Genomic DNA, 60,954 nt, shown 5'->3' with positions numbered 1-60,954 from the left:
CTTGGCATTTGGCTTCCTACGCCTGAGAGAGTCACACTGAGCAGTTCTGTGACACTTTGTTTCTTTGAAAAGTAAAGAGATGCCAAGAGTACCTGCTATCTCTGCCCTCAGAACCGAGTATTTGTCAGCTGCTCAACTGCCCATAATCTTTTTGGAAGGTCCAACAGCTGTGCTGAAATACAAACAGCTCAAGTACTCTGTAAAGTTAAACATAAATTCCCCTCGAATATTCAGAAATGTCATCAGTAGCACCAAAATCTTATGCAAAGAAGATAACCAAAAAGCTGTGTGGAAGTACTGTTGCTGAGCCCTTCAGACTGCTGCCCACAGAGACAGGCAAGTGTTTAAATGCTGCTGGACTTACTGGGCTGCATCACTGACACTACTTATGCTTTGGCTGAGGTAACCAACACATAAGGAAAGAAAAAAACCACCCAAACAAACCCAAAGCAAACAACAAAAAAACAAAGACACAGGAGCTTCCAATGAAGGTAAAAAGTATTTGGTTTTTAATATGCACTTCAGTCACAGTATCTGTTTTGAGATCATTACACCAGGTAACAATTTATTGTATTCTCAAAGTATTTTGCAAGTGCCCATCTATACATTGAAGGAGCAGGGACTGAAGAAACCCAAACCCTGTGGTTTCAGAGCAAAAATAAAGCCAGTGACCAACATTCTTTCCATTCATCTTTATCATCAGTTGTACAACACACTGTTTTTAAAAATTCAAAAACCATCACAATAAGTAAATGAAATCAAAGATGTGCATTTCAACATTTTTTCTGGCAGTCCTGATCGGATGCCAGTACTAAAATGCAACCATAATCTAGTAGGACCATTTGAAATTATTTGAGAAATTCTACATTTAGGCCATTATCAATGTCCTGTATCACTCTGGAAAAAAAAATCTTTAAGGAAAAACAATCATTTTAATGCAGTTTCTATCGATGGAACAGAATACATTCAAAAAGAGCAGCTATTGATCAGAACATACTGAAATGAAGACAGACCTGGTGTACTAGTGGAAATTTAGCTGAAAGCTATGTATTTCAAGACATTATTCAAGTCAAAACTCAAGGAAAACTTGAGGGTAAAAAAGAGCTGTTAAAGTATTAAGTGTGTCTGATAGCAGGTTACACAGTACATACACACACTCATTCCTTCTGCAGTATTTATTTGCAAGGTTGTAGCTCTGAGATTTCTCCTTCTGCAATAAATTATTTATTATGATACAGTGCACAGAACATGGTGAAACATTTCCTCACTACTCAGGAGACAGACATACTGCAAAAGTCCATGTCTCTGAACATGAGAAATGGAGACGAGAGCCTCCTTGCATCTTCATTAGCTAGATCCCTTCTCCTCTTTGGCAGCAGAGGCCTCCACAGAAGTAGCTTCCAAATCTTTGCTGGACTTCTCTTCATTTTCATCCTCTTGAGGGTAAAGATCTGGGTATTTTTGCATGCATTCCTGCATGGCACGGAATTGGTCCACACAGTCTGATCCCTTTATTTCTTCTGTGCTATAGTGGAAACAAGAAAAGGCTGACTTGAACTGTTCCCCACAGGGACCACTTGCCATTCCACCCAGACACGGGCAATTCCAATTGATATCTCCATTGGGCAATATCAATCCTGAACAAACAAGAGAGAAGAAAAGTTAAGAGCTCCTTCCAAAAACTGATTTAATTCAGTGACAGCTCCTAGGCTGCAGGTGAACTGAAGTACTAATAATAACACATTAGTTGTGTAGCTTTAAGGGCGATAAACACCTTTCACTTCCCGGACAGCCTGTATCTCTCTCTGATCTGTATAATCCTTTCATAAGCACAAGTGAGATTAGTTCTCTATCCATCTCTGAATTAAGTCTCTCCCTAGACTACAGGCCACTGAGACTATTCTAAGTGAGCTACAAAACACATAAAAGTCAAGTCAATCCACTTGGCAGACAAGAAAGCATTCGAATCGTGTCGTACAAGTAATAAGAATTTTAATTAAGGCTAGAAATCTTTTAAATCAAGTTGAATGGATGAATTTTTCTTTGGTTTTAATGAACTCTGAAATACTAACCCACAACTTTCCCCCTTCAAGTTTGAAGTGGAAGACCACAATTACAAAAATAAAAATCAGTATATCTGTAAAACACAGATTAAGTCACGTGCCACAGAACACAAGGAACAGTGAGAGCATGCCAGCCTGTCTCGTTGCCAGAAAACAAATTGCACTTTAGATCACAACTGAAAGGGAATTAAGATTTACTTAAGACTCGAAACTGGAACAGCTTCTGCTCTGGAACAATTAAAGCCACCACAGAAATACTTCACTGATGGAATGGCAAGGTGAAGATTTAAGGGTCTAGGTTCTTTGAGATATCAACTCATTTGCACAATGAAGAGCAAGCCAAAGAACTGATTTTCTCTAAGTTTTAGAAATTCAATATAACAGTGTTTGTGATGGGGGCTTCTAGAGCCTTTATTAGATTTCTTTAAGGCAATACATCTTTTTCTTTCTCCGTCTTGTATGAACACACATGCAGGTATGTTCATCTAAGAAGAACAAGAGAAATACTGCGCTATGACCCAAGCTGGTTTCTTCTCCACTTGAACAGTTTGCTCTCTTCCTCTTTAGCAGACTTTCCTAACTTCATCTCCAGGTTGTGTTTCTGCAGAAGCTGACAGCATGTGCATAAACCTGAAGCAAAAGCAGCTCAATCATTTATTGCTACATTAGAAGGAATATTTTACTCCGATTTGCAATGCATTAACGATGTGCTTTAACTCAGCCAATGCAGTTCAGCAGAAAATTACACTGAGTCAGTCAAATCTCAGTGTTGCTCAGACTAGTTTTTCATCACAGAAAGTAAAAGCCTCCTTAGCATGATTTAGTCAACTACAGTAATATTGACATTTTTTCCAGAGATCATGCTTTATTTGGCAGGAGAGTTTTGTAACGTATCTCTAATAATCACTTTACTGAGAAGATAAAACCTAGTCCAGTGCATCAGGGCATCTCTAGCTGCCTGGAGGAAAAGCAGCACTTCTGAGACAAGAAAATGGGTAGCTGGTGCCAGTTTCCTCATTTTCTAAGACTACGCTAAAGCAGAAAGATGTTAATCATACAGTGGAGAAGAAATACAACTTGCTTTGTTAAATAGATTTCTCCTTTTAAAACCAGAACTGCCTTGTAAGCACACAAATTTCAACGGTGTAAGAGTTATCCCATAAACAATGCATTCTATGATATCACAACAGCATTGACTTGCACCTATTTGATCACTGAAACAGCATCAGTTTCAGATGTTATATGCATAGATATCATGCTTTAAAAAAAAAACTCAAAGCAAAAACACAGATGAATAAGGCAAGCATTTCCTCATTGACAGTCACAGCAGAGTTCACACGTCAATGAGTAAGTGTATCAGCCAGCTTAGAGCACAATTAAATCGGAAACAGATTTCAGCCGCCACTCTCCCTGAATCGCAAGCCTGCAATAGACAGGATTACTATTTTAAAGTAAAACTGAATTAAAACTTGTTTCAAATGCAGCCTGAACCTCACTGATTCAGTGGGTTGTAATCTACTTGAGCTTGCACTTGGGGAAGAAAAGCAACCCTGTTTACATCACAGCAGATCAAAGTTTGTGTTAACAATCGATTGCTGCATCACATAAACTAATCCCTCATGGCTCATGGAATCTGTTAATATCATGGATAGAGGCAGGTCCATCTGCATCTTTGTCAACACTTGTCTTTGGACTTGCTGTTATGAAGTCCCACTGTTGTTCCGAGAAAAGTTTCTTTCCTGTTATATGACAAACTTTTCAGTAACAAGTTTATCTGCCAGTGATTCACAGCGTAAGATGACAGACACATGGAAAGCAGGAATGAAAGGGACACCCCAGTCATAAAAACAGTCCTGTACATCTGATCACTCATCAAGTTATTTCTTAAAAGAAATAACTTCATCACGCCTCTGCAGAAACCACATTAAAACTGTCTCTAAAATAAGATGACAGGAACAAGTCTGGAAAAACAGAAGGGAAAGACCAGCAACAATCTGTGTCTGAGGTCTAATTCCATAAGTGCTTTTAGCCAACTTTCCCATCACAGCTGTAATGCTAATAAAAATTACTTTGCATGCATAAAACTCATCAGTGCCTTCTTCATATAAGCTTAATAAGAAATTATTCTAACTGAAGGCAGCAAAGATCTCAGAGAAAACAGGGATCTTTCATGTTTAAATTCCACCATCTGCAACACACAGGACTAGAAACGAGCTTCACAGTAAGAATGCTATTTCCAAACTGCTGCAAATGAATTCTTAATTTGTTTCCATCAGCCACAGCTGTCAAAAAGCACATACAGTGAACTGTGAGCTACGCTGCAATATGACATGCTAACTTAAACTTACCCTGGTTTGACTGCCTTTCCATTTCACATGGCTTTTTTAATTTCACTGTTTTTGATTTAAAGCAAGTCATTAACATTTTGCCTACCAAAATCTCCTAAGTGATACAACAACAAAAAATATTGATAGAAATAAGAATACTATACAAATTTATTTTCTCCCAAGGGAAACAGAATACAAGTTTTCCTGAACTGACTCAAGTACACTGCTCAAAGACTAATGCCTGTTAATATCTGGGGCAAAATGAGAACTAAAAAAAAAAAAAATACTAAACTACATGTTTATCTTAAGTATGAAAAAGGCCACTACAAAAAACCAAAACCTTAAACAAAGTTTCAGATGTATTAGAAAACAATGCAGATTATGGTGGATCTATATAATGAATCTATTCTCTCCCAGATATGACTGGTCTGTATAGCACAGCAGAAAAGTTGTGAAGAGTCATTACAGTAGATTATACAACAGAATTTGAACCCTGGAAACCAAGTCTTCTATTCAAAGTAGAAGCTAAATCAGAAAAGCCTGCACATTACGTTATGTACAGCAAATCCCTTTCCAATTTTCACTTAAATAAAAGCCACGCAAGCCACAGCTGCTGCACTTCAACCTCTTCCAAACCATTTCGCCCATGTCTTTCCTGCCCCCAAGTTTCACTCCCATTAGATGCAGCCACATTCTGTGAAATGTCAATTGTTTCTCTGTTCTGATCTAATCCACTGTAGCCCTCGGTCATTCAAGTGAGTTTTCAGAGAATCTGTAAAACATGGCAATAACTTACCACATGCTAAAAAACCCTCTACAACCTAACAAACCAAATCCAACAACAACACGCCCTCCCCAAACTTATTAACAGAATTTAAATACAGTTTAGTTTCTCCTTTTGAATCCCCCAGACACACATTGTCACTGTAAGGTGTCCCTGACATAACAAGCTTCTGGCTTTCTCTCTTTTCTTCTCTGTTCTACTATAATAATGGCTATTATTATTATTATTATTATTATTACATGGCACAAGACTATATCCCTGGGGTACATGTACAACCGGGAAAAGAGTCATTTAGGGCAGAGAGGTTGGGACGGGAGACAGACCGAAAAACAAACCCTCTTTAAAGGTACCAAGAGAATTGTTTGCTGTGTTCACAATCCAAATTTTGGCAGTATGTCTGCCATTATGCTATGTCTATTATGTCCTTTGGGGATGGACACCCTTCCCTTTCCTCTTAAGAGACAGTGTCAAAAACAGACATTTACCTATAGGGCCAATACGAATCCCTGAGCTGCACACATGACTGTATTAGCTAAAGAGCAGGCCACTTTGTTTAGCTGTACATCACATAAAGTGATTGAACAGTAACAATAAAATCTGCAAGGGTTTGTATGTTCTCCAGATGTGATATCTAGAAAAAAGTATCTTTATTTTTCAAGCAGTCTCCAGTTTTTCAGAGGAAACAGAAAGCCACAGAAAAGGAATGAGGAACTTAACTCTACCATCTGATTATTAGAGGCTTCACTTAACAGACCACTACTGGATATTCAATTTGCTTGAGACAGGAGTTAAAAACTCAAATTTTGTTTCATTTCCACATATATTAATGACAGGAACAAGCACTCCTCAAAATGAGCTCTCCTCAGACACTGTTTGCCAGCTAAGGGATTGAAGCACCATTCCCATGGTGAATGTGATGACAAACACCAAACCATAGATTGTTTCCACCAAATAGGCAGTTTGGGTATTGGGTCTTAGCCAGCAAAGCAACCTACCTGACAACACAGCAGAATTCCTGACAGATACTAAACTGCACTTTTTAAACACCCTTCTGCAACTGAATTTCTCTCATTGTTCTCATTTGGGTCATTATAACACTGAACAGACTAATCACTGCTGATGAGCAAAAATTTAGTTATACAATTGACTACATACAGCTGTAATGAGGCCAAAATAGACAGATAAATGGAAAATCACTTCACCACAAATCTGTGTAGAAAAAACCTTATTTTAATGACTTAGGAAGATGTGATTGAAATTACACTACATACTGTATCAGCTAAAAGAAACCCTGTGCGCTCCAGCTGCTAAACTGTGCTTAAATGCTGCCCTCTAAAGGTCTCAGAGCCACTAGCATAACTTCCACTTTCTAACAAAATTTCAAAAAGGGTGAAGAATTTACTTCAATCTCAGTTAAGCTGAAACCAATGAAATCACTTCACAAAAAGTGAAGAGGCTAAAAGACCTGCAAACAGAGACAATTAGAATAAATTCACAGATGTTCATGATAATTATTAACCTGTGGCAAGATTATATAATCATCATGCTAGGAGGATTATTTCATTTATCCATTAGAAACAATCTAAAATAAACTCTGTGCAAGCAGACTATTATGAGTCTTGGTCTCAGAAGCATTTTGCTCTCTTAAATCTTTATTTCCAGGTTAGATCTACTTCATGCAATCTTCACTGAAAACTTCTGTCTTCTCAAGGCAAGATTATTACAGTTGAAAAGTCAGTAATTTGAACTTACCTGTTACGTACCACTAAAGACATTAACACTAACTATTGGTTATATTGCTACGAGTATAGTACAGCATTAGCCAGATATAACTGGCCTAAAATCAGATATCCAGAGATCACCAAATTACACAATTTCAGGTGCACACAGGCAGGTGAGCAACTCACATCAATGACAATGGTGCGTAACTCACTCCAGCTTCTCTAAAAATTGTGTGGTGTCATTTAAAACTGAAAAAATACCATCATTTTCATTGATTCAGCTCTAACTTTGTTAATAAAGGAATAAAAGGAAAAGGTTTTTCTGCGTATCTCTGGCTACTAGCCAAGACTAAAAGCCATCAACTGATTATTTGAGGAGGTCCCTACAAAAAAATCATGACAAGTGTAGGGAAAAAAAACATTGCAAGGAAAGGATGTCATTTGTGATATTCTAATCTGGGACTTCAAATTGCCAAGAATTTGAGTGTTTATCTGTTGCATAACCAGCTGCCTTCAGTGTTAAAAAATTAATAATTTTTACCTAATTCATACAAGGTTTGTTTTCTATTATTGGTTTTACATGTGATGTACCACTCCTTACTTCCATTCTTCTGCTCACTACTGACCTTGTTCTTCGTAAGGGTCATCTGGGTCATCTGCAACCAGCTCAGCACTGCTCGGGGTCTCATGGTCCTCCTTGGTCGCAAATATAATTCTGTCTTTTCCTACCACATAGGAAACAAGAAGCGAAAATTCAGATAAATCTGAGACAGAAAGAGAGTCATTTACAGAACCGCCATGAGGTAATGAGATATTCATCGTGATGCACTAATGTTAATGGTGACTGAATTCTGTTGTACTTAACCATCATCTTCAATTACAAAAGTTACTGGCTCAGAGGAGATCATACACACTGAAATTCTATTCTTCTAAAGTTCCAATTTTCACAGCAACGTCCTGTAATGGCTGCAGATCACAGTACAGTGCACTGAACTGTGAAGTTAAAAAGCTGTTTCAAAACAAGCTCAAACTACTCTGTTACCAGGACTAACACAGATGAAGGAGTAAGACTAAAAAAAATGAAGAATGAAAGAAAAAAACTAAATAACTGCTTAACAGGATACTTATTAATAACAGTGCTCTTCATGAAAGACTAGTGTAATATTTTACAGTAATAATCTGAATTAAATACTTAAGAGAACCATCACAGTGAAGAACTAACTATACTGACAGGTGCTGTGAACACTCCCAAGGACAGAAACCAAACACAGAACACTCTCTGCTCTTGGGCCACTCTTGATTTAACCAAGAAGTTCCATAGCATGGTGGGGAGGCTTGGCTGGAAACCCAAGTAGATTTCTAACAGCTCTGTAAGACTGTAACAAACACTCCAAGGCAAGTACAAGCAGAAAAGAACAGCTAAACTCTTCTCAACGCACAGCTGACTGTTTATTGAGTGGGAAAAAATGGTAAATTCCTGAGAATTTTCCCAATTCATAAAGACCACTACAGTGACTTGGCACATTAGGAATTAAGGTCTTCTGGCCCCTCCACGTGACCTCAGCCAGCAGACGTTCAGTAACTTCCTTTACTTTGCCCAGTATCCAACATGCACTTAAACTTTTCTGAGAAAGATAAATACAAAACCTTTTAAAAAGGGAGAGAGTTTTCTGGCAGCTCTGCATTGTACTCCAGCAAACTTTAAAACATGGAATGTTAAGTCATTTCTTATATAAAAGGAACTAGAAACAGGTGAACTCTAACCCCTGTCACAGCAATTTTGTAGGGTTGCATAAGGCAACTTACAGGCAAAATTAAATAAAGCACAGCATAAAGCATAAAAGAGGTCCGTAAGTTATGACGGCCTCACTGAGGTTTATAACCAGCATTCATTGTGCCAAAGTTTGTAACTTAAAAATGACATTTAGAACTACAGAAAGGCTTTGTTTGTTTTAGTTTCGTTTGTTTGGGTGTTTTGTTCGTTTGTGTTTGTTTTGTTGTTGTTTTTAGTTTGAAACTTTACATTTATCCACTTTGCATTACTTAAGAGGTCGGGGATATATACATATATGTCTATATATATACAGAAACATATATATAGATATATACCTCCCACTATAAGTAGTCAAACCTCATAAACACCACAACCCGTACAACACGATGCAGAAACGCTCTGCCCGCCCTGTCCATCTACCGCGTTTTCCTTAGGAAGGCAAAACGCGACACCTCTGGCCATTAAGCTGCGCCAGGAGAGGTAAGTTTAACCCCTGCGGGCGGGTGCCATTCCAGGACACTCCGCAGCAAAGCGCGGTCCCTGCGGGGCTCTGCGGCCGCTCCCGGGGCTCGGCGCCCTGCCCGCCTCGTGGCCCTGCGCGCTTCCCGCTTCCCGCCTCCCGCGGGGGAAGGCTCGGCGAGGCAGCGCTGCCGCCACACGCAGCTCACGGGCGGCCCTCCCGCCTCTTCCCCGCTCCGGCCGCGCCTTCCCCTCGCGAACGGGCGGTCACCCCTCGGCACCCCCACAACCCCCCCCCGGCAGCCCCCCACGAGCCCGTCCCGGCGGGGTGACATTGAGGAGGACACGCGGGGCGCACCTTCCTGCCTGCAGTAGGACATGGCGGAGCCGGCCGGTGCCTCGCCCCGCAGCGCGCCGCGCACTGGCCCCGCCGCTCCGCCGCTCCCGCACGGCCCGCACCGCTCCGGGCAGCGCCGCTCCACGCCGCCACCTCCCGCCTCCGGAAGCGCCTTCGCTGCCCGCCGGCGGCCGCTGACGCACCTCCTGAGGAGGGAGCAGCGGCTCCGCCAGGCCCGGCCCCGCCGCACTACAGCTCCCGCCCGCCCCGCGGGAGGCGGGAGGGAGGGAGGGAGGAAGGGCTTCGCGGCCGCGGCGGGAACTACGCGTCCCGGCGTGCGCCGCTGCGGGCGGGGAGCGGCTCGGGGGCGGGAGAGCCCTGAGGCGGAGGAGGGCGCGGCTGTCGGTGCGCGGCTCTTGCGGTCTCTGTGTGGTGGTACCCGGAGGGATCGACGGGCTCAAGATGTCGAGGAACGTAAGTGCTGCTCGGGCCGACCCGTTCCCCCCGCGAGGTGCCCTGGCTGGGGCCAGAGGCCTGGGCAGGTCACAGCCTCCGGGCATCTCCAGAGGAGCCCAAGAGAAGCCCCATCCCCTGCCATGCCTGCGTGCATGTTCCGATCTAAAACTGCATCTTGGTAATCCCCCCCAGCCCGCCTACGCACAGATAAACCCCTGGGCTCTCGTGTTGTCACAGGACAGCAGCGGCGGGTTTGTTTTAAGCTATCGCTTTTTGTTGCCCTGGATGTAATTATTTTGAAGTATGCGGTCGCTCTGTCGCTGGTGAGGTGAAATGTAACTTGTTATTTATAGCAGATGTTTTAGCTGGTCTGGAATTCAGGACTATTACTCAGTTTGTCGCGGCCTGAATACAGGGCGTGGACACCAAATACAGAACCTAGAGACAGACTGGAGAAAGCTTGAACCACTGTGAAAGAAATAGTTTTTTTTTCCTATCAGGCTGGAGTTTTATTTATTGACTGTATTTCTGATTTCAAAAGTGTGATGAGCCATTTAAAAAGTGTGGGAAAATTTTGGTCCAAGGCGAGAGGTGCTACTCTGTAGAGCAGTGATATTAACAAAGCAAACAGAGTTGTTTTGAAACTGAATGCTTTCCCCTTTCACACCAATATTGCGTTTTTGGTTTATCTCCAACAGTTCTCTGACACTGGCAGCAGAAAAGAGCATGTTAAAATCACAAGTGAGTCCAAACCAGGGTTCCTGGAGAGGCTCAGCGAGACTTCTGGAGGCATGTTGATGGGACTTGTGACATTTCTTTTGGCTTTCTACCTTCTTTTTACCAATGAAGTAAGTGAAATATTGTCAGTGTTTGTATACAGCTTTATTACTTCATCCATGAGAAGAGGCATTTATGTCTGGAGAGCCTGGTGCTTATGCTTGGGATATAAGAGAAGAGTGAAATCACAGGGCCACAGATAGTATTTCTGTAGAACTGAGTGTAGTAGAGACAGCGACAGTGTGTGGTGAGACAGAAGATGAGAGACTGATGCATAAACAGTCTGCGATATTATTGTAAGGGGGTTGCATGAGGCAGCCACATTCCAGCTGTCTCTTTTCTTGGGATAACAAAAGGCCTTAATTTCTAGTGTGGTTACAGTTGTGTTGAAGGAATTCATACCCCATGTTGCAAAACCAGGAGTGTTATTTATTCATTTATTCTCAGTGTTATTTTATGTTTTGACTTTAGATTTTACTAAAGATAAGCAGGGAATCCTAGTACCCCACCATTGCAAACATAGAGGTTTGGAGTGGGAGAGCATAATTTTCTGAATTTTCACCTAAGACTTCCTTTTGTACCTCTGCATGAGGAAAAAGACCTACTAGCAATTTCAGTGACTTTGCAGGAGAAAGCACACCATGCCATGATGTTAAGGCAGGGGAAACTGCTGCCAAGAAGTCTCCTGGGTCTGTGGAAAAATTTGCATCATTTTTGCAGTTATTCGTGAACGATGAACAAAAGAGGTGAAGAGCTTTGGACTGTTGTAGGAGTAATTTATGTTTGAGAAGCTTAGTCAGTGTTAATGGTCCTGCTGCATGGGCAAGAAATACTGCCCCAAACTGTGTTAGACACAGAGGGAGTGGAGAAGTACAAGTGTGTTTTGAAAATACGCCTTGAGGCTGAATACACAAGCATTCCTCATGGTCTTCAGTTTAGTTGTCTTCTAACCTTTTTCACAAAATACTGCTGTGCCATTGATTCTCCACAAGTTGATTTTGGTTTTCTTGATTGCAGGGACGAGCTTTGAGGACAGCCAAATCTCTTGATGAGGGACTTTCTCTTGTGGTCCCTCTTGATACCATCCACAGTATCTCACAGCAGAACGAAGGGAGACTGGTGCACTTGTCTGGTGCTCTGAGTACATCTAAGGTAAATGAAACAGTAGCTTGAAGATGGGAGTATTTCAGGCTTGGAGGGAAGTAAAAGTCTTTGCCAATTAAAGTTATGTTTGATACAGCATTTATACTTATACTTGCATTTTCTTTGACTTTTCCACAGCCCTTGTTTGACCCCAGCTATGGGCTCTCCATCCAGGCTGTCAAACTTAAGCGTACCGTGGAAATGTACCAGTGGGTAGAATATGAAGATTCCAAGTAAGTGAAAGTAATCTTTAGAAGTTGTTTATGAAGCTGTGGTATTAACAGGATCCCATCACAATTTTTTTTTTAATCTTAATTCAATCTCTTAATTTCTTTAGTACTTAACTAAACGGAGACACTATTTCTTGATTTTTAGAAGACTCTACTACCTTAATAATCAAAAACCAACATTAATTTCTAGATTTGAAAGTAAACTGCAAATTTTAATTGTTTGAGAAACACCCAGGTTAGTTCATCATAGGCAATTTTGAAGTCTTTGTACTTTTTCAAGGTAATTAACAAAACTAATGAGATGTTTACTCTGCTAATAGTTGCAAACCAAATAATATTCCTAATAATACCACTGACAGTAGTATGAAAGTTATTAGCTCTTAGCTAGGTCTGACTGTACAGAACTAATGTTCCAAATGTCTTTCATGTCACAAAAAAAGTCAGAGATTGTGAAGCTGTGAAAAATAATTTCTCAGTTTTAGCTTGCTTATGGTGCAGTGTCTGTAAAACACTTGATTTCAGTCAGCTCACTGTCTTTAATACTGGTTGTTCCTCATTGCTCTAGTCAACACCTCCTTGTTGGAAACATGGGAATAAACAGTTTGTGGCTGTTCAGCACTTGTGTGTAGTTTTCTCCTTGTACAGAGAGTAGTTCAGAGAAGAGTTAGGTTATGTGTAGAGATAAGTTTGTGTTGCCAATGATCTATCTGTCCGTTTCATTTGTAAAGTGTATTGTGCCCTGAGCAGGGGTGTGTGTGCACTGTTTTGGTTCTCATCCCAACCTCTTTTCTCTGCAGGGAATATGAAGAGAATGGTGAGATTAAGAAAGAGACAAAGTATTCATACAGTAAGTTGATCAACAGAAAGTCCCTTTTTTTATGGATGTAACTTTGGGCTTTTATGTGTGTATATTTTGTTTATATTTTGTAAAACCTGTATTCTTGGGAAAGAAAGGAAAGGAATGTGAAGAAATAAACAAAAGTTCTGATACCTAAACAAGTGGCAGAACCTCCTTTCTTGAGCTAACTGAGGTGAAAGGAGATGTGCTGTTATCAACAAGTACTGCAGAAAATCTGAGTCTTGTTCCATAACTGCTAAAGGTTCAGAGAAGCATCGAGGGATAGAATGCTCCAGAGATAGAGCCCACAAGGACCCCAGTGACAGGAAATGGGTAGAGATGGAAATTTGTTCAAAGCTATACCTGAGTTTACACTTCAGACATGGAGTAACTGGGCATTAATCAGCTGTGAGCAGCAGAGAATAGACAGGAAAGAGCAGTGTAGCTGCTGCCTCCCTCTAAGGGAGCCTTTTGAAAACTTGTTTATGTGTTGACAGCAGGTAATGAAAACCACCAGCACCTTCTGATGTGCACTGTGGCTTTTGCCAGAGGTTCTTTTGGCAGGAGTAGAACTGAGCGTGATACTCTGATCTGCCCAGGGGCAGGAAAATACTCTGAGTCATCGTATTTCTGGAGATTGGTCTCTGTGCTTCATTTATCTCTGATTAAAGCTCATGGATGTGTAACGTGGGCGTGCAGCAGTTTCTGGGTGTGATCATATAAAAATACCCAGCTCAGTGAAGCCTTGGACCCTGCAGTATGGAGGTACATAAGGAGCAAAGCTGGTAGTTGTGAGCTCTGAAAAAAAGCCTTACAGGCTGACAGGGAACAAAAAGAAATGCCATTTAAAAAATCAGCTGCCCTCTCAAGACTGATGGATTCTGTCCAGTGAATGTCTGTGTATTATTAGCTGTGGTGGGTTAGCCTTGGCTGGCAGCCAAGGACCCACACAGCTGCTTGCCTGCTCTCCCCCTCAGTGGTTCTGGAGAAGAGACTGGGAGGAACAGGAGTTAGAGAGCTTGTAGGTTGAAATAAAGATAGGGAGATGGCTTTCCATTTGCCATTGTGGGCAAAACAGACTTGACTTGGGGAAAATTAACTTCAAAATTTATTTTAATTGACAATAAATTAATTACTGAATCGAGTGTTGGCAAAACACATTTGCTCTCATCCTTTTCCATGCTCAAGTTCACTCCATACTCCGTCCCTTTGCCCCCTGCCCCTTGTTATCACCAAAGGTTACCCTCACTCCCTTTAGTGAGGGCAGGGGGTGGGCTTACAGTCAGTACATGGTGGTTTCTCTCTGCCACTCTTCCCAGCTCTGCTGGTTCCAACAGAGCTCACAGTTCTTCCTCACAAAACGGGGTTATTCCTGAAGTGTGGAGCCAGGAATCAAAGCCTAATCATGGAGGATACCAGCAGCAAAGCTGAGCAAAATTGAGTTACAATTTTGTTCCAAATATTTATTTTTTCCCCTAAATCCCACCGTTCCCTAATAGGCTAGGAGGATGGACCTACATATCAGTATAGACTATCACATACATACCTTGATGTAAATACTATTGCTAGAAGTGTGACTTAGAGCTGATTAATTGATTGAGAGGTGTCTTCAGTAAGTCAGATCCAAGTGTCTTTTCCTCAACCTTCATATCATTCTGTTTAGATACAGAGTGGAAATCGGAAGTTGTGAACAGCAGGAACTTTGATAAAGAAATTGGACACAAAAACCCAAGGTAATGTTCCACCTGGCACAGTCCCTCTGGATTCTGTCACTAGATCTGATCAAATATGAAAGCTAAATTACTAATTTCATAACACAGTGAAGCAGATGGAAACTGTTGTTCTTTTGGTAGTTGGGACGATGAAGGTGTAAAGAAATTAGAGAGCAGTTCAGAGCTGCCTGGTGGGACCAGAATTAAGTTATCCATTGGTAATAGCTGGGCATCAAGCTATTATTGTATTACCTCTGGACCATGGGGTCTCTGTGCAGGAGAACTTGAATGGGTTCCTTTGTGGCTTTTATTGTCCTTCAGTGCAGTCTATTAGTAATTCTTTCTTTTATTACAAGTAGAGGGTTAGAATAGGAGGTGTCCTCTGAGCTTGTCATGCCACTTGCATGCTGCCTTTTCTAAATCAGTGTGCATGAGCTCACAGGCTTGTTTATGGCAATTGCCATATAGAATTTGTTTCTTGTATGTCTCATCTGCAGCATTTTAGTTACACTACAATGTGCTAAGTTCTAGCTTGCTGGCCCTTCTCCCAGTGTTTGCCATAGTACCTTTTCTGTGCTGTATATTGCATACTGCAAAATAAGAGTTTGATCAGGGACTGATCAGGGACTTTCTCTGTTCCTCAGTGCCATGGCTGTGGAGTCTTTCACTGCTGTTTCTCCTAACGTCCAGGTTGGCAGCTTTGTCCTTTCTAAGGGTAAGGATTGCTCTGTCCCAGCTTTGTGTCTGCTGTTGCGTCAGCAGTGGACTTTGGTTCTTTTCACAACAACCGTTGTGTCAAGTGATAATCAGGAAGCCAGCCAGCAAATTGGCTCTTCCAGGTTAGACACTGGGCCTCAGTGTGATGCTTTATTCTCCTTAGGTCTCGTGGATAAAATTGATGACTTCAAGCGGTTGAGCTTGGCAAACCTTGAGGATCCACATGCTGATGTTACCCGGGGAGGAGATTACTTTTATCACAGCGAGAACCCCAGGCGTCCAGAAGTAAGACAAGAAAGATAAACCAAAGTAGTGATTACTCTTAGGTGACAAAGAAACTGGGGCATGTCCCATTTCTATTTAAATATATAGAAAATGGAGTGCAGACCATCACACAGGATGACTCCCTCAGTGCAGTCCTTCAGCATGAGTTCTTCTCTTGCAGGAAGTTTCTGATCCTGCTTCATCTTCTGTTTTCTTGAGTCTGCCATGCTTTTAAATGGAAAGACATGGGATGGTGCTGGGAGGTGGGTTCTACCTCTGCCTTGCTGAAAGCAGTTGATGAAATAGCTTGTTGTCAGCGTGTGCTGCCTGATCTGCTCTGCCAAAAGATGAAATGACTAGGAATTAACAAAACATATAATTGGTGTTACTGTGCTCCTGCAGCTAAATCAGAGGGGACATTGCAGCACAGCTTTTGAGCTCTCCTGTTTCGGCTGTTGACTAGCCCTGAAAAAGTACAGCTTGGAAATCATTCTGGATATCCTCTGGCTTGACATAAACATTGAGAAGAAGTGTTAGTACATAAAGGGTGTTCCCATGTTGAGTTGCCTTTCCTGTGATTTTTCCTTTGTGAAACAATCTTTCTTGACTTCCGTTCTTTTTTTGTTTGTAGGTGGGAGACCTTCGTGTCTCATTCTTCTATGCAGGTCTGAGTGGAGATGATCCCCATTTGGGCTCTGCTGATAAGGTGAATCTTCAGCTGGTTTTGTATTTTGTCAACTCTGTTCCCAACTCAGTAACCAGTAAATACTTCTCTCTTTGTTCCAAGGTGACTGTGATTGCTCGCCAGCGAGGTGATCAGCTGGTTCCGTACCACACCAAGTCTGGAGACGTCCTGGAGATCCTGCACCCTGGGGATCTCTCTGTGGAGGTGAGATACCACACTGTACTAGTGAGGGGTTAAAACTGGAGATGGTAGTGCAGAAGCAGCAGAGGAGCAAGCTCTCATTCTCCTTCAGGTCTGCTCTAGTGGATGAGATACTCAATGTAAACATTGGCTTTTCTCACTCCTTTTTCTAGAACAACATGCTGTAGCCTGTCTTTGCCTTCCAGCTTTCTGCATGTTCTGTGTGGCAGAAAATGCCATGGTTTGGCCAGTAACAGTTCATAATTTACTATAATAATTTCTGATTTTTTTTAAAATCCTCCTGTGATACTTTTGAACATCCTTTGCTTTAAAGACTGTTTCCATGCCTTCTCATTTACTTTTATTTGCTCCTTGGTAGTTTCCTGCTTATACATTCAAGCACATGCTTTTGAAAAGGTCTTGTGTAAAAATAGTAAAAGTCAGGCTTTAATTTAATAAACTGTAGGAGCTATTCTCTCTTCAGCTCCTAATAACAGGACTTCAGGCTTGTTTGAAGTGTTCACTGCAATTCTGACTGAGAAAGAACCTTCAGGCAGAGCATTATGCTCCAATAAATCCTGCATGCTCCAGCAATTTGGTGATTCATTTACTCCTTTTAGTAGGTTTGTTTCCATTAATGATTGTATCATGCCCTGCTGCTAAAAAAATCCCAAATGTCAAGAGTTTACAGGAGCTCCCAAAAGCAGTTAAAAGGGCTTTTGTTTTGACTTGAATTAGTACCGCTAGAATCTCCTCTCTGCTGTGAGCTTTGAATCTTCATTAGAATGAATTTTAGTTTATTGAAAATTAACTCACTACAAATAAATAATTTGTAGAGCAGTTGTATGTACAAGTAATTAATACACTGATTTAGTGCTTTATTATGTCCCAGCCCTCTTCATGTGAATGTTTTCTGAAGCCAGAGTGTCACACAGCCCATTTAAAAAAAAATCTTAGAAGTCTTGCAGATAGATGCTTTGCTTTGCCTGATGCAATGCAGAAATACCTTTTATCTTTTCTTCCCTGCATCCTGCTTGCTCTTTTTCACACACCTTTCCTTCAACCATCAGTGGATAGTGTTGCCTTTTCTCTCTTCCTCCAAGCACAGTGAAGTCATATCCTTCTGTCTTTAGTACAGTTACTTATTGGTATCTTATTTTACACCATAATGTTGAATGTATCCAACTGCAGCAAAACCTCTGTGCTCTCTGCCTGTGGTTAGTGTCAAATGGTGCTTGTTAGGCCCTTAATTCAGAAAAAAATTCAGTTTCCCTTGTGCTGCACTGTGCAATCTATTGCAGTGCACTGCCACACTGCACAAACAAACCCTGTGGAATGAGCTGCAATGCACCTTCCACAAAAGAAATTGTACCCCTAAAATGCTGTTGGCTCCGATTTGCTCATAATATGCTGGAATTAAGAGGATCTTGAAAGAAATCAAGGAACAGACTGCATGTCGTGGTGTTTGCTTTCAGGAGGTGTTTCAGAAGGAGCATCAGAGTAACACCATGAAGACCTGGGCCCTCCGTGGAGCAGGCTGGCTCTCCATGTTTGTAGGCATCAGCCTAATGACCCGAATCTTTTACACATTAGGTAAGATTTTTACAGAAAGGTAAAATGATCTAAAGGTAAGATTGTAACCTCTAGAGAGTCTTCTTTTGCTCCCATAAGCAGTTAATTAGTTTGGAGACCAGAAGGAATCTGTTTTGAACTCAGATTTGATTTGATCTGAAAGTCACTGTAGGCAACTGCAGGTAAACAGGATCCCAAAACCGTCTGGTTGCTTTATGAACACTAAAAAAGCCCATGCAAATATCTGTTGCCAGTGTCAGAAGATCCAAGCCCAGTGCTTACCAAAATCAGAAGCCAAAGCACATGTTGGGCTGGTTCTTTCAAAAGGTGCTGCAAGACAATGACTTTCTGCACCCACATACAACTGGTCCCCCCTCAACAGGTCCTAATCAGGAGTTATGTAGGAGTATGTCCTCGTGTCTGGTTATTCTACACTATTGTAAACAACAGCAAAAGAAAGTTTTTGTTTATTCTTTTAACCTATAAAAGTGCTGGAATGAAAACAAAAAAGCAGGACGATGCCCCAATCTTGTATAAACTTCAGACATCAAAGATATCATTTGCTTTGTAGCTGGTAACTTTTTTTTCTGATCTGTTTAGCCATACACATGCTGCTGCAAGATCTGTTGTTACCAGAAATTAATTTTTGTGCTAGCATCTGGTATCACTTGCCCTAGACTTGTTCCATAGCTGCAAGGCTATTCATCTCCTCTGCCTCTCAAGCCTTGGACAAGTCTTCAGACTTCATTTTGGATTACTTCCTGTCTGAAGAGATCACAATAGCCTTGCCTTATATATTTAACTGCTGCTTAATTATCAAATGCCTTGAGGATGCCTGGAATGCCTTATCCAGTGCTCATGATAAATAACTTGAGTCTGTCTTCTGCCTGCAGTAGTTAGTGTGCAGGTCCTAGGCACACTTTCTTTAAAACTATCATCCTGTCAACTGCTTTATCCCATGTCTAATTCTCTCTGCAGTTGACTGGTTTCCTGTTGTGAGGGATCTGGTTAACATTGGATTAAAAGCATTTGCCTTCTGCGTAGCCACTTCACTGTCCCTCCTGACCATCTCCGTGGGGTGGCTCTTCTACCGCCCCCTCTGGGCTCTGCTCATCGGGCTGCTCTCTGTGGTTCCCGTCCTGGTGGCAAGATCTCGTGTTCCACCCAAGAAGCAGCAGTGAGAAGGAGGTGGTCAGGTCTTGAGCTGAATCCTGGTTAGAAACTTCTCAAGTGCTTTTCTATCCTGGTTCTGGCACTGTGCTTCCAGCAAATCACAGCTCAGCAGTGAGCACGAAGAGCTGGGGAGGGGGCTTGAGTGGGGCTGTTGATACACGTTATCCATGGGACTATAGGATGCTGTTTGTAGGAAGTCAGTGACATTAACTTTGTGGGGGAAAAAGCAATTTGGAGGGTCTGTGTTTATGATAAGTTAGTGAACAAGCAGCTTTGTGTCTCTTACTGCTTAGTAATTCCCCTGATTTGAGAACTGGCAAGTCCTCACTGATGGGTGTGGCACTTGTGTGTTTTGGAGAAGGTGCCAGCTGGATCCCATGGACCATGGTTGGATATCCTTAGGAAATACATGTGTGTACCTGTCCCTGACAAACCCTCCCTCTGCTGCCTTTTCTAGTAGCACAGTCAGGTACACACCTTTGGCTGACGCATTTGGCAGTGTGTGTGTTCAAATGGAAAATTGCTTAGGCAGATTCCACACAGTATTCATGTAAATCATGTGCTTTTGGACTGGGGATTTTCAGAGTAACTCAGTGTAATGAGTGGCCAGGTTAGCAGTGCTCTGAGGTTGGGCAAATTTAGCAGGAAACATTGATTTCCCCCAGCCTTTTAAAAGTCTCTGAAGTTGTTCTTGGTTAAGCATCCAAAATGATAGCCTGAACTATACCATTGCATAAGCATTTCAAAAATTTAACTTGAAATTGCACCTAAAGGGATACTCTGAGGTCACTAACCTGCTGCCTTGAAACAACATTAACTTTTATAATTGGATGTATAGTCTTTAAAATACTTGGGTTTTTTTTGACTGTGTACACTGTTTCTTTTGAATTTCACTTAGTAAGGACAATGAACATACTCCATGAAATTAAGTAATGGAAATGTTTTTGCCTGATTAGTTTTCATAGATTTTAGTAGCCTAAATTAAGAGCTTTGTATCATGCTAGAGGAATGCCTTCTTGTAGTGTTGTGGTGGCTCATGTTTACATATTTCTGTTGTAAGCAGTACTTGAGACTGGAGACACTCTTGTACTGTTTAAAGTCTCTCCACCAGGATGGGGTCTGTCTTCCAGATGGGCTTACAGTGTTTTGGGGGGTTCTGTAAGTACATACAATTCTGTACAAAAATAATGTCTTCATTTATGAAATCAATTTATGACCATCAGAAGAGTGTTCTGTGTACCCAAGGAACTTGACTTGAACATACATAAAAGCAAATGTTTGCTAGAAATGGTACTGCCAGAGAAATCAGTTACAAATCATAAATGTTCTGAGAAGTCGTCATTACTTTATCGGTCTTAATTACTTTAATTTTTTTGGTATTTGAATGTTGTCGGTTTAGTCTCGTGTCTCAGTTCTGTTGGTAAAAGCAGGAGCAGTGAGTGAAAGGACAGGAAGTGGATGTGACCTTATGCAGGCAGCTGGCCCATGTTAGTGGTACTGCAGAGTCTTCCTGCTGCTCACCAACACCAGCTTGTGCTCCACCAGTTAGGAATTGCACTCCACTGGGGAGAGAAAGGGGTTGGAATGCTGCTGTTTTGCCCATGATGCGGGACACTACCCAGCATTATCATATTAGAGATGAAGATACAATTTTCTACAGAAGTGCTGAGCTTTTGTATATTTAATAAAATACAGTTTTCAAAAGGTTGGTCTGTAGGCTTCTTTTTTATTAAATGTAAGTGCTGCACATTACATGTCCAGGAATAGCGTCCAGGTACGTGAGGATTAGTTTGTACCTTCCACGTGAACTAGTTTTCTGTTATTGGTTACAAAAAATGCACAGGTGAGTTTTGTTTGTCCTGCAAATACTTCCCCATTTTGGGAAGCAAGTTGCTAATAACAGCACAGCTGCTCTCTGGTTTGTGTACAGCCTGCCAGGGTTTGCTCCCCTTTACCAACTACTGAAATCAGTCACTTCTTTGCCTCTGCAAGATTATTTGAAAAATATGGTGGTTCAACCTGACTGCAACAGCCTCTTGTATTTTTAAACTGTTCATTCAGCAGTCTAAAATACTTTTGTCTTTCATCCCAGTGTGTGCACCAGAATGAAACACAACACATTTCAGATTCCTTCCACAAAGAACTTCACATTCCCCAGGCCAGGTGCTCTGGTGAAACCAAGACTCACTTTCACTGCATGTACATAAACAGTGTTCCTATAGGAACAACTTAAAGCACATTTACTCTTTCATCTTTCCCCACTTGAGTGGGGAGCAGTGGCTGTCCACGTGGCTGCAAAGCAGGATCCTGCTATCTGAAAATGTTCTTGGGTCTTTTCCAGCTGATTGTAAGTAATCCCTGGACTCAGAGCTTTGTGTATCCCTGCTGTGTGTCCCAAGTGAGGCAGCACAGAGTTGCTCTGGTACAGCTGATACCAGCTCCTGATTCAAGCTGATGAACAGCTACCAATCCCAGCAGAAGCTGGACATGGGCCCCACACTGAGCACACTCATCTCAGTGTATCCTGTGTCCACACCAACTCAGAAGGAAATACACCCTCTGGGCCCAGTGCAGTTTTAACCTGTTCCTGCAAGATACAGACTTCTTGAAGCTTTATGTGCACATCAGATCTGCTCCCCAAGCCTCCAGCTTAGGCTGGTCTTTATTTATTTTGAATTTGGTAGCAAAACCTGAATACTCAGAAGACCCTTAACGATAGAACAATTCACAAGCGGCTGGTTCTGGGATATCCTGGCACCCAGGATATTACAGCGTGTTCTTATCCACAGTCCTTCCAGGGAAACAGCTGCTTACAGAACAGCAAGCTGGCCAGAGGGGAGGTGTAACAGACAACAGATTCTTTTTTTCAAACTTTATTTTGATCTACAAATACAGTACAAAAATAGATTTCTTTTCTGAACATAATTACATGTAAGCCATTTTCTTGCATTTTAATCTTTCCTCTGTGACAAAGTCCAGCAATGACTAAACTGTTTTCCTCTCTACTTTTGAAGAGACAGTGTCAGTGAAATTTAGATATATAATACTGCAAAAGACAGATCAGTATTTCTACTACAAAGTGCAGGAAAAGCTTGTGTAGATTTTACATTCCTCTCTCAACAGTTTTTTAATGCTATGGTACTGAATAACAAGAACTCTATGGTTTCAGTGAATTTTGTTTCTGACAGTGACATTCAGCCAGTTTTACATCTTTTGCTTCAGAACAGGATCTTGGTAAGAAACAGAAGCAAATATGTATATATTCAAATTACATAAAAAGGCATACTGAATCTTAATTTTGAAATGATAACAGAACTTCTACCTTCCAAAGCACAATATTTCTGAACATAAAGGAAGACAGTAGGCTGAAAAGCCAAATCCAAGTTCCCAAATTTCAAGTATTCTTTACAAAGTAAATTTTGATTCCTCCAATTCCTGATTCGCTATTTCTTTAGATCTTAGAGGAAGTATATCCCCTTCTCTGATTATGAGACAGAAAGGCCAGAACTCTCACCATGGATTTGGATAAGCTATGGATCAAAGCAGGCATCAGCAGTCTTTTGGGCAGCTCTCCCACAGACACTTAAAGAGCAGCTGGATGCTTTAGTTCTGAGCAGGCAGGAAAAAATGAAAAGCAGTAAAAATGGGAAAAGAGGGAGCTAATGAAAGAAGTACCTCTGGAAACTGAATTATTAGAGCTGAGAGATTCAAAAGAGAAGAAAACCCCCAAACCCACAAAGTGATCTCCTCAAAAGGTACAACTGCAAATCTGCTGCTCCAAAGTCTAAGGATAAAAGGAAGAATCTAATTACCTGTATTATCAAAGGAAACTGGATACTGAATTAGGGTGGTCCCTGACAGCTCAGAAACACAAGTGCCCAGGAAGACTAAGTCCCTAACTGGCAAAGGATATTTTTATTATGACTAATGTTCTTGCATATGGAAATGTCAAGGAAAAAGCTTGCTCTAATCACAATTTCTCAAAAGGGAACAACTGTGCTTCTTCACCTTTCCTTTCTCGCTTGCTCTTTCTGGTTGTCTTCTCTCCTTCTTTTTTCTCTAACTGGCGATTTTGGGGCCAAGAAATGGCCACATTCCCCACTGCGCTCTCTGAGCTTGGAGCTCCTTCTTCATCAGAAGAGAATCCCGCCCCTTTCTCTGTCTCAGCTGCTGATGGCTCAGTCTGGAAAAAACAGGCATTCAAATCGTTAAGTTGTTCTAGGGAACACTCATAACCACCCCCTTCTAAAAGGGCTTGTCATCTGTCACAGTAACACTGAGTGACCTTACAGAAGTTGGTTGTTCCGGTTTGGGGCTATTTCTGGACGTCAAACATTCCTTCAACACAACCAAAATGTTTTTAATTATGGATAAATAAAACCAAACCTGCTTGAAAAAGGTCAGGTTTTCACTTTTCTCACTGGGGAAAATATTAAGAACTAAAATACCTGACTTCATAACAAAAAAGCATCCCATTCTCAGCCCATTAGCTACATGCTTGTCTTGGAGGAATAAATCTAGGAAGGGTGTATGTCAAAATAGAAAATAATACCAAAAAATTATGCTTTGGGAAGCAATAACCTCTTGTTAAACAATAATGAATCTTTGATGGACATGACCACATCGAATTTCTGGTGTAGTTTTTTTGACTAGGTGCTAGTCACATGCTACCACTGGGAAAGAAGAATAATTTTGAACAACTATACTCTGGGAATTCTAGTCTACAGTTGGAAATATAAATACTGGAAAGACTGGAAAAACATCTACCGGTAGAAAGATAACATCCTGAAAAAGAAATCACTAATAGAAATGCAGAATACCTTGATGGAGTAGCGTTTCTTCAGTTTCTCTCTGATGAGAAGTCCTTTTGTCAGCAGCTTCCAGTTTCCCAGAGCTCTCTTCTCACGCTTCTGTGGGGGATTGAAAAGAGAAAAATTTACAAGTTTCAATGTATTTGTGCCCACAGAAGACCAAAGTTCAAAGATTTTTTTTTTTAAACTGCCAACAAAAAACCCAAACCAAACAAAAAAAAAAATTAAATGTGGAAAAGATTACAGGCAAGATTACAGAAAAAGATTACAGGCAAATATATTTTTAAGTGTCAAATCTGCTTGTGTCCAATTACCTAAATATACAAATTACGCTCACTTTCTAATGTACACCACGACTGTGCAAATTACACCAGAACTACCTCCAAAACTTTAATCTTACCTGTGTATTCCTCGGTTTGTTTTCCAGCAGATGTGGAAAACTATTCCAGAGTATGCAGATACTGCTACACACTTGTATTGCATCCCACTGCAGTCTGGACAGCAAGTCCAAACTGGGGCTCTCGGGGGATGCACCAAGCCCCCCACAGTAACTGCTCTGTTTGTCGCTTACACAGCCCACCCTGTTTGACTGTCCACTGTTTCAATGAAATTCTTAACACATGTAACAATAAGGAAGCTGCAAAAATAACTCTCACCTCCTTATCCTTCTTTTCTATTTCTGCTTGTTCGTTCTCCCAGGCAGCAATGAGAACCTCTTTGTACTCCTCACACACCACGTAGCCATCGGTACTAGGAAGGAGAACACAATTCTCTGTCAGCTTGGAGAAAAAAGAAAGGGGGCAAATGCCTGCTGACCCAGCCAACCCAAAAGCTACTGAACACTGACAGAACTGTCTGTCTCAAAAGATCTAAGTGTGTAAGTGGTCACATGCACTCTTTAACACAGGGTATACAACTTCTGCAGGACATCAACATCTGGCAGCTGCAGCAAAGCAGTTTCACATACACTGGGTGTGAGTAGCCACCATGAAAATCAAATCCAGTGACGGCTTGAGCACAGTCAATGTTCAACTTCCGTGCCACTCTGTTCAGGTTTGGAAGCTTCAGCTGCACACAGCCAACAGGTAACATGGATGGCAGGAAGAGATAGACATTTCCATACTCGTTCCGAGGAACCTGTTATTGCAAAATTAAAGACAGATGGTGATATTCCTGCTTTTTGGAGGGAGGTGAAAATCCCTGCTGCAACTCAAGGGCTCTCCTTCCTTCTGACCTCCTGCATTCCACTCCAATTAACATTCACATGACAAGGCACAGGCCTAGATTTTAGCTGCATGGTTATCTCCTAGCTATGTGTTATGCCCAGGCCTTGTTATTCAGGCTGTAATGCAGAGAATTAGCAAAGCAAACATAGGCTAAGAAAATTAGACCAAGGAAATTACAACTCCAGCAGTCTGCACTGCCAGCACTAATGAAAGAGTACTGTACCCTTTTCTCTCCTGTACTCAGGGAAGAAAGATCTCAAAAGTTTTGACCATTTACTCCTGGGTACAGTTACCCCCAAACCCTTAATCCCGACTCCAGATGCTACTTACTGATCTGAAACATGCAACTTCTAGAAAAATAAAGTCCAGAGTTCCATACAAACACTTCCTTTAACACCAGCCCTCTGCCTTCCCAGCTACCTTTCCATCCACTGCTATAGGAGGCTGATACTCCTCTGTCTGCCAGCGGCCGAACAGCGCCAGGTCCTCTCGGTCCCGGTTTGCCGGCTCCGCGAGGCGTGCCTTCCTCGCCTGGTTGGAAAATCCTTTCACCATCTGCAAAAAGAACAACCAAGCCTGTAACACCACCTGACAACAAGCTGACACTGATTTCAGATTTTCCTAGGACATCAAAGGAGGAGGTTCTGAGAGACCAGAAATGCTATTTCCTGGATTCAGTATCCACTGCCTATAAATGATAACCCACGGCACCTTGTATGCAACAGGCAGCCACATCAGCAGTGCACATAAAATACTAGGATGTCTTTGAAGAAGATGAAAAGGGAGCAGTTCTGCCAGATACCCTCAGGGTGGGAAGAAGAGAAAACTAGGCTTTGGGTAGTATGTAGAACTATAGGCACAGCAGGTGGACAGATTCACAGTGCAGCTACCAAAAGGCACGCAAGCGAGAAATCTGCATCTGCTGACAGAAGACAAAAACCAAAACAGAACTCAGCTTGAGCTTCAGGGGGCAGGTGTATTGCACAGGAGGAAGTCAAACCCTCTTACCTTATAAGGCACTTCTCCAATCCTCACCACCCGAGCTTGCTTCAGCCAAGTGTCCCTGGAGTGCAGTGTGTGTACACAGTCTCTAAAAAGGCCAGAAAGAAGCAAACATAAGAATATTGAAGTGATCTATAAAAGATCTTCCAAAATGTTAGTAGTAGTAGAAAAGCTGTCTGAGCAGCAAAATGTCTCACCTGTCTATGCCTGTGGCCCAAGACTACTCCTGATACCATCAAGCAAATTAGCTTTTCAGTTTGTTACAAGTGTCACAGATGCAGCTGACAACAAGTGCACAACTCACCTGGCATAGACAGCCTCTCCCCTGCAGTACCCCAGGATAGCAGCTGACTCAGGATAGATCGCCTGGAATTTCAAGAGGTGCCTCTTCAGTGCATAGAGAGGGTGGTTTTTGTACTCTCCAATTGCTGTTGGTAGAGGCTGATCTTGAAGCTTAACTTGAAACTGTAGGAATTATACAAAGGAGAGTGATTTCACAACTCTCTTGCACTACTATGACTACAGTATGGATCAGAGGAAAAAAACACCAGAAACTTAATCAGATGAGTCAACAGACCAAAGCATTCTTGTTGCCAACAGGTACAAAGATATGTGTACTCAGATTTCTGTATTTCAAAGACTCTGAGCAGGGTAATGTTGAACTATACAGAAATCGTTATGTTTCCAGCATGAGCTGTGCAGTACTTTTGCTAAGCAAATTTCTCTGAACAGACTCTAATCAATATTATTTTAATTTACTATTGTATATCCCCTTTAAAACATGCTCCATCTCAACATTTCAAGCTCAAGTACAAACTTCCTTCCTCGTGGAAAGATTCCCAATGATTTTTCCCTGAATGAGAACCCAAGGACTGGACTCCTGGCACTAAATGTTTTGAACAACCTGTTGCCATTTACCTCAGCTTCTTCCTTCCTGTCTCTTTCCACATAGGGACTTTCATAGGGCTGCAGCGTCTCTTCCCACCACTCAGGGTCCACACGGCTCTTCCTCGTTGCAGTCATCCACACTGGATCGTACCTCTGTGTCACGTCCCTGACGCTCCCGTCGTTGTCGAACCCCACCACGTAAAAAAGCGGCTTTGTGGCATGTGTGAAGCACAGCTGGGGCTGGCCAACGTTGCCATGAACACAGTCTACAGAAACCCATTTGTCCTCACTTTCAAGGAAAACCTCCAGCCACTGGTCTGTGCCCGTTGCTTTCCTCACCTCCTGCTGTCCATCATCCTCATCACTAGAAATGATTTTGTTTCTCTTTTTCTGACCTGGAGGCAAGGCTGGAGCTGTATTTTTTGCTGGCTTAGGCTCAGATCCACACGAATTTTTTGACAGCCTTGATTCTGAAGTCTCAGTTTTAGGGCTTTTTATAGTTGTCATCTTTGACTTCTGAGAGGCCAGTGAGCTCCTCCGCCTTTTAGAGACAGTTTCAAAATCCTCATCAGAGAGATCACTCTCCTCCTCTGAAACCTCAAAGTCCGAAACACTGCCCTCATCACTTTCACTCTCTTCCTTGTAACAGACTTTGGAGGCCACTCGTCTCCGCCGATCGTTCTTGGGCCTGACTGACACATCTTTTTCTGCTAAACTGCTCTCATTACTTGATTCCTTCTGTTCCTGGCTGCCTTTAGCCAGCTTTGACTTGTGTGTCCCTTTGGTCTGAGCAGTTCTGGCTTTCTTTGGTTCCTTGATGTCTTCTTCGCTCTCTGAGGATTTCTCATCCTGCTTGGCTTTTTTGCAGGGGCATTTTTTTGCCACAGCTTTGGGTGTTGTGGCAGAACTCTCCTGTCTCTCAGAGGTGTTGCTGAGAGACGGCCTCTTGGATGAGCTCTTTCCCTGCAAAGAAACAGGCTAGGTCACTTTTATCACCCTGGCTAAGAATGTTAAAAAAAAAGACTGAAATCAGCCCAAGGTTCATGCAGACCAAAGGTTGGCAGGCATGGTCAGTTGGCATGTCTTAGGGGCACGAAAACTTCAGGTAAATGGCTGAAGAAAGGTGTACTCATGCAGCAAGTGTTTCCTAAGTTTTAAACAAATGTAAAACCACTGAAGCATAAGATGTGTTTGCTGAAGCATAAAAATGCGTGGCTTTTTTAAAGGAGAAAACTAAAAATTCAGGGTTTGCCTTTTTTTGCACTATAGACAGAACACTGGTTCATGCAGTAAGTGATTCGCTATAAGTTGCAACAGCCAGAAAGTTTTTTTAAATCCTACTAAATCAGTGACCTATTCTTTATTCAATACAAATAACAGAAACTACCTTTGGTCTTGTCTCCTTGAGAGGAATAGGCTGAAAAGACAGCACGAGGCGACACAGCAGCTGTAATGCTCGCAGAATAATTAAAAATATCTGCAAAACAATTTAAATTGAATTTAATCACAGGACTCCAGATCAAAATACAACAAAATAAAAAGCCACAGAATCACCTACGCGACCAATCTATTTTCTCCAAATCCAACCCTCACAACCACTTTGTGTATGACCTGACATACAGCACTGATCCAGCACCCAAACTCAGCAACCAACCCTGCACTCCCCAATCTCTTACATGAACCAACTCCTCATCATCCTGTGCAGCATACACAGCAAAGCGCCTCTCCAAGGTCGACTGAAGGGGCTCTCCTTTTTCAGTGGAAAGCTCATCATTTACAGTGAAGGTTCCAATAAACCTGAAATATGAGACACCTACTTACTGTTTAGTGTTTGTGACTGTATTCTTAAACTTCAGAGTTGAGCCTGTCCTGTTAAAAGGACAGACTCTCACCCGTGTATTTAAAATTAAAAAAATCACTGAAAATTGGTCATTAGTTACTCCTCTCCCTGAACTCTCGCTCTACATTCTATGACAGCATGATTTCTAGAAAAGTTTTACCATTTCACCAAGTTGGAAAGGTAAATTAGGTCCACTTTGTCTGCTGGCACTTTGGTGAAGCGGATGGGGATGACGGACAGACCGATGGCAAGGAGATCTGGCTGACTGCAGATCCTGTTCCGATAGAAACCATTCGCTAACAAACACAGGAGGTGAACCTGAGAGAAAAGTTTTTGTAGTGAGTTCTCAAGAGATTTTCTTTAGTGGAACTTCTGTCCATGGTAAAGTTGATGAACACTTCACTGCTTCTTCTAACAGAGACAGGCAACAATGAAGCCTCCCAAGCATTCACGGGGTGGAAACAGCACTGTCTTCAGAAGACAGGAAAGCCTTGCAGTCCCTGTTAGTGTCTCCTGCTCTACATGACTGGCAGTTTAACCCTGACAAAATGAAAAGATATCCCTCAGTGGAGAAATATACATCCTACTTGCATATGGTTTGAGTTAGAATTTTACTAATGCAGACACTGATGTTTCCAACTCACAGTTTAGATGAGTCTAACAATCATTTGTCAGGACTACAGCCTTTTTATTTTTTCACTTCTAGCCATGGCCCCATATTATTTGGTCAAAACTAAATTTCTTCTTTATTACAAATCAGTTCAGAAATCTTTATGCTCAGCTTTTTCTCTGCAAGGGTCCTCTGTGACAAATACCTTATGTGTGTCCTCACGAACCTCCTTGCTGAAACGTTTCATCATCCTCCGAAGATACGTCTCAAACTCGGCTTTCCTTTTTTCTCTGCAGAAGATTACAAAAAGATGGATGCTGTGGGATTTCTGTGGGCCTGCCTTTCCAGCCTCCTGAACTGCGTCAGTTCACAAAGAGAATCCGTCCCAGAGAATCTTCTGGGCACACTTACAGAAAAGTTTAGTTACTGGCTATGTGAATAGGCAAGCAGGATATATATGACTGTGAACTCCATGCACCTGACTTACTGAGACCTTGGTATATTCAGATGGTCTAAATTCCACCTAACTTCACGTGCCTTCAGTTTCTTATCAACAGTTTTGGACAGCTCCATACTATATTTAACTGAATTGTCTGACTTTTACATTACTGCTGGCATTCCATTGAGATTCCAGGAAAATTGATTTTCTCATCATCAGGTCTCCAGCCACCACCCAAAGCCAGCCTTCCTTGAGATAATGCTCCCAAATGCCAAGGGCATTCATTTGACCCACCTATTCACACCTCAGGTAGGGGCACACAGAAGCTTCCACCTGAGCTATTGAGACATTTGCAGTAACAAAATGCCAGTTACTCACAGCTCTCCTTGCAGAGATCTACTGCTGTCCCTTGATTTAGAAAATATACGTACTAAAGCACAACGAAGTTACAGGCTTGATTTTCAAGGAAGCTGAAAAGCTTCTAATCCTGCCAACTTCCACTGAAGATTTTTGGTAAACTGTCAGTGTGTAAACTGTTCTCCATCCCATGACCCTTCATCATTCCAACTCAATGGTCTGCACAAAGTGGGAATTTTCACCCAGAACACAGCAAGTCAGTGACAGTCAAGACTTAGCATATTTTTTAACTTCATCCTTTACCAGCCCTCCGATGCCTCCCTGTTCTTACCTCCTCTCTCTTTTCTTCATCTGCTCTGGGGTTTCAATCTCTATCTCCACAGGTTTGCTTGGCAGCCCTACTGCTGGAAGAACAGCAGCTTCTTCAAACTTATCTGTGGCAGGTTCCTGGAGTTCTGAAAAAAAAAAATTACTAAGTTATAAGTAAACATGGAATAGATCCCCAGGGAGGACAGACAATGGGATAAGAACCTACATTTTCCTTCTCAAGTACTCAACCTATATAAACAGAACATCCCCAGTAATAACCAGTTCCCAGATCTTCCATAACACTGTGTGTGCTCAGTTATTTCAAATAACTGTTGGATGCCAGTCACCTGCTGTTGAAGAATCAACTCAGAACAGTTTAATGGCAAGTGACTGTCACAGGCAAACTCAATCAGGAGAAAGGTGAATGACGCAGATGTGACTTCAAGGGTACTTGTAAAATAGCAAAGAGAAAAACTGACAGCTCTTCACTTTAGAAGGCATAAACCTGTAGCAGCAAAATAAGAAGATTATGATCATCATGATTCTTAACACAGTTTGTTGATGGCCACGTAATCAAACAGCTCAGTTGGTTTCATCTTCACTCTCCTTTACTGGGAATTCAGAGATTTGAATCTTCAAACTGACTCATTTTTAGCTGCTCAGTATCTGCCAACACAAGCAGCTGAGAAAGTGCTTTGTGCACGGCAGAGTGATTTTAAAGTTAAGCCAAAAAGGTCAGGAACTGTGTGTCTCTTTTTCTTCTTTGGAACCTTTCTAAAAGTATTGTGAGATATGAGCTTTTAGATACAGATATACACATGGAGCACACTTTAGGTATACAGGGTATAAGCATTTACCTGAATCCAAATGAGGAATGGTTCAAAAACCAAATTATTAAAAAAATAAATTTTTAAAAATTATTAAACATGCAATTGTTACCTTCCACGTCCTCCCATTCATCTTCACTTTCATCATCATCATCATCATTATCATTGTCAGTATTGTCTTCACCCATCTCTTTTTTAACAGGAGATTCTTTCTTCAACTTCATCTCCTTCTGAGGGGGCTTCAGTGAGTCACTCCTAAAATTATCAAAACAGCTTCAGCACCAGGAAGTGTAGGTGCTTGTTTATTTAAGAAGAACAGACAGAAGACACTAAAAATAGGGAAATCAATGAAGCATGGCCTCTGCATCAATAACAACAGACTGAGTATTTGACAATTAACCACAGAAATCGTCTCTGTAGAGCAAACTATTTCTGCCATAAATAACCACGGGCTCAATGGAGCAACATGTTTCCAGTGCAAACTTAGGTTCTGATTCTGCATGCATGTTTAAAAAGGAAACAACCTAAACTTGAGCCATGCCTGAACCTACAGAAGGTCCCGTCCTTTAGAACAGCTTGTGCAAACCAGTCCTTGGAGAAATGGTTCACTGAATCATTTGTTGTTAGTGTGTACTGAAATTGGAGCTGTTTCTGTTTCCCTACAATAACGCCCAAAGCTCTGGCTGGCCAGTGAAATGAGACCAATCAGTTTAATTTCTTTTTATTCATTTATTTACTATAGCAATCTACACATGCAGACTGCACTGATATTATATTTGTATTAAAAAGAACCGACCACGGAGTGATATGTTTAAAGATTTCTGCCTATCTCAGGCAGATGTTCAAATCTCAGGACAACATTTATTCATGCTGGATTCCATAAAGACTCGCCGGTCCCATGTAAAAACTAAAACAAATGAAATAAAATTTTATATTTAAACAACTGAATTTGGAAAGGCTCACAGATTTCCTTCCCATGCAGCCTATCTTCCTCAGGACTGACCCTGCAATGAATAAGATGGTACTTCTGCTCATCTGCATGACACAAATGTACTAAATTGGACTGAGAGCCTAAAATACACTGCTCACAACCACATACACAGAACCAGGACCTAAAGAAACCAGATGAGGAGGATGCTCCCATAGACTGGAATGATAAGTAAACGTACCTGCACATTTCCTCTTTGTTACGATTCTCTTTATTTCTACCATTCTTTTTATTTTCTTTTATTTGTGATTTTGCCCCTGTTTGTTTTGAAGATCTGGAAGTTTTTGCTGAGTTGGAGGCTCCATTATCACAAACTTCTTCCTTTTTCCTAGCTGGAGCTTTGGAGTTCTTTTTTATACTGGGCTTTTCCTCTTCAAAATCATCTGCACGGGACAGAAGAAGGGAAGATACGTTAAAGGATGAAGTTTCATCTCCATGGCAACCAGAAACAATATCTCCGTGGACCTCATTAGAGGCAGCTACAGAACTGTCAGCAGTCACAACGTTGAGTTTGTGAACATATAGGTAAGATTCGAACCACGAGACTTGTTTAAGGAAAATATTTATAGTAACGCAATAGTAACAAAATACAGGAACACAAGATGCCCCTAAAGATTCCTGGAGTCCTACCGATGGGGTCGGCTGAAAACCAAGCATCGTGCTCGCCACCCACAACAACTTATTACTCTGTGAAGCTGCGAGGTGAGACACCCCCCCCCGGCTCGCTCATCCTTTGTGAGCGCTCCTGGGCAGCGTGCGGGGCCCGCGGCACACGCGGGTTTGACCCGCGATCTCTGTGCGCCCCTGGCACGGGTAACACCGCCGATCCCCTCGCCGATCCCCCCCACCCCTCCAGCCCGGGGTGACAGCCCTTCCCGTCCCGGGGCTGCCCCCGCTGCCCCCCCGGGATGGAGCGGCCCCAACCCGCGGCGATGGCGCAGCGCCCGGTGCGGCCCGACACGGCCTCCGTGCCGCACTCACCCTCCTGCTCCTCCTCCTCCCGCAGCCCCCCGGAGCGTCTCTTTCTGGCAGCCGCGGGCCGGGGCGATGCTTTGCGCTTCCTGCCCATGGCGCTGCCCGCAGTCCCGGGCGGGCCCGGCCCGGCCCCGCGCAGGGGAAGCAGCAGGGGAAGGGGCCGGGCCATAAAGTCTCGCGGGCGGGCGCGGGAGGCGGTTTGAAAGATGGCGGATGAGGTGGATCAGGTGAGCGGCTCCCGCGGCTCCCGCGGAGCGGAGGGAAGGAGCTCCCGGTGCCTCCCGCCTCCGTCCGCGGGCCCGGGGCGGGAGGGAGAGGCAGCTCTCGGCTGCCCGGCTGGGTGGGCACGCCCGAGCCCGGGCAGCCTCCGTGAGGCGCAGCCTCCCGGCGAGCGTTTTCCGTGTGGAATGATTCCTGCCGGGGCTCGGAGCTTCTTGTGCCGGCGCCGGGGGGCGGACGAGGCTCCCTTCAGGCCCGTTTGCCTGGGGAGGGAAATGCGGGAAAGCTGCCGAGGGCAATGCCTTCTGCCTGAGGAGGAAGAAAGGAGGGAGCAAGCTGCGGGGTGTGCACGGAAGGGTTCACGGTCTTTCACTTGTGATCCTCAAAGCGCGCCGTTATCCCAAAAAGGGGCCTGAGCCCGGTGTGTTCAGGTTTCAAAGCAGCCTCGGGGCCTGGCCTGGCTGCCCTGGGGCCGAGCAAGGCCTCGGGAGGGAAGGGGCTGTGTGGGGCACTGTGTGACCGGGGCACTGAGGGTGCTGGCAGAGGTGTCAGCCTGGGTTTGGCTGTTCTGGCCTGCACCCTGCCCGTGGCACCGCTCTGGTGCTGGTTCACGTGTAGGCTCTCTGCTGCAGTGGGGGCGATGGCTGCTGGTAAGGAAAACTGTTTCATAGAATCACAGAATGGTTTGGGTTAGAAGGGGCCTAAAGGTCACCTAAGTTCAACCCCTCTGTGTGTGATGTGTGATTTGCTGTGAATTAAACAAGTCTTTAAGCTCCTGTTGCTTAGGCTGGTGAATATCCATAGACTGGTAAATAGCTGCACTCAGGTTCTTCAAGATGTGAACAGATGATTTGAAATACTTGCATCTGTGTTCTTACTTCTGTTTTCTGTGTCTCACAAACACTGAGGAATGGAAAAGTTCACAGGTTTCTCCTGTACAAGTAACTCTTATGTTTTGTTTTTTTAGCAACAAACAACAAATACTGTAGAGGAGCCACTTGATCTCATCAGACTCAGTCTAGATGAGCGAATTTATGTCAAAATGCGGAATGACAGAGAGCTTAGAGGCAGGCTACACGTAAGTAAAACATTCAGAACACTGTCATACTCATTCAGCTAAGTACTGGGCGACTGTTTTTTATGTACAACAGGCTGCTACGCAAGTTTACCTGTAATATTCCATTAATTGTTCAAAAAATTAGTTTGGAACCACAAGTGTTTGTATCTCACGGTTGAAAGTGTGGAAGGGGTTAGAGAAGGTAGGTTAAAATTCATCTAACTAACCAGGTCTGAGCATTTTCTCTTACAGAAGTGTAATGTGATAGGTGAAAAAATGTGGTTTGTTCACTTCTTTGTCTGCTGTTAACTGCCTCCCTTGAAAGTTAGGAGATGTATTTTGATTCTTGTCACCTGAATGATACCAAGCAATTCATTTCACTGCTCTTGACTTACATTTCTGTGTCTGTGAAATGAGCAATAATGCTGCAAGCCTCTTCTTGTGATGTACCCTGAGGTCTCTTCAAGACAGAACTAATGGGGTTGTCACTATCACATGAGTATCTCTTGAGGCACACCCAGTGAGGGTATGATGGGATATATTCTCAGCTGGGTTCTCTGTAAATCTCATTTGTGTAAGTGCTTTCTTCTGAGATATGTCTCTTGCTGAAACAGATTTTTGCTTTCTTTTAAGTTAGTTATCCTCCCTGAGTGTTGTGCTTTGCTGGGGAAGAGAACCAGTTGCCCTATGTGTTAACTGGGCCTCAGTTCCTTTGGAAACACAGAGGTGATGAGAAATCCATGAGGCACATTTGTAGTTTCCAACATGCTTTTGTAAGGTTTCTGGGACATGCATTTATTTTAAGTTTCTGTAGCGCTGTATGTGAAACAGCTTTCATATCCTTTAAGTTGTCCCCAGGCAATCAATTTCAGGAGGCAGGACTGGCAGCACAGAATGTGTAGCTGGTTTAATGTTAATGAAGTGTGTGTGTCTCTGAGTTCTTGTATGTGTTCTCACACAATGATTCAGAGCTATTTCCTGGAAGAGTGTTTCAGTAAGTGTAAATGTTTTCCCTTTTTTTTTTTTCTGCAGAGTACCCATTTGTTTATGTTTGTTTGGAATTATAACTACAACTGAAACTACTTTGTTTTGACATAGTGATGTATTTTGGTCAAAATCAGACTAAACTAATTTTGTATGAAAGACTTGCTAAAATTCTCATTTTAGTAAACTGATTTTTGAATTTTGGAAGAAATAGTAAAATAACTTCATTCCTACAGGCATATGATCAACACTTAAATATGATTTTGGGTGATGTGGAAGAAACTGTGACTACAATAGAGATTGATGAAGAAACCTACGAAGAGATTTATAAAGTAAGGATGTAGTGTATTTATCCCCATAGATTCTTTTTTTTAAAAACTACACTGTAATGTTGTTCAAGTAGTTTATTGCTGACTGTTTTTTGAATCAAGCTCTAACAGATGTTTGGGACAAATTGTTATGAAAGTACACAGGATATCCAAAGATTTTGTGTTACTTGTATTGATCTCTTCAGTGTCTCAGGACATTGTGTGTTTGTTGGGGTTGTTTCAGGTGTGTTTTTATGATTAAATTTGGTCATATACTTAGCAGATATGTTTTCTGAACTATGATTTTGTAAGTGTAAACTTTTCTCCTTTCCTTTCTCACAGTCTACCAAAAGGAATATTCCGATGCTCTTTGTCAGAGGGGACGGTGTTGTGCTTGTAGCTCCCCCGCTGAGGGTTGGTTGAAGCAACAAAGGATTTAACCTTCTTGGAGAGTTCCAGACTTGTGGACAGTGTTTTGTGTTTCAATCATGTGTCTCCAAATTCTGTATATGTTTTTTATAAGATGTTTTTGTCCTTTTGGGAAGGGGAGGGAAGGGGAACTAGTTTGTCTGGCAGAAAGTAGCCAGTTGAAGCAGTGTAAACCCAACCTGATTTTCTCAGAATTAATGTAACTGCTGTAAATTGGCTGTCTTGTCAAATCAGTAAAAGAATCCTTCATTTTTTTCAGTCTTCGTAATAGCACCGTCTTTTATGTTTGCTTATTTGTTTTAAATAAATTTTGGGTTATCTTTCAGATTTGACTTGTCATGTTTTTGTGTTGAGGACAAATATTCTTCTACAGAGCTAGTTCTTAATTAAAGTTACAGTATGCAGCCTCACTTTCTGAGAAACTAGTAACTTTAATGTGTTGTTTTAACTTCTGTCCTTACTAATACACGAGTCTTGCAGATTGTTGTTTTGGGGGATAACACTACATGAATCAATGGTGCTGTAATCTATGGCTTTTCTGTGTTTAAATTCTTGATACATATCCTTGTAGCAGGGAAATGGGATTTATATAAATCTTCCACTTAAGATGTGTAAAAAAACACGGGCTTCTTTGCAATCTTTTGAGATGTTTTTATTGTGGCTTTGTTAACAGAGCTATGATTTGCAAGACCATAAATAGAGACTGAGTTTGTTGCTCCCAGGCTGTTGAGCTGCCTGCTGCATGCATTCACTTCCCACTGTCTGTAGCTTGTTTCAGTTCTTGAGTACATTAAATTCTGCTGGATGCCTAAGACGCTCATTAGTTATCTGCAGTGAAGATACACTAGAACCCTGAACAAAGCTCTTTTTTAATACCTATTTTTACAGGCCCACCCTGTTTGCAATTTATTCTCTTTCCTGTGTGGAAAAAGGCACGCTATAATTATGTTGTAGAGGCACATGAGAGACGTAGGTCTGCATTGGAGTATTTCCTACAAAGCTTGACTTGTGCCTTAGTAAACTTAATTTATCCAGGTGATCTGTAGGCTTAGCAAAAGCAGCTTGCTCTGGCACTGTTACAGTTAAAAATCTTCATGACAGTCCATAGCTCGTGGCAGTGGCAAGGAATGCAAGGTCTACCTCGGTGACCTCTAAGCAAGATTCTTCTTAAATGCTAATTTTTTGGTAGTAAAATATATGCACTGAGAAGATGAATGTATGCTTCATGCTCTTTGAAACAAGAAAAGCGGGAACTGATACAAAATCTGCTCTGGTTTCTAGGTGACATCTATATTCTGTTGTTCTCACACAATGTCCTCTAGTATTAGGACAGTAGGAGTGCCAGCTGAAACTGATGGAGTGAAGCTGAGAATTGTGTTAGTAGCAATTATAGTCTTAAATCATTAATCATATGGAGGTTTGCTGCCATATTTCTTGCACTTTGTTAGAAAGAACAAATCACTCCACTTGTACCCACACGCAAGAATTTGTTATCTTAAACCTGTGCATAGACTGGTCCCTTGTATGCAAATGAAAGAAGAAAGCACCTGTACAGCTTGCTGTGATTACATTATCTGAATGAAGAACAGGTGTGCAGTGGCTTTGTAGCCAATTCCCTCACTGCTCCACCCTTGCTGGAAGGACAGACAGCCTGCTGTCTCTGCAAGAGGGGGTTCAGAGAGAATCCACTCCTGATCCATGCATTCACAACTCTTGATGTTGCAAGAAAGCCAGTGATGCTACAGCTGTTCCCCTGCTGGAAGGGTGCAAGGATGACTGCACTGAGGTAATTTTTAGTCTGTTATCTTCTATCACTCTGGGAGGCCAAATAAATGCTTAGGGGGAACACAGTGATAGTCCTGCAGTTCCCAGGATCTGCACATCTGGGAAAGGAGAGAGTATGTTTCACAGAACCTGAGGGATTTCCCTTCCACTAATTAGTCTACACCCTTTTAGGAGTCTGGTAAGGGCCTGTCACAGGCTGAACTGTTTGTTCTCTGAAAAGATACTTCTGTTTTTGGCTTTGACTGCCTTGGGCTTGATTTTGAACTTGCTGCCTCTTGCTTTCATATGTGTGCCACTGTTGGCAGCAGCCCAAATGAATCCCCAAAAAACAGAACAACAAAAAAAAACCAAGCAAACCAAACCCTAGACCCCAAAACATTTAGAAAACTTTTTTGCAGTCTTGTCTGTTTCTTACTGTTCTTTCTATTATTTGATCATCTATTGGCTTTACTAACCCTTTACCAAGATTCCTGCTCCTGATGAGTTTGAAAAAGAATTTATTGGTAATTTTCCTCATATATTTCAATAAGATTTCTTAAATGCCTTTTCATGTTGTTTTATGATTTTAGTCTGCTAGAATTTTTAATATTACTCCATTTCTTGAAAGTTGGCTTTTTATACACAACAGTAGTCTTCTAATAGATATTGGCCTTTGGAGTGCATCTTTTATATAGATGGCAGAATAATTTCTCAATTTATTGTCTTTAAAGAATTTTTGTTCTACCTGCAAGAAGCTCATTCTCAGAAGCTCTTTTTTAACAAGATTTTTTAAATGTAATTCCCTTTGTCAGAAGTGCTGACATAGTTAGACCTCTGCTGTCTTACTGCTTTATGAGTGTTTGCTACCTTGCAATTTCTGTGTGGACTTGTGAATTTCATTTTTGAATCTCTGACTCCTGTAGGACACTAGATGGTGCTGCTTCTCCTCAAATTCAACCCTGGTTGGTTTTGACTGATGTATGCAGCCTGTGTCAACAGGCCCTTTGGTCATAGAATTAGTCGTTTGTTTTTAATTAGGATGGCACTTGCTGACAGTTTTAAATTAACTCTGCTGCTCACCCATAAGTAAAAATCAAAATATGTTTTGATGTTTATGTAGGCATGGACCAAGTTCCCCCCACCACCAAGAGTTAAAGTAAAGCAGTATATGTGCCTTGCATTGCCAGATTTTAAGATGCACAAGCTCCAGCCTGGCAACTTTTCCAGGAACGTTAGCTGAAGAATTACATTGTATAGAATAAATTGTGGTTGGCCACTCTACTGCTAAGCACTGCTTGGAGAAAAACAGCACTTGTTGTGTGTGGTACACATGGCTGCTGCTGCATCCACTGATTCAGGTACTCATGGTGTGCCTGTCTAATACCTTCACTGGAGAACTTCACTGCAGCTAAAATTCAACAGGGAGCACAGCCTGCACTTAGGTATTTATGTACATTAAACTCCTGAAAAGACAAATATGTCAGTTAATTTTAAGTCAACAGTGCTACTCCCCTTTTTGGGCCCATATAAATACATTTTGATCCATTCTACATATCTGAACAAGATGAAATTTTGTTCCAAGTTGTGTAGGGTTGGGGGGATGGTTTTTTTGAAGCTGAAAGGAGATTACATTATGTGTTTCATTCCTATTCCCCAGCACTGGACAAGCCAAGGATTTGGATAACAGGTTATAGGAAGACTTGAGCAGTGTGAGCAATGGCAGGCTGCTGCAGGGACTTGGGGCTGGAAAAGCAGAACAGTACTGATCATGTCGGGAGTTCTGCAATGGCATTGTCTTCTCTTGGTGCTTCTGTTCTTATTCTACAGACATTGGAAATCTATGAAATATTAAATAGAAGGAAGCTTATAAGCCCTTGGAATTCTTACTAGAGCTGTAGGACTGGGAATGGGAGCTACTTCAGTGCAAGAGGACAAACGCTGTGCATTGTTTTTTGGACTGATGATATGTACAGAAAATCCCATCAGGCTTATTAAGGTTCAAGGCATTCATGCCAAGATCATTGATGGGCTGAATACATCATTACTGAGGGTGTAGGACTTCCATGCTTCTAAACAGGAAACTCCTTTTATATACTAAACAAAAAGAATGGGAAAGAAAAATAGAAAGTTCTACAGAAAACTGAAGCACAGTGTCCAAGCCAGCCTTTTTTGGGGGGAAGAATGGGTGGAAGGAAGAGAATAGATGATGTGGGTTGGAGCGGAAAACCAGAACCACTGACGGAAAAAGATGTAGTCAGAAACTCTGTTCATGAGTGAATTTTTTCATTGTTACCCAAATTAGTTTGAATGGAAGAAAGGCCCACTCCCAAATTTTGGAAACTTACTCCAAAAAGCCTATTTAATTTTACAATGGCATTTGATCGGTTTATGATGTGACTGCCTGCAACAGCAGGGGACTGGGCGTGCTGACTGTCTGTGTGGGTGGACAGGCTATTGCAGACAGCACTGCATAAACCTTTGGAAGGGTTGGGTAATGACTGATCACGAAGGGGGGGTTTAGCAATGTTTTGCTCCTTGTGGAACATGGTAAACATGGACACTTTCTTCCCCAAGGTGCACAAGGAAATCTTCAGAAGAGATCAGAATATTTCGATGTAGGCCCATTCTGTTAGTTCCTCTTTGGATTTAACAGTGAAAATTGCTCTAGGTTTTTAGAACCAGTTGTCTAATCAATTTTCTGACAAAGATGTATGTTTTAAGCACCTCTGCTGGCTACACATCGTGCTCCTGGGTCACAGTCTGTTGGTTCATGTCACCCAAAGCTCACCTCAGTATAGAGTTGCTCTCTGCAATAGATGATCTGGTGCTCCAGCCTGTTTCTGGATGATTTGAGCGAGGAACTTTCACCAGAATCTTTATACTGTCTGACAATGGGAAGCCTGAATTTCATGAACTCTGTTGCAATAGTAGGTCAACTTTAGCCTCTGAAGGAGACCATAGTGCTGCAGGCGACTTAGTCCTGTTCCTTTCTCACCGCACTCAGCTGTGTCACAGAAAGTTTATCACTTTGTGGGTAAGGGAGACTGCAAAAGCCTTTGCTAGGAACAGCACAGTTTATTATATGATTCATATCTAATTGCTGTCTAATAGAACTCACTATTGTGGGACTTCTATTACAGTAAACTTTCATTCACTCTCCTTGAATCCACTAAACTGTTGGGCAGTAAAGCCTCCAGTGCTACGGACATCACAGCATCAAATGTGCCTGTTGCTGAAGCTTGTCACCTAACACTGATCAGGGTGAAATGCTCTGTAAAATTTTGACCCAGCAAGTCACATAATTCCTTCCCCAGTCTGTTCTGTGGACATCACAAAGGACTTTCATGAAAGCAAACTATTTCCACTTAAAAAGAAGAAAGAATGCTGCTCTAAATTTAAGTTAAAATATGTAGAATAGGAAGTATAAAGCATGTAGTTGTCATAATTGAATAATACATTATTGAATTCTTCAGGAGACTTCAAATTTTCAAAGGAAAATTTGAAACAAGCAAATAGTGCTTCTGCAACAGATGACTAACTTTGTCACTCATCCTTAACACATAATTGCTCTGATTAGGTTGGCTTTTTATGTTAGACTAAATTGTCTTTTTTGCAGCAAGTAACTTGTTACTGGTCTATCCTGTGCTGTAGGTGGTGTGGAAATGCAGTGTGTTGTAATTTGTTCTGTAGCACCTATATTTAGAACTTTTTAGTAAAAGAGTTGCCTCCCCCAAATGCCCAGATGTTGTGTTCCAGTGGTTAGAAGAAAGCTGAGGAAGAAATGAGATATCGACAGATAACATCTGAGAGCTAATTTGATTTGTTCTATATTTGTAATGCATTCCTCCAACCTAAATTCTTGTTGACTGACGTGCTGCTTATAATAGGCAAGAGATCCAAAGCTCCACTACAACCCAAGAGGATGCACTGTAGTTAAATTGAAAACAGCTCTTAACAAGTTTCTTATACCAAACCATCTGATCATTATTGCTGCCTGTGGATGTAATTCAAATATTCAGAGTTGATTCTGAATTAATGCAACCCTATCCATAAAGCACAGGTTCTAATTTCAGTACCAGCTAATGGAGATTTTCCTTGTATTTCAGTGTTAAGCCTTTAGAAGTTCTTTGTCCTGCATTCATTCCCTGAAAACCAAGCTAAACCCAGCGGTGCCGTATGCTTGCAGCTTCCAGATTCACAATGGCCTGTGGGTAACCCAAGATCTCTGTCCACTGTACTCAATCCTAATGCCAGCTGTCATTGCTATTATTTCTTTCTTGAGTCATTCTAATGTCCATACAATTATTTTTTTCCCTCTCTCATGTGCAGTCTCACGAGTTAAGGAAAAACATTTTACATGTGGTGTTTCAGGTGTTGAATATGAAGTTTACTTTAAATTTCCATTACTTTTGTTTTCCTATGGATTGTCTTTTAGTACTATTGTCTCATAAAGAGGGTACAAGCTTTCATTCTTGTGAAAGGCTCTGACAGAGAAATGGTATTGTCACACTTGCAACAGAGATCTGCTGGTTCTTGATAGAGTGTCTTCTACTGTCTGGATTCTTTCAGTATTGTTCTGTGTCTTCATTCCTTTTTTGAAAAGGATGCAAGCTGTATGTCTGATTCAATGCAACTGACTCCTTTTGTAGCCTACAGTTAAGTTCTCAGTTTAAATAATTTATTCTAGTATGTTCTTTATTGTGACTGATAGTTTTGTAATTTCTGTTCTGTTCTCCTCTAACTAGTATTAGTTTTTTTAAAAAACAGAAAAGGAACAATCTTAAATGTTAGTGAACACTTAAAACATCTACATGTTGATGAAGCTTCTGTACACTGTACACTGTTTTGATCTCACAGAAAACGTCCTTAAAGCTGACATTAGTGGATGCCTTTTGCCACCATCTGCAGATCTCTGAAACTCTTTCTAAGCCACAGTTACAAACTGCAGTTGCAGTTTTGAGCTGATGATAATTTCAACATACTGCTAGGAAAAATGTCAGGTACACGACTTTCTTTTCAAAAACATGTATTCTCATTAGCCATGTAAGGAAGGATTTAAATTTTGGCCTGTTCAAAACATGCAGGTACATCACTGAAGCATTTGTTTTCTATTCAAGGTGTTTCTACCCTAGGAAGTCCTCTCCTTGTGCTGAAGGGAAAAGGTGTTATGTTGTGAGTTGCAGAGCACCCTTTCAATTTGTCCACCCACTTGTTTTTTTGTGTAACATTGTGCTAATGTTAGTAATTAATCCCCATGATTTTTAATCCTGAAGAGAGTTAAAGGGTGGCTAAATATTTAAAGCCACAGAGTTCTGTATTCAGAAGTACATAACATGTCTGGCTCTGAAATTTTTAATGTCCAGAGGTGTAAAAAATGTATGGACTTCGTAGTATTTCCTTCTAGGTGGGGATGAACTCCCTTCTTCTGCCTTGCTCTGCTCAGAGATACTCAAGTCTTGGAGGATGAATTTGTTTCTGCTCTTGAAACCTAATATTACAAAACTGCTTGATTTCTTTTCTCCTGCATACCTAATTGATAGGTGCCAGTCTATGTGATGGATGAGGGAGAATTGCCAGGAATTTTTAAGTTGTTTGGTGCATGCTGATAAAAGTGCTTGCAGGGCTCAAGCAGGAATTGTTTGCAGTGTCTGAGCAGCTTGAGGAACTGGCACAGGTTGAAGACCATATGTAGCTTTTACCTGAATCAATTCTCTGGTCACTCTGGGAAAGAGGAGCTGCTTTAGCCAGCAGTGCAACTGGGGGAAAATGTTCATTAAAATACTGCTTCAAGTAGCATCAACATCTTCTTAGCGGAGGTTTTAGAGTCCCCTCTTTAACTTGTTAGTGGTGATAGGAAGCAGGAACAGGGCAGTATACAAGAGAGTTCAGAACTGAATGTGTTGGAATTTGTGATCTCAAGCAGTAACTCCCAAGGGTTATATGGAAGGTACACTCACTCATCATACTTAGCCTATTAAAGGTTTAAACATTGTCAAAAAGAAACAACCCCCCCTCAGTTAAACATGTGCCACTTAAAAGACCGTTCAGTTGAAATCTGAGATGAACATTCAGTAAGTTGATTATTTTTTTCCCTTCATCAGAAGATACTCACCCACATCTTATACAGCAGAATTGTGAGATGCCTATACAGAGAGTCTGTAAACAGAGCATGAAAATATATGATGTAAGCAGCCAATTGGCCTGCAGCAGTTTTTTCTCTTTCACAGGCTCTGTTGCATAACTGTTCCCTTCAGCCTGGCTCTGGTGTTTATGGGCTGGATGGTTACGTGAGAAACTGATCAGAGCATTTGCTGCTTCTAAGGACTAGGAATTTTGGGAGAAATCTGGGAGTTCTGCATGTAATAATAACATCCAGAGAAGCAAGAGTTAATTTCCACAGGATTCCCTCCCAGCGTTTTCTCCAAATAAATACTCGTTATAAGTTAGGAATGAACTTAGTATTTTGTGTCCTTTGAGCAGTAAGCTTAAGACAAGAGGCTTTGTCTTATCTTTTTAATTTTTTTTTTTTTAATTTTTTTCACTGTTCTTCTGTTCAAGGGAGTTGTGTAGAGTGACTACTAATCCTTGGTGTGTGTCTGAGAGCAGCAGAAGCAAAGACTGCAGGTCATGCTGTCCCTGTACTAGGTTCCTTTTGTTTTTAGGTTGCTTATTAGTCACCCTTCTAACCCGACATCCTTTGTTTCTGACCAAAAGCCATTGCAGGAATGCAATAGCAAGGGAAGGAGAGTTGCTTCATTCATTAATCTGAGAGCATTTAAAAAGGAGGCTATAAATTATTATCTAATTTCTTTCATCTGAAGAAAAGAAAGCAGGATTTTACAATTAAACATTGATTGTATGCTGAGACCATGGCAGAACTGCAGACAGGGTTCTACTGTCCTCTGTAAAGGGTCTCTTCAACCCTAAATCCCAGTAATGCAACCTAGACCATGAGTACAAGGAACATTGTTTCCACTGTTATGCTGCTGGCACAGAGGAAGCTGGTATCTCTAATACTGAAGGTACTGGAGGAAGAATCAAACTGAACCTACAGAATAAAATTTAGTTCCCTTCAATACCTAAGGCAAATGAAAGTGATTAATGTTAGCAAAACAAAACTTCCAGTTTCCAAGTGGGTATAATATTAACAATATGAAAATATATTTTTGAGCTTGAGTCTTGAAAAAAAAAAGGATCTATGCTGAATAACTCAATCTCTTTCTCTACAGAGAGCTGATAGTGGTTGATCAGACTGCTATAAAGTTCAAGTCAGCTAAATGTGACTCAAAAGACAGAACAGAATGCTAGGCTAAGAAATGAGATGTGATCCTCAGGTTTGGTCTAAGATTTGGGAATGAGAAATTACAAATCTATTCTAGTCCTTTCTTATTCTGTTACCACAGCTAAATAACTTGGCTGTCATTACCAGAACTGCTGTTTGTGTAAGGATTTTTGTACTGGTAGCTCTGGATTTACACTGGGCAGTAAATTGACTTGATTGAAACTCTTGGCATGCCAGCTCTGATCTCAGCTATTTTACAGGGTTATTGAAAACTTGTCTGCAACATTGTTTTAATAGTAAGATACCATATCTATATTAATTATAATAATAACTTTTCACTGGCAATTTGGGAAGGTAGAATGCAGTTCATCAGGAATCAGCAAACTGGTGGGTGAACATGTCCACTGTCCATTACTAACTCCTGAACAAGAAGCATCCCTGTGGTAACCATGGTGGTCACAGATGTTGCACTTAAGTCTCATCCTCTTGAAATCCAAATTAAGCCCCTCCACCTCCCGAATACTTACACAGCGAGCTGTGAGCCTCTTCAGTTGTGGTGTGACAGTCAGTGCGGCTCACGGAAGGTGCAGGTCCTGGCATGTGGTATGCATTAGGCTGGAGCAAGATGGAGCACTGCATGTTGAGATCCTGTTGTGTCTGTGGGCTGTACCTCGGGGTGCTGAAGATGAAAGCTTCAACAGTGTGAAGCTCTGCGTGGGCTGTGTTTGGCCCACAGGCTATGTTCACCATCCCTCGTGTTCACTGGAATGTAGAGCTTTCCAGCCTAAAACAGATTGTGTTTGTTTTTTTAACTGTTCAACAAAATAGAACTTGTAATTTTCTGACCCTAAGTGGGAGTCACTTAAAATGCATTAGTCAAGGCCGAAGGAATTTCCATTTCACCCGTGGCTTACACTAACCCCATTCTAAGCTCTTTTATGTTGAGAAACTGTCAACTCAACTGCAGATGAACCATCTTCACTGGCATGGTGTCTCTCAGATTGATACCAGGCATTTTTCATTTTAGACTTGGGCTTTTACACAGTAACCCTGCATATCCCTTGGGTGCACTTCTACACAAGTGTGAACTCCCCACTTAACTCTGTGTCTTCTTTGAATTGTGAGGCTGCATTGATAAATCACAGCACCCCAGCTTATCCTCTGTGGCTTCACCAAGGAGACTTAAATTAATTTTGATTGAGTTTCAACTTTTGGAGAAGTATGGCAAGCAACTGAGAAGAACCTGGCAGCTGGATAATATAACCCTTCTAAAATATACCAGAATTCACACTGGATCACAATGTCCAATAATTTTCAATAAGGGTTCAGATCACGAAGTGAGCTTCTGGCAACTCCAGCTTCTTCAGCCCACTGATAGTGGCTTCATCCTTCTCTCCTGCTCTCTGTAGAGTCTCTTACCATATTTAAGTCCCTTTGAAGGTAGATGTAAATTCACTTTTAAAAGTCAGTGTTTAATAGTCAAAATTTCTACTGGTTTGTCTGCATATCTCAGACCAAATGTTCCATTCAAGTCTGTAGGGGACAATGTACAGTGTGGGTTTAGAGGAACATAATCATCTGCCCACCTCCTTGTCTTCCAGACCAAGGAAATACAAGGAGGTTTGGTCTTTTCTTTTCCTTGTCCTTACAGACAGGATCTACAAAGGTGATGAGGCATCAAAAGCAATCATAATAGAAAATATTCTCAGTATGGGATTATATGAATGACTAGATGCAATGGAGGAAGGGAAACTGTCTGTGTGCAGCAGTTCTGCCTTGTCAAGCCTTGTGGCCTTATTGACTTGGTGATCCATGTAGGTGAAGTATTTTTTTCCTGTTTTTCTCCTAGAACTTCTCTGATCAATAGACTTTCCAATAGTTACATGATGGAATGACAAAAATGGTCCTGTTTCCTAAGAAATGTCTCTGGTGGCAAAGTTTTTAAAGGTCTGTGAGTTTCCCTATTGTATTTAATGGGGCCTTTGGCTCATAAACACATTAAACAAAGAAACAATAGATCCCTAGGGGAATTTTAAAAGCTGAAGTGTAGGAGCTTTAATAATATTATGGGGACCTAACATGTCTGATGTGGGAACTTAAATCTGAGGCAAGAATTATGAAAAGAATGTTCGAAGTGAAGATTTAATTACATGATTTATTGTTAATAGTTTATTATTTTATATACAGTGCCAGAGGCACTCCTGGTGCTTTACAGATGATTACAGAATAGCAATTCCCAGATCAAAGATCTTGATCATGCAATCTTTATTCATGTAAGTATTCCCCATGGTGCCTGATCTTGTTCCCTGTTAAAACTCAATAGTCCCCCCCAACACAGCCCATCATAGACAATTAAAAGAACTTCAGCAAGAGAACACTGATTAATTATCCTCCCCAGAATGCTGGATATTTTGGTGCCATATATTGTATGGATAAAAGATATCTATTGTGTTTTAGCAAACCTCACATTTTTCTGCAGCTTTAATTCTTAATTATAGTGTCAGCAAACATTATTTCCATGATAGAAGCAGCTTATTTCTGGAAGAAAAATGTCGACTGGCTTGTCCCCATATGTTTCAGACCCTGTTGAGTTAATGGTGCCAATTTATTTGCATGTAATTGTTCCCTCAGTGACCAGTACAGAAAGTTGCACCTTCAAAGACAGATGCTGAATGTGAAGTACTCCTGCGAGCTATGCAGATGCTGAAATCTCTGTTTACAGAAGGTTCTGCTTTTCTTTGTTTCGTCCTGTGACACTTTGCACTCCACTGGAAATGCCATCAATGAGCAATGCACTTAGATGGTTTTTCTAATTCTTCAGCTGAAATGGCTGTTGTTTATCCACTGGGTTGCTGCAGGCAGCCACAGAAGTGAACACAGCTTGTGCAGCCATCTTTTGGCTTCTGTCTTTGAGACGTAACAGTTCTGGTGGGGAGAGATTGAGGCAATTGTGCGCAGAAGGCAAAGGAGGCTTTTTCCCCTCCATCTGTTACAGGATTTTAATATAACTTTTTGCAGCATGCTGTCCCATTGCTCTCAAAGCAGTGGCATGTAGCACAGAGAAAGGTATTCTGATTAGGGATATGTGATGATCTACATGCCTAAGATTCCAGTGTAGGGATCAGGATTCAGATTCGTATCTGAATATTGTTGGTCTAGACAGTGGGTAGAGAGTATTGCTAGAGGAGGCACTTTGGATGATACCCAACATTGCTTGCTCCTGAAAATACATTTTTTTTTTCTTCAAGGTTTTGTTAAATCATTATGATTTAAACACTCTAATTACCCAGGATGTAAATGAATCTAGTACTTTATGCAGTAACAAGCATTGCTCTGGCCACTAGCTAGATGGCACTGACTAATTTTGTGTCTATAGCTGGCAACAGGGAAGAACTTTTTTGTGCAATTCCTAATAACATTTATTAACTTACTGACATGAAATGGTGTGAAGGTCAGAAGTGGATGTAGGTCAAAAATAGGATTAGGAAAATTTGTGGAAGGTAGGTCCATTTATGAGTGTTAAACACAATAGTTCTATGTGATCTCTCAGTGATAAACTGTTGATTGCTGGAGAGTAGGAGGATGTCCCTGGGGAAGAATTGCTCTATATACACACCCTGTTTCTTATATTCTTTACCTTACTGTTGAAAACAATGCACTGGGCTAAAGGGAGCTGTCAGCTGGCTCAGTGTGATTGTTCTTACATTCTCACGTGTTCCAGGTTCTTGGAAACTTCTGATCTCTGTCTAATGGTGTGGCTCGTAGCATTATGAATCTTTGTATTGTATTCATAGCCACACAACCCTTCCTAAACTCCCTAACTCTTGTCTCAGCATGTCTAGGGCTGAATTCTCAAGCAAGGCTGGTCTGTAGTTGCTATCAATTCTACACATAAAATTCTGACTCCCCTGAATCAATCACAAAACTTCAGAGGGACTGGAGGTTCAGTGCAGTTGTGGATCCCTTGGAGATTGCTCAGCTCTAGCAGCAAAGAAACTCTGACTAACCAACCTTCACATCTGCCTTCCAGCTCACTCCTAAATGCTTTGGCAATAAGCAATTTTTGAAATACAATGTGGAAGTCTGGCTATTAGGTGATTTACTTAAGATACAAGTGAAAGAGCTGTAAACCAGAATTATGCTTATCTAGATACAGAATGTTGAGTTTATGGCCAAATAATATAATAGCAATTCTGGAGATACTTCTAAACTGTGTAATATTATACTAAGAATCAGCTTTACAGTTACAGGCAGGTTTGGCTGTCATGTCATTGCCTTCCCCGTTGACTTTGGCCTTTTCTTTCCTTGCACTATCACAGTTCCCAGTCTAACATGTCAGCAAATGCTGCAGCTAACTTTTGTTTTGTTTGAGATTGTGTGAATAAGACAAGTTATCTTGCATGGTAACTGAACAGGGCTACATATACCATTAAATCCTCTTCATGGTGAGACTGATGAACTCTGGCATAAAAATGGTGTAAACAGATGGGAATGATAAGTGCCTCAGCTCCCACAGCTACATCCACCTCTGATCATAAGCCAGAGACCTTATGGTGCAAAAGCACTTGACTGGGCCAGACTCATCCCAGAGGTCAGATACACTCTGTAGGTTGTCATTCTCTGAGTTAGAGTTGTCATATGCAGGTCTAGTCAGAAGGCCCCTAAACATGCTAATTTTTGTTAATTATTCTTGTGCATATTTTGGTAATGCTTGAAAACCTAAACTGAGATTGGGATTCCATTGTTTTAGGTGCTGTGCTAACACACACAGCATATTTCTCTCCTCAGTCTGTCTTGAGTTTAGCAAGGAGCATCAAAATGAAATTGGAAATTGAAGGTAGGGGGTTACTGACAGGAATTGTCTTAGCTCCACTGAAAATAGCATTCTCCAGTTCAGCTTTTTCCTGATGATATGTTTTCCTGGAGACTGAAAACATTCTCTTCATTTTATGAAACAACTTTAGACATGTTTGGTTTTTTTAATCTGTGATGCCTGATATTGGTATAAAGCCCTACAACTGAGCCTGAAACTAGACAGGTGGTCCTGACATGATTGCAAGCAATCTTCAAGAGAAAGCAGGAGAACTGAGATTCACTTTATCCAGAGCTATATGTTTTCTAAGTTTACTGTAAATGGATGTTTAAGAAACAAGTGACCTCTTGAAGACCTCAGGTTTCAAAGAATTACTCAGAAGTGTCCATACAGGTTAGTGTGACCTGCAAAATACCCATTACTCATTTCTCTTTCTCTGAAACAACAATGCCTTTGTTTTTCGCTCTCTTTCTATTTTTCTCTAACTTGAAGGCAATAACAGGACCTGTGGCTTTGCTCCGTACATGTCACTGCCTGCCAAAAACAGCAGGCAAGTGAGTAATACTATTCCTCCCTTGAAATTCCATCCTTGAAGTGAAATTAATGAAGATCTTTACCATGAAAGAGAAGAATCCAGTTTTGTGGAGAGGCAAAGGCAGGATTTAGACTTAGATTGGTTTTCCCCATTTTCAGTTGTTTTTACAATAGTGGTAGTGGAAAGCTAGAGGAACCATGAGAAAAGGAAAAGAATAATTTAAGTATCAAAAAAAAAATCCTGATCATTTGGCAACTGGTGAATTAGAATCTAGTAAAGTGAACTTAGACAGGAGAGCATTGTGATCAAAATGGGAAATCTGGTCATCATAAGAATAATTCTCTAGTCTCCAATGATGGAATAGGCATTGTTCACCTATTTTTGCACCAAGATCTGGGAGCTTCAGGACAGGAAGGCAAAGGCCATCAGTTGAAAGAACAAAAATCTGTTCACCACCAAAGAAGCTGCTGAGCTGATTCTTCGAGGCCGTAAGTTAAACACAGGAACAGTCTTTAGAGTAGCAGTGGAGACAAATCCTTTCTTTTTCTTGTGTTTAAATGGAGGGCTCACCAGATTTTGGTGGTGTTATCATCAGACAAGCATTCTCTTGTAAAATTGATACCTCCCAGTCTACTACTTATTAGTAATGTAATAGCCATGTTGAAGTCATGGTGGTCTAAGGATAGAATGGAAGCTCAGCATTCAGAGAGAGATGAGATCTTTTATTAGATATTTGCATGTACAGTCTGCCTTCCCTGGCAGAGACCTTATAAGTAGGCAAATTTAAAACATAAGCTGATGAATAAAAGGGATGCTTTCTCTCCCAAACTTGTTCTCTCTGGTCATGGTGCAAGAATGATGGCAGGGTAATGTAAAGAAGAAGCTTCCACTATTGTTGTCTGTGCTGTTTACTGTGTGAATGAACAAAGGACTTCAATCTCCAGTGCTGTTTTTGCCATGATGAATGCTTTGTAAATGCTGATGGATGGATCGGGGTTGGGGGCGGGTAGAAAGATAAAGGTCTGACACATCTTGCCAGTAGTGAATTCATATATGGATTGAAAGTGAAGTGTAATTACCACCCAGATCAAATTCTTTCAAGAGCCAGAACTGTCTAGACCAACAGCAGATATTTATTTTTAGGGTAGATCTTTGTAGGTTTTATTAGCAATGTTGCCTTCCCTGGGGTAAAAGCAGAGGAGAGGAGAACACAAAATCCTTTTGAGCTTCCATTGTTAAAACAAGCTATGTAAAGCCTACAGGAGGAACCCAGATTCTGAGAGCAAGCTCTATTTTTGTGATATTCCTTCTGAGATATTCTCTTCTTTAAACTGACTTGAGGAATCAGTGTGGTAAACCTGGCACTTGAAAACTAAATGATGCACTTAGAGTTAAAGGAACTTTGTAACTCAAACAAAGAGTATGATAATGAAGTTTTCTCTTCACTTGAGACAATCCTGGACAGTTAATTTTACCAAGAGTCACAATGTTTACATAATGAGGTTTGTAGGTTAGCACAAACCTAGATATGGCTCTGTTCACTATAGCTACACAGAAGAAAGGAGTTGGGTCCACTCTGCTAATAGTACCACTGTTTTAGCAAATTGATTAGCCATTGCTGGGCTTCTGTATTTCGGTTTGCCCCCATGAAACATCTGCACACAAATCTTTCAAACGTAGCAAGAACCAACTTCTTTATGGTCAGCTGGGTTGGGGGAAATGAGCAATCAGAAGATATGTTATGAAATTTTTCAAGTAGGCTACTCAAATTGGAAAGCTGAAGAGACAAACTTGAATGTGTTGTTAAACAACAAATCTTCTGAAAAACCTGGAGTGGGATCCTAGCAAAGGGATTTCACCACATCTAAGTGGATGCTAATACTCCTTTTTGCCATCTGGGGAGAAAACAGACCTGCTTAAGACCTTCAAAATATTCTGCTCATCTCACATTTATGGAGGGAGGTGATTCTGCCCCTCTGCTCTGATGAGACCCCACCTTCAGTGCTGCATCCAGCTCTGGTGAGCCCAGCACAGCAAAGACATGGACCTGTTGGAGCGAGTCCAGAAGAGGCCACCACATTGGTTAGGAGAATCTTCTATGAGGAAAGGCTAAGAAAATTGGGATTGTTCAGTCTGGAAAAGAGAAGACTTCAAGGTGACCTAACTGCAGCCCTCCAGTACAGGAGAGATGGATTCTATTTACAAGAGCATGTAGTGACAAGACAACTGGGAATGGTTTCAGACTGAGAGAGAATAGGTTTAGATTAGATATTAGGAGGAAATTCTTCACTGTGAGGGTGGTGAGGCACTGGCACAGGTTGTCCAGCAAAGCTGTGGATGCTGCATCCTTGGAAATGTCCAAGACCAGGTTGGATGGGGCTTGGAGCGACCTGGTCTAGTGGAAGGTGTCCCAGCCCATGGCAAGGGCTTTGGAGCTGGATGATCTTTCTGGAAGTGGATGATCATTCTATGACTCTACCAAACCAGGTTTTATTTCTGCAGAGTTTTGTCTGAACAGGACTGTTCTGCCCAGCAAAGCCTGGTGACTGTCTATTCCTAGTGTACCGAATCCCAGCATTGGAAACTGTTTGTTCTTGAACGTGTTGAATCACAGACCTCCAGCAGCTGCTCTGAAGAACCTTCCAGTTAAGGCAGCAGTAAACATGTTTCTTTCAGTACCCTTTTCAAAATGGGTTTATGGGGAGGATGAGAATAAGAATGAAAGAACAGCATAGGATTCCTGTTTGATAGTCACAGCAGTTTAAAAGTGCGAAGAAGCAAGTTAAGAGCGTGCAAATAACACCAAGGTCGTGGGTTTGATCTCTGTATGGGCCATTCACACAGAAGTTGGACTCGATGATCCTTGTGGGTCCCTTCCAACTCAGAATATTCCGTGATTCCGTGATATTCAGTTTTCCCCACACCTCCCTCCAGGCTTGGCGCCGAGCGCTGGTTCCCTCCGGGCTGGCCTCCGCTAGGTGACGGTGTTGTACCGAGTTAGCTGGGGAGGGTCCGTACCCATCCTCCTGCAGCCCGGGGAGCTTCGCTCGGGACACTCGGAGCAAAAGCAGGACTTAGGCATTGAATAAGTGTCTTGGCTGGTGGATTTGCTGTATAACTGTATAGGCAGATGCTGAGAGTGAAAAGGCACTCTAAGAAGTGCTGAAAATGTGTCAGCTGGTTGTTGTGGGATTACAGGCAGGATTCAGGATCCCACATGCCAATTGAAACGTCTCTATGAAGAGGATGGATTTTCAATTTTGCTGTGATACCTGTAGTATCAGGTCAGGGTCCATGGCTGTGTAACAGCTGAGCTCTTCACATCCCTGCGCACATATAAAATGTGATTATTGCTTACTCATGCTCCAGAGGCTGGCATGAGTTGTCTGTGGTTTTGAAAATACAGATATTTTCCTTCTTAGAGCAGGAATTAGGTTTTAAGAAGATATGGCTCTCAGGTATTAGAAAGCAGTATTGCCCATGTTCTCTTATGGGAAATGGGATTGAGTGGCCAGGATTAGAATATTGAACCTTCTGGCTCCCAATCCAGTGGGGAGTCAAATAGATTAGAATTGATTTAGCCTTTTTTTTTTTTTTTTTTTTCCCAGTTATGTCAATACTTTTTTCCTCTGTTGTGCTGTTTCTATCATTTCTGGACAGATAGAGAAGTTTTAATGTAACAGTGAATAAAACAAGACAAGTGGATCAGGAGCTTATAACCTCTATCTCGGGACTTAAGAGCAAACATCCATATAATTTCCTTACTGTTGACAAGTTCATACTGGATAAAAGCAAATACTTTCAACATTGTAAAACAAAGTTCTTTATAATACAATGTTGCAATCGATCTTTCTTGTTGGCGGCTTCTTATCAAGATATTTGAGATAAATTATTGTATAAAAGAAAATTTTACAGCTGCTTTACATCTTAAGTTTTTAAGAATAAAGACTTTGAAAAAGCAATCCTTCAGGAGCAGGCATGTGTGGAATGGTGTGATTCTGTGTCTGAAAAGAGCATTTTCTTACCTGTGTGTAACTCCCAGTGCACAACGACCTTCATGCGGTTCTGTTGTTTGCATACCTGGAAGTTTAGAATCCAAAAGCCTGGAGGACAATACAAATATAAATGCTTTGTTAGGTGAAATAGCACATGATTGTCTATGGCTTCACGTGCTACAACTGAAATTTCAAGGCAATGCTTCAGGCTGTAGTAGCAGGTGCAGCTGTATGATTTGTGTGCTTTGGAAAGGAGACCTTCTACTTGCACCCTCTGATTTCTTACCTCTTGGAGTCTCTGCTTTTCCAATATTCCCTGTGAGCAGCTGGGTGGCAGTTTATGGCACGTAGCTTGTTGATGTCTGTCAAGACAAAGCTCAGAATACACATCTATGATACTCCTCCACCTTTCCCTGTGGCACAGTCACTCCCATTGCTTTTCGTTGGGTTTCCTCTTGTCCACTGTTTCAGTGTGGCTGGAGAGCTCCAGTGTGACAGGCGAATACCTGCAAGACTTCAGAGGTTTCCAGTTCCAACAGGGCTGCATCCATTCCTGCTCCTTCCTGGCCCTGTGCTCCTGATGTAGTATCTCCACTGTCCTGTCCTTTGACTATGGTCTCACAGTGAAAACTACATTTTTTGTCCTGTATTACCAAGCTGCTTAAGAATATCCATACCTACCTCATGCTTTTTTAATGGTGTTGCTAAATAAGACCCTCTATACTTCCCAAGAATAAGTAGAATTTAGTGTTAGGATTATAATGCAACATTTCTGAAGGTCAAGATAATGAAGAGGTCCATAGAAACATTCTCCCATCTTAGAGAGGGTGCCAAAGCAGAATCAAGCCTTGATTAGCTGTGAAATTTGAGGACACTTGGATCCAGATAAAAAGCTGTGGTCAGCTTTCTTCTCTAATATGAATGGAATCCAGACACCCTTGGACTTTGTGTTGAGCCAGTTCTGGAACCCACCCCCCTCTCTAATCTTTATTGATCTATGTCCCTTTTTGTGTGAAGCTAAATTAAGAGTGTTTGGCATTCTCAAAAAGTGGCCAAGCCAAATGCTCAAAACTTGGGGAATGCCAGAATTTAAGTTTTTGCTACAAATTCACTAGAGCCTTTGTGCTGTATGCATTAGGGCATTGTCTTCAATCACAAGTTCACATACTATTAAATCTCAGCTCTGTTTAAAGTGCAGGATGGATATTGCTCACTTAATGAGCAGCTAGTTAATATTTTCTTTTATCTTCATTGTTCAGTGTGTACCCCATGGCTTATTTACTGCACACTATTCAAAGCCTGTTCTGAATACAGAATTCTTAATTTCCTTGGGAGCTTTCCTTCAGCAGTCATTGTTATTGTATCTGGGTGCTTCACAGACATGAAATAATCTATTTTCACAACGTCTCAGTGAAATGAGGGGATACTGCACCCCTATTTGGGCAGATGAAAAACAGAGATATGAAGATGAAGAGAAAACTTTGCCAAAGGTTTTTGATTGTCTGGGACTTGATTATTTTTTTTCTCCAACTTCATGGCACTGCAAAATATTTTATATATGCAAAGCATGGTTCTTACCCATTTCAGTTCTAGCTGTGAATACTCAACAATTTTGCAGATTAGACTCCAGGGTCTCCTGTTGGATCCCTAAGAGGATGACTGACACACTGGGAAAATTGGATTACTTGATTTGCTTAGCAACTCATACAAACACTGTTGGAGGGCAAGGTGGAGTACAGTTCTGCAGGAGCTGCATTCATATATCTATTGGAGAGACCTGGACTGATAAGCAGAAGAAGAAACTGAGTTCCTCTACTCCCAGATGAATTCCCAAACCCCTTTCTCGAGCTGAAACCTTGCAATGAATCTTCTCACGCCTTTGCCTTTGTCACAGATTCTCATTTACAATCGAACTTCACCCTCTGGAGGCTCATTTCCCTGGTGAGAAAGGTTTTTCCAGAGGGCAGTTCAAATTAGGAGCTTAGTTTAGTCCCCATTACCAGCAATCTAGTGGGACAAGTGCTTTTTCCATTGACCTTAGGGGGATCTGAAGGACACCACCCTCTCTAGGCTGAACCTACTCAGTGTAAATGACCTACATTTCCATCTCTGCTAGCTGCCCTTAAACCCCACTCAGTGCATTTCCAGGCTCCTGGTCCCAATGGCTATTTTGTCTTCTTCCCCCTCCCTCCATCCACAGTCATCCTCAATAGCCCTGTACTCAGTTTTTGACCATCTTCTAGTCCTTGCCTCACCAAAGAGTTTCAACGAGTTTCTTTCCCTTCCTACTTGTCTTGTACTTTTTACCTTCTGTGTCTGGACACTTTCACCATCAGTACTATTGGCTTGGCAATGAGGTGGCCATTAAAAGCACAAGGAGGTCGTGGATCTTTCCTTGCCTTTTAATGTCAGCATGGGGTGGGAATGAGAACATGCAGGGAAAAGAAAATCAGCTCCAACAACATTGTCCTGAGTACTGCAAGCTCAGTTTAGAGGAGTAAGTGGGCTGGCAGACACAAACACACCTTTCCCATGTAGATGCTCTGGGGAACAGAGTGAAAACAGATATTAGGTTTTTCAAAAACCTGTACCTACTATTGCAGATATAATTTCACCTTCAAGAAATATTGACTGAGGTTTGTAAAACACAATTTCTGACTTTCACAGGAACAGCACGAGACAACTTGAATGATAAAAACTCTCACAACTTCTTCAGGACCTTTTCTGAAGTATATGGATTTCCAGTTTGATTTTTTTTTTCTTTAGATATGGCCAAAATTATATGTTTTTATACAGTTTCATTCTTGATAAAGGCAGATTGCTGAGCCTAAATTTTTTCTTTAAATAAACAAATCAGAATCAGCCTAAGAGACACTCAGCATGGAAAATTTCAGAGTGCCTAGCTAAAGGTTGGCAAGTTTGCAGCAATTGAAAAGAGGATTTTGTAATGAATGGGAAGTGTCAAGCAACCTTTGTAATAATTGATTCTACCAACCCTTGCTTATAATAAGTACAATTATCAAATGTTTCAGTAAAACCATCTCTGCCCCAGAAAGAAGTTCCATTTTAACGCCAAATCCTTCAGGCTTAATATCTTCCTTACTACAATGCTTGCCAAACTAAGTACTTAGAAAGGAATGTTCTACTTACTTCTCATTCATAGGTGTAATTCATGACTAATCTGAACTTTAAGTGCACCTGTAAAGGCACTGTTTGTGTGTATTGTATTGTTGGCAACAGTGACTGTAGTAAAACCCATCGAATAGATGGCACAGTTAAAGCATTTTCCTAAGATAATAGGAATATATTAGTCAATTAGAGCAATCCAATCAAGATCAAAATCAGTCAAGATGGTAGGAAGATGAGGTAACTGGCACTGCTGTTACCTGTGCACTGTTTTCTAGAGAAACAGAAAATATCACTCTCCAGTCTTAAATAACACTAATCTGGTGGTGAGAATATTAGCAGTGAAAATGAACACAGTGTATCTCTGAGTAAAGGTTATTGAAAGCTGAGCCTATCTTAATTTTGAAGCTGTGTTTGTATATGTGGAGGTGATGATGAGTTTGAGATTGGCTTTTCAGGTGTAATTCGGAGACCAGCTGCAGGGAAACACAAATTACAGTCAGGAGCTGTATTTGGTTAAAATGCAGTTATGTTTTGTAAAGGGGTATGTCAGATTGGGATCTTCCCCCTCTGCTCCTTTCTGGGCATAGTCAGAGTTGCAGGCTCAGTAAAAGCAAACATATTTATCTTCCTTTTGCTTTGCTCTTTATTTAAAAGCCAAAGCAGTGTAAGGGCAGCTGGACAGAATTTCTCCTTTAGAATGCTGCTTATTAAGTTGTGATTGGTTCCACCGAGGTATCAATGGGGTTTATTTTCAAGGCATTGAAATTGGATTGCTGTCTTTGAAAACTTTGGCCTCCAGAATCTTTCCAGATGTGAAGAACAAAAGGATCTAGTCACAGCACAAAAGCTGCACAATTTGCAGAGTGAATTAAAATGCTGATTGTCCAGTATTTGATTTTTAATCTTTGTTTTAGGAAAAAAAGAAGTAGTGAAAACTGGTAAGGAATAACATGCCCAAGAAACTCTATCTGGAGTTCTTCATTCATAGGTGTGATGCAGACCACATATCTTCACACTTCATCAGATCTTTAACTTTTGTTTCTCCATCTTCTGGCAACATGATAAAGTGCTCATATCCCATCAGCTTCCAGCACTGAATATAGCAAGTATGTAGGAAAAGTCAGTTGATGAGATGAAAGAGAGAGAAAACACAGACACAGTACAGTAGAATAAAGTGGTAAATTGGGGGAAAAAGGTGGTAATGATCTGAGACCTAGAAATTTACCATTTTTTTCTACAAAGTTTATTATTTTGATGGCCAGTGTTCCCTTCAGTCAGTCTGCTTTGGCCAGCTGTCAGTCCCGCGGGCCACATGAGGTTTGCACCATTAACAGCTCTGTTGGTGCCCAGGAACTCCAGTGTTGAACACCTTCACTCTTTGATCTGGATTTGTCTCAGAAAATGACTTCATGTTCTGATGAAGAGATGGCTGCATTTTCCTTGGAGATACTCTCCTCTCTACAGAACTACAATTTACAGCCTGAGCAAATGTTGATTTTTAATTTTTTTGTTTATGTTACCAAGACAGTTCTTTTTTTTTTTCCTTATTTCTTTTTAGATAGTAGCAGTGGCCAACAGAGGCTTTGGGCTGGAGAATTATTTCAGACACCAAGAGGAGTATTCTACTAAACTGCTGTCTGTTTTCAACACTGTTTGCCAGCAGCTGGCAGAAATATTTTATGTAAATATTGTTTAAAACTAATTTAAACTCTAGGAATGGTGGCTTTGTTGTCTCTGTATACCAGTTTCATGTGATCTTAACAAAATAATGACTTCAAACACAATCTTTGTCCCTGAGTTGTACTCCTCTGACATTTTATTCATGTCTCCTGCATCTTAAGTATACTGCCTCAAAGCATTGGATTCAGCTGCTTTTCCTTACGTAACAATGATAATTATTTAAATGTAGGGAACTACTGGTTAAAAACAAAATCAGTGTAATTTTCAGTACTTCACAGGTTAACTAAGAGTCAAGAATGTCCCTCTACGACAATGTTTAAAACGTGCTGTTTCAGACATGTCCTTGTGTTCTGATCAAAAGACCATTTCTCTTATACCACATAGATGATACCACTTTTCACTCACTGATCCTCAGCCACTTCTTACAGGTGGTTAAGATGGAGGGATTCCTGACCCTTCATTTAATGCCTTTTCCCTTTGACTGTGCTGGCTGACAGTTGGTCAATAAAAAAGTCCGAAGGCTACATTTCGTGCTAGAGGAGATTACATCTCCTTTTCAGTGGTGCAAAGCATTCAGGGCCAATTCTATTCTCCCAGAGTACAATAGGAGCACTCCCAATGAGGGGCAATCAGTCCTGGGAATCATTTGCTTCACCAAGTATCTGTTCAAATTGCTCTCTGATGTCTCCAAATATATCCCTCATTTTCATCACACTGGTTCTTCTGTTGCCTTAGTACACAGGGTGCTGCAGGGACAGTACCAGCTCCCTTAAAATACTTGTGATCCTATTGCAGCACTGTGCAATTGTTTGTTCTCTTTGGGTAGGGGAGACAGCACATGCTTTTACTGGGTGTATTTTGTAGCCATATTCATCTATTTGTAAGATACCTCTGCCCTCTTATTCTATCTTTTTCACTTGATGTTCCGAAGCATCCACGTGTTCTTAAATATATATATATTTGATTGCCATAAGACACAACATTGCAGCTCTCAGTGAGCTGCTGGTGGGTAGGACCCCATTTACAATCTCATTTTTATATGCATTGGATATCAGAAACAAAAATTGCTAGTATTTAAACCAAACCATTTTCATCCACAAGCAAGGGAAGGACTTGTGCAATTAATATATCTTCTTATTAATTTCTGTGTTTTACAAAAACTTCACAAAAACATTCTGTTGTTAAAAATGATCATGAAATTGTCTATAAACTCTCCAAAATGAAGAAGAGAAAGCACCTAATGTTCTTCCCCTGTGGCTGAGAGACTCAGCTCTT

The 60,954-nt window shown here is 41.4% G+C and overlaps 4 protein-coding genes across 6 annotated transcripts; 2 read left to right on the top strand and 2 right to left on the bottom strand.

Annotated features, from left to right (window-relative positions):
* Nucleotides 1-486: 486 nt before the first annotated feature.
* Nucleotides 487-9,644, bottom strand: CHCHD4 (coiled-coil-helix-coiled-coil-helix domain containing 4). The gene is made up of 3 exons (XM_050313063.1): nucleotides 9,487-9,644; nucleotides 7,522-7,620; nucleotides 487-1,637 (listed from the first exon to the last, which is right to left on the bottom strand). The coding sequence occupies exons 1-3, from the start codon at nucleotides 9,506-9,508 to the stop codon at nucleotides 1,348-1,350; spliced, it is 411 nt and encodes a 136-aa protein (XP_050169020.1). The 5' UTR covers nucleotides 9,509-9,644; the 3' UTR covers nucleotides 487-1,347.
* A 179-nt stretch (nucleotides 9,645-9,823) lies between these two features.
* TMEM43 (transmembrane protein 43) lies at nucleotides 9,824-32,697 on the top strand. 2 transcript variants are annotated; one of them, XM_050312798.1, is made up of 12 exons: nucleotides 9,824-9,939; nucleotides 10,620-10,769; nucleotides 11,716-11,850; nucleotides 11,980-12,074; nucleotides 12,869-12,918; nucleotides 14,573-14,642; nucleotides 15,266-15,336; nucleotides 15,502-15,623; nucleotides 16,234-16,308; nucleotides 16,390-16,491; nucleotides 17,943-18,060; nucleotides 32,504-32,697. In XM_050312798.1, the coding sequence occupies exons 1-12, from the start codon at nucleotides 9,928-9,930 to the stop codon at nucleotides 32,521-32,523; spliced, it is 1,020 nt and encodes a 339-aa protein (XP_050168755.1). In that variant the 5' UTR covers nucleotides 9,824-9,927; the 3' UTR covers nucleotides 32,524-32,697. The 2 variants fall into 2 exon arrangements, with proteins under 2 accessions (XP_050168755.1, XP_050168754.1); XM_050312797.1 differs by lacking the exon at nucleotides 32,504-32,697 and adding an exon at nucleotides 19,018-20,916.
* XPC (XPC complex subunit, DNA damage recognition and repair factor) lies at nucleotides 22,070-33,635 on the bottom strand. Of its 2 annotated transcripts, none has more exons than XM_050312796.1 (16): nucleotides 33,491-33,635; nucleotides 32,691-32,892; nucleotides 31,634-31,773; nucleotides 30,717-30,840; nucleotides 29,795-29,879; nucleotides 29,140-29,297; nucleotides 28,816-28,936; nucleotides 28,527-28,616; nucleotides 27,170-28,102; nucleotides 26,556-26,716; nucleotides 26,258-26,339; nucleotides 25,670-25,804; nucleotides 24,991-25,160; nucleotides 24,680-24,773; nucleotides 24,033-24,122; nucleotides 22,070-23,395 (listed from the first exon to the last, which is right to left on the bottom strand). In XM_050312796.1, exons 1-16 carry the CDS (start codon nucleotides 33,576-33,578, stop codon nucleotides 23,183-23,185), a joined length of 2,886 nt encoding a protein of 961 aa, XP_050168753.1. In that variant the 5' UTR covers nucleotides 33,579-33,635; the 3' UTR covers nucleotides 22,070-23,182. The 2 variants fall into 2 exon arrangements, with proteins under 2 accessions (XP_050168753.1, XP_050168752.1); XM_050312795.1 differs by having other exon boundaries at nucleotides 22,071-23,395; nucleotides 31,634-31,776.
* LSM3 (LSM3 homolog, U6 small nuclear RNA and mRNA degradation associated) lies at nucleotides 33,601-36,806 on the top strand. Its single transcript, XM_050312799.1, has 4 exons — nucleotides 33,601-33,711; nucleotides 34,671-34,781; nucleotides 35,981-36,076; nucleotides 36,395-36,806. The coding sequence occupies exons 1-4, from the start codon at nucleotides 33,691-33,693 to the stop codon at nucleotides 36,473-36,475; spliced, it is 309 nt and encodes a 102-aa protein (XP_050168756.1). The 5' UTR covers nucleotides 33,601-33,690; the 3' UTR covers nucleotides 36,476-36,806.
* The last annotated feature ends 24,148 nt before the right edge of the window (nucleotides 36,807-60,954 follow it).

This window comes from Myiozetetes cayanensis, unplaced genomic scaffold, assembly GCF_022539395.1.
Source record: "Myiozetetes cayanensis isolate MyiCay16 unplaced genomic scaffold, myiCay2020 scf18, whole genome shotgun sequence".
NCBI classification, from domain to species: Eukaryota; Metazoa; Chordata; class Aves; order Passeriformes; family Tyrannidae; genus Myiozetetes; species Myiozetetes cayanensis.
The sequence above is the reverse complement of the archived record's forward strand: the minus strand, read 5'-3'. Positions and strand labels throughout refer to the sequence as shown.

Excerpts from the sequence above, each read along its gene's own strand:
- LSM3 (XM_050312799.1), top strand. The coding sequence starts at position 33,691 with ATGGCGGATGAGGTGGATCAG. Across the intron at positions 34,782-35,980 it reads AGCTTAGAGGCAGGCTACAC|GCATATGATCAACACTTAAA; the intron begins GTAAGTAAAACA and ends TCATTCCTACAG. Across the intron at positions 36,077-36,394 it reads CCTACGAAGAGATTTATAAA|TCTACCAAAAGGAATATTCC; the intron begins GTAAGGATGTAG and ends CCTTTCTCACAG.
- CHCHD4 (XM_050313063.1), bottom strand. The coding sequence starts at position 9,508 with ATGTCCTACTGCAGGCAGGAAG. Across the intron at positions 7,621-9,486 it reads GTCCTACTGCAGGCAGGAAG|GAAAAGACAGAATTATATTT; the intron begins GTGCGCCCCGCG and ends CCTATGTGGTAG. Across the intron at positions 1,638-7,521 it reads TGACCCTTACGAAGAACAAG|GATTGATATTGCCCAATGGA; the intron begins GTCAGTAGTGAG and ends TTGTTTGTTCAG.
- XPC (XM_050312795.1), bottom strand. The coding sequence starts at position 33,578 with ATGGGCAGGAAGCGCAAAGCATCGCCCCGGCCCGCGGCTGCCAGAAAG. Across the intron at positions 32,893-33,490 it reads GGAGGAGGAGGAGCAGGAGG|ATGATTTTGAAGAGGAAAAG; the intron begins GTGAGTGCGGCA and ends TGTCCCGTGCAG. Across the intron at positions 23,396-24,032 it reads AGAAACGCTACTCCATCAAG|ACTGAGCCATCAGCAGCTGA; the intron begins GTATTCTGCATT and ends TGTTTTTTCCAG.
- TMEM43 (XM_050312797.1), top strand. Across the intron at positions 12,075-12,868 it reads GTAGAATATGAAGATTCCAA|GGAATATGAAGAGAATGGTG; the intron begins GTAAGTGAAAGT and ends TTTTCTCTGCAG. Across the intron at positions 18,061-19,017 it reads CCGAATCTTTTACACATTAG|TTGACTGGTTTCCTGTTGTG; the intron begins GTAAGATTTTTA and ends TTCTCTCTGCAG.